The sequence below is a fragment of the Arachis hypogaea genome, chromosome 14, assembly GCF_003086295.3.
Source record: "Arachis hypogaea cultivar Tifrunner chromosome 14, arahy.Tifrunner.gnm2.J5K5, whole genome shotgun sequence".
Taxonomy (NCBI): domain Eukaryota; kingdom Viridiplantae; phylum Streptophyta; class Magnoliopsida; order Fabales; family Fabaceae; genus Arachis; species Arachis hypogaea.
In genome coordinates, this window is record NC_092049.1 from 11,320,972 (window position 1) to 11,381,919 (window position 60,948).

The 60,948-nt window shown below is 33.6% G+C and overlaps 4 protein-coding genes and 1 non-coding gene across 6 annotated transcripts; 4 read left to right on the top strand and 1 right to left on the bottom strand.

Moving 5' to 3' along the window:
• The first annotated feature begins 4,077 nt into the window (after window positions 1-4,077).
• On the top strand, window positions 4,078-8,526 carry LOC112741490 (dihydroceramide fatty acyl 2-hydroxylase FAH1). Of its 2 annotated transcripts, XM_025790503.3 has the most exons (8): window positions 4,177-4,410; window positions 5,205-5,262; window positions 5,407-5,470; window positions 5,640-5,732; window positions 6,744-6,940; window positions 7,053-7,158; window positions 7,373-7,519; window positions 8,051-8,526. In XM_025790503.3, exons 3-8 carry the CDS (start codon window positions 5,420-5,422, stop codon window positions 8,168-8,170), a joined length of 714 nt encoding a protein of 237 aa, XP_025646288.1. In that variant the 5' UTR covers window positions 4,177-4,410; window positions 5,205-5,262; window positions 5,407-5,419; the 3' UTR covers window positions 8,171-8,526. The 2 variants fall into 2 exon arrangements, with proteins under 2 accessions (XP_025646287.1, XP_025646288.1); XM_025790502.3 differs by lacking the exon at window positions 5,205-5,262 and having other exon boundaries at window positions 4,078-4,410.
• Window positions 8,527-11,330: 2,804 nt separating this feature from the next.
• On the bottom strand, window positions 11,331-13,557 carry LOC112741491 (monolignol oxidoreductase AtBBE-like 13). Its single transcript, XM_025790504.3, has 2 exons — window positions 12,367-13,557; window positions 11,331-12,216 (listed from the first exon to the last, which is right to left on the bottom strand). Exons 1-2 carry the CDS (start codon window positions 13,307-13,309, stop codon window positions 11,525-11,527), a joined length of 1,635 nt encoding a protein of 544 aa, XP_025646289.1. The 5' UTR covers window positions 13,310-13,557; the 3' UTR covers window positions 11,331-11,524.
• An 18,680-nt stretch (window positions 13,558-32,237) lies between these two features.
• On the top strand, window positions 32,238-34,000 carry LOC112740267 (berberine bridge enzyme-like 23). Its single transcript, XM_025789040.2, has 2 exons — window positions 32,238-32,689; window positions 32,949-34,000. Exons 1-2 carry the CDS (start codon window positions 32,384-32,386, stop codon window positions 33,933-33,935), a joined length of 1,293 nt encoding a protein of 430 aa, XP_025644825.2. The 5' UTR covers window positions 32,238-32,383; the 3' UTR covers window positions 33,936-34,000.
• A 4,982-nt stretch (window positions 34,001-38,982) lies between these two features.
• On the top strand, window positions 38,983-41,101 carry LOC112741492 (berberine bridge enzyme-like 21). The gene has a single exon (XM_025790505.3). It carries the CDS (start codon window positions 39,172-39,174, stop codon window positions 40,831-40,833), a length of 1,662 nt encoding a protein of 553 aa, XP_025646290.1. The 5' UTR covers window positions 38,983-39,171; the 3' UTR covers window positions 40,834-41,101.
• A 16,759-nt stretch (window positions 41,102-57,860) lies between these two features.
• Window positions 57,861-57,967, top strand: LOC112746488 (small nucleolar RNA R71). Its single transcript, XR_003174369.1, has one exon. It is a non-coding gene; the product is annotated as a small nucleolar RNA R71 (small nucleolar RNA).
• Window positions 57,968-60,948: the final 2,981 nt, after the last annotated feature.

The following is a 60,948-nucleotide window of genomic DNA, read 5'->3' on the forward strand; positions in this document are numbered from 1 at the left end:
AAGTCCTTGATTCAACATCTACTTGAAATATATTTTTATATAAGTATATAACAAATACATATATAGGATGCGAGTTGGTCGGGTAAGGTTGAGGCTCAACCTGCACCCTACTCAACCCGCACGAGAACTCTACCCACACCTTACCCTACCCACTGCGGATCGGATTGGTAACCCTACTCGATCAGGTTGAGTCGGATTGGGTACTTGCGGGTAGGGTGCATGTTGCCACCCCTACTCGAGGAACTCAAAGTTTTGAAGAAAGCCAACACATGGTCCTTTATCACTTCGGAACCACAAGCCAAAGTCATTGGATGTCATTGGATTTTTTGCAATTAAAAGACATACAAATGGCACCATTATAAAATGCAAGGCTCGATTGGTTGCTAAAGAAAATCACCACATCGAGGGTGTGGATTTCGACCAAATATTTGCGCCAGTAATCAAACCAACCACTATTCATGAAGTATTAACTATTGCACTTTTATTCAAATGGCAAATTCGTCAATTTAACTTCAATAATGCATTCTTAAATGGGAATATCAATAAATTGGTTCTTATGTCTCAACCACCAAATTTTCATCAAGAAGATATTATTCAGTTATGCAAATTAAACAAATTACTCTATGGGCTTAAACATGCTCGTAGAGTATAGTTTACTAAACTCTTCTCAATATTAGCCATTTTTGGGTTTCATAGAGCTCATTTTAATCCTTCATTCTTTATCAAGCAACATGGTAAGCTTCTTCTTTACATCTTAGTATATGTTGATGATATTCTCATCACTGACAACAATAATAGTGAAACTCAATCTATGATACATCAATTAAATAATATATTCTCACTTAAAGACTTAGGAGAATTTTTATATTTCTTGGGTAGGGGTGCACAGACCCGGCCCGGCCCGAAGGCCCGGCCCGGTCCCGAACACTTTAGGGGCTAATTTGGTGTGATTTCATCGGGTTTAGGATCGGGTAAGGGTCTCAAAAATAGACCCGGTCATTATTTCGGGTCGGGTCTGGGCCATAGCTCGGGTCACCCGAAGTCGGCCCGGTGGCCCGGTCATCATACACAATTAATATTTTGTGTTATTAGTGATGGATCATGATTATTCTTATGTGGAATTTAAGTATTGTAAACCTTAATATTTTGTGTTATTAGTCATTATAAGACTATAAGTTAAGGTTTTATATTTAGAATGCATAAAATTTTAGACTAATGCATAATATTGTGTTATTTGTATTGATTTAAATATTTGGTATTATTAGACAATATTAGTATTGATTGTGGTTTTGATTTAGTATTAATTGTGGTTATGCTTTAATTTTAAAGAAGGGTTGGTTCTTGTTATATTTTTCTAAGTGAATTTTACCATGTTAAATAATGGTTGGAGTCTTGAAAATTTAGATATTTTTACATGCTAGCTTACAAGAAGGTATCAACGTAATGTAATGTTAACGGCCCGGTTTTCACCCGGTTTTTACCCGGTATAATTGTGGCCCGAAAGTGTATTGGTTTCATCGGGTCTAGGGTCGGGTTCGGGTCTAATAAATAGACCCGGTGTATATTTCAGGTCGGGTCTGGGTCACATCAAACCCGGCCCATGTGCACCCCTATTCTTGGGTATAGAAGTAACAAATGTGTCTACTACTTCTCATCATCTTTTTCAATCTAAATATATTAGAGATATTCTGATTAAAGCTATTATGAATGGGGCTGCTAGAGCTGATGTTTTTGAATTTCCATCTCTATATCTTTCTATTGTTGGATTGTTACAATATGCAACACTTACTCAACTAGAACTCTTATTTTCTATCAACAAGGTTAACTAATATATGCACAAGTCATTGAACATTCATTGAAAATGTGTTAAATGAATTCTTCGTTACTTGGCTGGCACGGTTAATCAGGGATTATTGTTTCATGCTTCCACTAATTTGCGTATTTTTGGCTTTGTGAATTTTGATTAGGGATCCGATCGAGTTGATGATCGAAGGTCTACCTGCACCTATAGAATCCATCTTGGCTCCAATCTTGTGTCGTGGTCTAGTCGAAAACAAAGCTCATTCAGTCGCTTTAGCACAGAGGCTGAATACAGATAACGCAACTCCTATTTTTTTGTGACAACATTAGTGTTGTCTTGCTAGGAGCAAATCCGATTCTTCTTCATAGTCAAAGAAAAACATTTTGAATTTGACTTACATTTAAATGAAAATGAGTAAACCAATCCAAACTTCATGTCATGCACATACATTTTTCATTTCAAGTGGCATACATATTTACAAAACCTTTCTCTACTTCTACATTTAAAGATTTCAGAGACAAACTCAAAGTTAAACTAAGATTAACCTAGAATTTAAGAGAAGATAATAGAGTAATAATACCCTGTACAAGTGACAATTAATGAGGCTTCACGTATAATCAAGAATTGGCAGCTACATAATTGGTTAGGTTCTATTATATCAATAAGCTATAAATATAGCTATCATGTATTCACCAAGGTACTGATTATATTTTCATTCAATACTACAAACACATATTTCTATTCATAATCTGTTCACACAAATCTCATCGGCTGTAAATGTCCTCTCCTTTGTTTGTAGAAGATATAAAAATTTTTTCATCTTACTCTCACTTCATATTTCTGATTATACGAGTTTGGTTTTTTGAGTTGTTAAAATCTATGTATTTCATCTCCTGTCTTTGTTTAATAATTTCCTTTATAACTATGTCGAATAAAAATTCATAATAAAAAAATGAATATTAGAAGTATTATTGCCTCCACTACTTCACCTTTCTCTTCTTTATATTTTTGTTGTTATTATTGTTGTTTTTTATAAGATTATTTCAATTTTTAATTTGAAATTATTTAATCAATTATATTAAATATATATTATTAAAATCAATCAATAAAATCAGCATAAAATACTAATACATATTAAAAATAAATTAACTAATATATTTTTATATAAAAATATATAATAGTTAATTTTAATGATTAATTTTAAAATATATATAATATTTTTGTTATTTAATTTATAGTTAAATTAAAATTATTGATTTTAATAATTTGTAGTTTGAGATCAGGTTGAAAAATAAGTAACGGTGGTGGTGGTAAAAATCGATGGATGATGATAACAGTGGAGGTGTTGAGGTAATTTTAATTTGAAAATAAAATTAACATTTGAATTAAAATTACACAGTCATTTTTGTATATCATCACTATACATAATATAAAATTTGTGTATCATCTTTAGGTCTTTGTTTAGTTGTTGTTTATGGTTATCAGAGACATAAAAACGATAATATATGTCTATTATTTATTTGTAAGAAACAAATGTTAAAAGAATATATTAACACACAACAAAAAACAAAGTACATATATTTAGTGGCTTATGAAAAAGTTGAAGATACAAATATTATATATGAGACCATTTTTAAAATTTTACTTTCTAACCTTAGCTTATTGTATTGATCACCAACAATTTTTTATTAGAGATAAAATTAAGTTTTGATAAAAAATATCCTCGTTTCTTGTTCTTAATATCTTAATAGGTGTAAACTCAGGTGCAGTTGACTTTACTTAAAGTTGATAGTTGAAAGCCGTTAAATAAAAATTAATCAAATCAATCAAACCATTTAACGACACTCACCTATCAACTTCAATTCACTGAACTTGAGTTTCCACCTTCTTAATAATCATATATTTACGTGTGCATATTTTCATTAGAGTTCATTATTCCGTAACAAACTAACGATAAAAAACACCCTTTCGGACAGTATAGCACACACACATGGCTTCATCCTCCACTTCCAGCCCCCTTCTATGTGGATGCACATGCACTCACTTTGTATAAAAAAAAATCTGACGTCACGTCGTCTTAACTCTACACTGTGCTGTGGAGATTCGCCTGACCCCACCACCACAAAAGGGCGTAGCCGTAACTGCCGTTCCAAAACGCGATTCTCTCTATTTCTTTCTCTCCTACCCCCACTCCCATCCACACTCACGTGACCCCGTTCCATTCTGCCAGCCTGTTAACGCCTAGATAGTAGATACCATTATTCTCTTATATCTCTGCGTTCATTCATTGATTCCCCCTCGCAAACCAACGGTCCAGATTCACTCACCCCTCCGCCCCCACTCAAATTTCACCATCACTCCCCCAACGCCAACTTGTCGTTCTTTCTCCCTTCTCTAAGCTCTCTGCTCTCTCATTCTTTTATTATCATCAAATCGTTAAATTAACACACAACACAAAACAGCTCAATAATAAGTTGAACTTCAAGGTAGAAGCTACGCTGAAGTGAAACGTGAGTTTCTTCCCGGCGTGGCTCTTCTTCGCTCTCGGGAGATACCTTACGTCTCTCACTTCACTTCAATCGCAACCGCATTGCATTGTCTTCTATCAGGTTCGTTCTTCTGAGATTCACTTTAAATTCTATAGATCTAACCTTCGAGTATTGCTCCATCGTTGCAAATTTCTGTTTCACTGCATTTTGGTTAAGTGCTAGGTTTCTTGGGAGTTTAAGTTTGGATTTGTAATTTAGGTGTCAATTTGTTCTCGTTGTGGATCTGTTTCTGGATTTGAGCTTAGCTTTCTATTATTTCAACTTTGGGGGATTTCTTTATCTGAAGCTGTCCGTACTACAAGATAATGATGACGGTTAAAGAAATGGAAAAGAAAAGAAAAACAGAAAAGTTTTTGCTTAAAATTTTTATTTTAAATTTAATTTTGATTCCCGGGTTTTAAATGCTGGTGATGTTTCGGGCCTGTTGTTTGAATGTGAAATCTTTGCTTTCTTTCTTTTTCAATTTTGTTTGATGTTGATGCTGCTGAGGAGTTTCGCAATTTTGGTTGGACGAAAACGACTAAGGTCCTTTTGTGCAATTGTGATGCCTATTGGGGGAGGGGGGTGTTGTGGGAATGGAATGTTTGGTTTTTGTATCTATTTCGCAAAAATGTGATGCGCCTAATCATTTCAGTTTGCTTGCAACTAAGATTGGTGAAAACACTAGTTAAGCTCTGGAATGCTTAATTGTTTTGCAGTATAACACACGAAAATCATTGATTTTTAATTTTTTTTTGTTGCTTTTCCACCCTGTTTTTGATATGCAAAATTTGGAACTTGTAATTTATGACCTGGCAACTGTTTTTTCAAACTTAATTTGCAAATTCTCTTCCTAACCTTTTCTTTATATATAGTTAAGGTCAGAAACAACCTGTCAAATAATAAGGTCAAAATCAATACCTAACAATCAAGGTAACATAAACTAATATGTGTCACTGGTTTTTAACCCATCTGTGTGCTTCCTATTACTTATGCGTTTGTAATTTTTAAGGGTTTTTTTTTTTTCCAAAAAATTAACCTTATTTCCAGCTGACACCTTTTCCTCCTTGTGTCCAGCTTCAATCCCAAGATGGTTGCACAGAACTTTGTTGTTGATTTGAATAAGCCCCTTGTTTTCCAGGTACAGGCACAATGCCTATCCCTCGCATCTTTCTTATATGTTCTGCCTTGTCAGACTTCAATTGTTGTATAGGTTTGATTTCTGTTTTTGTATGAACTTAGGATGATATAACATTAAAATAGTTTACAAACTTTTCAACTAATCCTTTCTGAATTTTGATACTCTGCAGGTTGGACATCTTGGAGAAGCTTATCAAGAGTGGGTTCACCAGCCAATTGTTAGCAAGGAAGGCCCTCGGTTCTTTGAAAATGATGTTCTTGAGGTATATTCTTTAACTATAACTACAGCAATTGAGTCTTGCCTCAGTAGGCGACGTTAGCTAAATGGACCAATTTTTATCATTGGGCATTGGCTCTATGAAGACCAAGTTCTAGTGAGTTCATTTCGATGAGGTCTTTTTCAACCGTTTCCCCTAATTTTTTATTTTGTTGAGCAACTAGTCTAGTTTGCTTAGTTTACTACCTTCTATCATCTTGTCCTCATTAGTTGGTACTCTAAGTTGCTGCATGACATATTAACCCCGGATCATATACTTTCTTGTATTTCTGGTTTTCTAGTTGTCCCCCTCGGCACTCCTGTCTCAGTTAAACTTATTGTTTTGCTCTTGTTGATGCTTCATTATCACTGCCCAACATTTATTGTGATCTATGAAGCACATACACTTCTCTGATTTGCCGTGTCTGCGTGTCGGACACATTTTAGACACGACACTCATTGACACTCGTCGGACACACGTCTTCTGTGTCCAATCGTGTTTTAATAAAAAATAAAAAATTCTTTTCTGGACACGCTCGGACACTCCTAAATACCATCACGTGTTAGCGTGTCCAATTTTATTCTTAACATGTATTATTGAAATGAGTTTAGAAATAGTATATATAATAAATTATTAAAACAAATTTTAAATACTTTATATAATTAAAAATTTAATTTATATTTTAATATTAATAAAATATCAAAATATCATTATAATTTATCTAAAAAATACTTTATATTTTATATATATACCGTGTCCCCGTGTATTATAAGAATTCCAAATTTGTGTGTCCGTATGTCCCGTGTCGTGTCTCGTGTCCGTGCATAGATTGTGATAGAGCATAGCTGGTTTTAGAGTAGAATTTTCCTCTCGGCTTGATTGGCAGGTTGCAACAGAATTTAAGACAATCCTACTTGCATGAACTGCATTATAAATTAAATGTAGATTTAATTTTATTTTCCGATTATACATGTAGAAAAATTCACCTGATTGTTGACTTGTTACTACTTGGAACAGTTCTTGACACGCACAGTCTGGTGGGCTGTACCAGTTATTTGGCTGCCAGTTGTATGTTGGTTTATTCATAACTCTGTACAATTGGGCCTCAGTTGTCCTCGTGTAGCTTTGTTCGTGGTTATTGGCATTCTTATTTGGACATTGCTTGAATACTCATTGCACCGATTTCTTTTTCACATTGAAACAAAAACCTATTGGTTAGTTCTTTCTTTCTGTGTTAATGTTTGCTTGTAGTGTTCTTTATTGATATCTATTTATTGGCATGACCAACACTGACTGTTTATTTCCACTTTTTGAATGTCGATCTAGGTGGAACACACTGCATTATCTTCTCCATGGCTGCCACCATAAGCATCCCATGGATGGCTTGAGGCTTGTTTTTCCCCCAGCTGCAACAGCAATATTATTGTTTCCGGTATCTCCTTCCTGCCATATTATGTACTACTTTTTCACATCATTTATGGAGAAGAAAAATTTGGCAATCATGTTATGTTTCTTGAGTTAGCTACAAGTTCCTCCTGTCAAAAAGATTTCTGGCCATTTTCAAAATAAAGCTAAATCTTTGTATATCCATGATTTAAGGTTCCATGAAGTGATGTTAGTATTTTTTGTTTTGCCGTGTTCATCAGTTCTGGAACTTGGTTAAGCTCTTATCCACCCCTGTAGTTGCTCCTGCTTTATTTGGAGGTGGTTTATTGGGTTATGTGATGTATGATTGCACCCATTATTACGTGCATCATGGTCAGCCAAAAACTGAAGTACCCCGAAATCTCAAGGTAAAACACTGCCCTTGTCCTTTGACTGTGGATGAACAATTAATTTAGCATTCATTGCTTCATTATGCTGCTATGCAAATCATATCATCCTAGGATAAATCACTGAAAAAGAAAATAGTTGTTTAGATTATTGCATATACGAGCTGACCAAAATTGGTCTTTTTTGAATTATGAGTATTTATTATTTTTTTTTTAAATATTGAATTATTGATACTTATATGACTCTCTGCTGTGGGCCACTACGCGGTTCTTGTCAAGTGATTTGGATCTTCCTATTCTCAGTTACCTACAATGCTGTGTCAATCTATGTCTGTTGGGGCCTACAAATCCTGCATAGGTGTTGTTTGTGTCATTGTTTTCCTAAACTTCACATTGACATTTCTCAAAAGACATTAAATGGATTTAAGTCCACATTTATAGGGAAGATTTAATTGCATGTCTTTCAATGTAGTATTTTTCATTTTTCTGCTATACTTTTCAGCTTGTAGCCATAAAATCCAAATCATGGTATTTTCCTTCGTTATTCTGCAGAGGTACCACTTGAATCATCACTTTCGGATCCAGAACAAAGGCTTTGGGATTACTTCGTCACTATGGGATAGTGTTTTTGGGACACTTCCTCCAACGAAAGAGGGTGCCAAAAGTATGTAAATTACCAAGGGTGGAGCATATATTCATTGGTTAAGATAATAGCAAATTCAGATGATCTGCTTTTATTATTATTTTTTTGGGTCTAATTTATTTTGCACCCCCAGTGGATATTCCTGGGGGCTGGCGTGCCATCATTTTGTCAATTTTGTGGTGCAAGTGCAAAGTTCTACAATTAAACATTCTGCTAAAAATTGATTATTGTATTAGATTTATGGTAGAAAACTCGCCTGATTGTGCATATTCCTTTCAGTTCTCATCTTTACTCCAGTTTCAATTTGTTCCATTCCATGTTCATGATTCTCAACTCCAGAGAAATATTATTACTAATAAAGATAAGGATTCAGGTTATGTAAAAATTGCTTTGTGCCAAAAAAATTAAACCAATTTAAAAGCTTTATGTGGCCGATTTTTCTTTTTCCATAAATTAAACCAATCTTTTATAATAACTAGGGTAAAGTACTAAATTGGCCCCCTATGTTTAGGCGTAATTCTGTTTTGGTCTTTAAGGTTTAAAGTGTTTTATTTGAATCCAAAAAAGTTTCATTTAGTATCAATTTAGTCCCACAGTGAGGTCAAAATTAAATAATTAACAAAATGTCCTACATAATAACAGTTCAAGAACAAAATCGATAATCTGGAGAATAAGTACAAGCTCCAGAGGTACAAAATCAACCATTGATGCATCAATACATTTATTTATCATTTTTTTTAGTTTTATAGAAAATATTTTATTTATATTATAAAAAAATAATAAATAGATGTATTGATGTATCAATTGTTGATTTTTGCCTCTGGAGGTTGTACTTGTTCTCCAGATTATCGATTTTGTTTTTCTTGTACTATTGTTATGTAGGACATTTTGTTAATTATTTAATTTTGACCTCACTGTGGGACTAAATTGATGCTAAATGAAATTTTTTTGAATTCAAATAGAACACTTTAAACCTTAAAGATCAAAACAGAATTACGCCCAAACCTAGGGGACCAATTTAATACTTTACCCTAATAACTAATTATGAGTATCCAATGAAAGGGGAATGTTTATATGCAGGCTGCAGTACACTTTTTTTTAAGCATACAGTTCGAATATAAAATCAAATCTCTAATTCTAACGAGGTCTGATAACTCTTACTCCCCCTGTCAGTAATTATATGGTTAATGAGCATGGCTGCATTGTATAGATAATTCAGAATATCTAACATAAAATGTCTTGGGTCTGACTTAATGGGTTAGCAGTACTGTTAAAATAGATATAAAAGATCCATAACATTAAGGGAGCTACTCAGATAAAAATGTCTAAAATGTCTTTTTTTAAAGATATTTTTTAGTAATTAAAATTTAACACATATAATCTAATTAAATCATATTTTTTTTATCAAAATTAGACCAAACAAATTAATTTAATCAAAAAAATAGTGAATCAAAATTTAAATCGGTCTAAATTAATATTATTTTTATAAAAAATAATTACAATATCCTTATTATAGAAAATGACTAAAATATTCTAATAATATATATATATATATATATATATATATTTTAAAAACTCTAAATCCTAACTCTATAACGATAGAGAAGTAAATGACTAGAATTTAAGATTCTCAAAATTAATATATATAATAGGAGTATTTTAGTTATTTTTTATAATAAGGATATTGTAGTAATTTTATATAAAAAATAATATTAATTTAGATTCGTTGAAAATTTGATTCACTATTTTTTCGGTTAAATTAATTTGTTTGGCCTAATTTTAATAAAAATAACATGATTTAATTGGATTGTATATGTTAAATTTTAATTACTAAAAAACATTTTTAAAATAAGACGTTTTAGACGTCTTTATCTGAGTGGCTCCCATAATATTAAATATATCACATAACAGATTATTTCAACTTATGAGTACTCTAACACGAACTGAAGTTCATTCTTCTTGTAATTAAATTTCAGGGGCATCATTGTGATTCGGGTATGTTGACTGTCTTGAACATATAGTTGCTCTTTTGAAAGTCTATATTTTTTGGAATATGTTTCTTGTTTTTATGTTTGTTGGCTTTGTTATTCCAAAAGGATTATTATATTTAGCAATTTTTGGAGTATTGTGTTAATTTTTTTTTTTTAAGAATATTTACTGCTTCGTGTTGTCATTCCCATGTAGATTTGTGTATGTTCTATTGTTTCACTTTTTTTTTGTGAGAAAAGACAACAAATTTTAATGTGCAATCCAGCAATACATCTTGCTGAGCTTTTTTAAAACTTCTGAGTTTGAAACATATTATATCTTATTGATTAAAAATGAAAAAGCATGTTATATAATTATTCTTTGTTTTCGATCTACTGTATCATTGGTCAATATTTGTGATTGCCCTATGCATCAAAATTTCTAGCTACATCATTGACATATTGATTTTTAAGCCTTCAGATCTGTTTTAAGCATAGAAAAATTAAAATATAAAACATGCATGAAATAGTAAATTGTTTTCATCTCTATTGCATGTGATTTCCAGCTCCTGAAACACGTTGGCTGTGTTGTGTAACTTTTTTTGAAATTAATAAGTGGTTCTAGTTCAGCGTCTTTTATGCTGGAATTTCTCTTTTGTGTGAAGTAATTTTCGTTAGTGGTGATTTCGGAGCCTGTTTAGTTTCTATTGTTATTAAAAATGTTATGTAGATAAAAGAAATCATTTATCATATATTTATACATAAACATGTGTTGTTTTTTAACATGTATCTGTTTTCAATATTTCTACATGTAAACGGTCTCTCTGTAGACATGATACATGACAGAGCACAATGGCGTCGTTTGATTCATGTAGCCGACCCCACTTAGTGGGACAAGGCTTTGTTGTTGTTGTTGTTGTTGTTGAAAGTAAGATCTTTATTATTTTAGACCATGACAATATTCTTTAATGCACCATGGTCTAATCAATATTATTCTCTTGTGGAATATGTTCAATTTTATTTTAAATGAAGTTAAATATTTGAAAGTTTTGGTATGTTTGGATGGAAATAAAATAAAAAGTGAGGTAAAAATTTTACAAATGAACAGCAAATTGTGTAATTGCTTGAGAACACAGACAGAGACCATGAATGTTTTGCAAGGAAAGCAACACTATATACTGCCGAGTTTCTTTGTATTTAGAACAGTTGTAATCTTGTTAGATACAGAATCACAATGAACAATATGATTAAGCACTTAATTACTGTGTTACAACATTAACATTAAAAATGAACAAACAAAACAAAAAACAGAATACTAATTAACATACAAATACAAACCCTCCTTTTATTCCTCTAAATTATCAAATAAACACTTCTAACAAGTTTTTCAGATTCCACCCCCTAATAATATAACTCTTATCCCCATTTATTGCATTTTCTGTCTTTTAGCCTTGAAACTGGAAGTGGTGGAATGCTCTGTTCATGCCTAAACACATTCTCCGGATCAAATTTAGTCTTAATCTTAACCAACCTATTGAAATTGTCCTTGAAATACATGTTACCCCATGCAGTTGCTTGTATATAGCTTGTGCTATTCTTCTTGTTCATACCCAAATCAAGATCTCTATAGTTCACATATGCTTCCCTTGGGAACTTAGACACATAAGGTGTCATGTAATTGTAAAGCTTCCTAATCCATTCTATATGCTTTGTTGCATTCTTGTCTCCATCTTGCCATAAGGTTAAGTACTGGATCTTGTAGAGTGTTCCATTTCTGTGAGGGAACGGCGAATCGGAGTCCGAGAAGCTGTTCATCATTCCACCATATGGGTTCCAAATCATCAAGGGACTATCCTCTTCAAGCAGCCTTTGCCACAGCCCTTCTAGGCCGGTTTCCGGTATCGGATCTCTAACGAAATCTGACTTGGCTTTGAAGTAATTCTTGAATGTTGATTTCCCTTGAAGCAGAACTTCTGGAGGTGTATCTTTAGGGAAGCCAGCAATATACAGCACTGATTTGATCCAACTAGTTTCCAAGCAATCGTTTTTGGTCAAACCCAATTCAGGGAACTTTTGCTGCATTACTTGGAGGAGTGTATCAGCATCACCTGCATTACACAAATTCAAATACGTGTATTAAATTAAACTAGTAGCTATAGTATTCGAAGCAGATATGCACAACAACAAAGTCTTATCCCACTAGGCCGATACAGATATGCATATGTGAGTAAAAATGAAGTGTTTGTATAGAGAATCACCAAGGAATAGAGCATTGTAAGAAGTTGAGATGGTTCTTTCAGTTTTGTTAGCAGTAGAAGCTGGTTGAATGATGACTCTCATGAAGAGTTCCTCATCTATGTTTGGTGCTACTTCTTGCCACCTTTGAACAATCTTAGTTGCATCTTGCTCCAGTGTCTTGGAAACCGTGAAAACTGTCACGGTTTCTGGCACTGGAACAAGATTCAACTTCCACGAAAGAACGATTCCAAAGCTTCCACCTCCGCCTCCTCGGATGGCCCAAAACACATCTTCCCCCATGGCTTCTCTGTCAAGTAATCTACCATTGGCATCAACAATTTTCGCGTCGAGGACATTGTCGGCTCCAAGCCCATATTTTCTCATCATGGATCCATATGCACCTCCCACAATGTGTCCTCCAATCCCTAAGCTTGTGCAAAGCCCGGCCGGGAATCCATGAACCGGGCTTTTCTCTGATATTCTGTAGTAGGCTTCGCCGACCGTGGCGCCGGCTTGGACCCAAGCGCTGCTATCTTGTATGTCTACTTCCACGGCGCGAAGCTTGGCCAAATCAATTATTATGAAAGGAGTTTCAATCTCAGAAACATATGACAATCCTTCATAGTCATGGCCTCCACTTCGCACTCTCATGTGAATTCCAAGCTTCTTTGAGCAAATCACAGCCACTTGGACATGAGATTCATTCAACGGTGTGAAGATAAACTCCGGCTTCGGCGCAGAAGGCACCAGAAGCCTTAAATTCTGTGCTGAGGAATCAAGAACGTTGGTGAATGAATCATTCTTTGGTGTCACAATTGATGAGGAAAACGGTGGTGCTTTATCTGAATAAAAGCTTAGGCATTGGATGAAGTTTTCTTCAATGGAAGCTGAATTTGAGAATGAAAAAATTGATGATAACAAAAGGACTAATAGTGTTGGCAAGTGTGAACGTAGTAACACCATGGTTCTGTGTTTCTAAGGTATTGGTTTCTGTATTTTTGTGTAGAACGAAGCTACCATAGATGTTATATTTATACTTATAGTGCCAAATATATAATACAACACTTTACGTATAATTGAGCTAAGACAAACGTCACACAAATTTAAATGAAAATAGTGTTGCCATGGCATTATCTCATCATAGTCAATCTTCTAACACTACATTATGATGGTATGGAAACAAATTGAATTAAAAATTCATTCATTTTTACTTTGATTCCAACAACATCCACCTCTTTCACATTTGCTACAAATATATCTGTACAGTTAGATCAGGTTTTTCCCCCTAAAATATTCATACCACTAATTTAGTATACTTGTAACATTAATATACTTAAATTCATTTTATTAATTATCTTTCTATATTTAAATAAATAAAAATTTAAATATATATGTTATTGTTTGAGACTTTGAAAATAATTAGGAAAATGAGTTGATACGTTCAATAATATCACCTATATATATTTTCCAAAAACAAAATAATTAATATCATGACTCTTTCAGATAGGGTGAGCACAGGTCGGTTTGGTTCGAGTTTATGGTAAAATTAGAATCGAACCGATCAAAATATAATTGGTTTGGTTTGGTTCGAATTTGTATTTTTTTGTATATGTACCCGAACCAAACCAAATCGATTAAGAACGGATTGATTCGGTTCGGGTAATTGGGTACTCGATGACTTTGAAATTCATAAAAAAAAACTAAATTTTTATCTTAAAAATTCAACAAGTACAATAAACATGTAACATCAATAGAAATAATCCAAACATGTTAAATACCAAATACATTAAAAACTAAACTCATTAAAATCGAAACATATTAATAATGAATAATCATTGTCTAATGGAAAAGTCATATATATTTTTTTATTTTTTATTTAATTAATATATGATCGGGTTCGCGGGTTGGTTCGGATTCCGCACCCCCAAAACCGATACTCGAACCAATCACTAACAAAAGTCATCGGTTTGGTTCGGGTTAGACCCGATTACCCGTTGATTTCAGAACCAATTTAATTGGTTTGGTTCGTGTTCGGACGGGTAATCGGGTACCCGCTACCCGTGCTCACCCCTAATTTCAGAAACTAAATTAAACTAAATTGGTTTTGCTAGGTAGACAATGACTTTTGTAAATAATTTGAATAATGGATTCTAGAATTGACCCAATAAAGTAAAAAAATACTCCATCCCTAAATTACCTCTTAAATTTTAACATTAGAATAACCATGTGTATACCTAGTGAATTGAACATCCAACCATTGTTAACTGTGTATGAGTAAATCGAATCAAAAGAAATAACCATCCAATTAAAAATAATCAACATAATCATCTATTGAATTGAACATCCCACATATCTATTGTTCATATTCTCATTGTCTACTTATATTTTTCCTAAATTAAAGTATCATTTACTTTTTTTAATTGGCTAAATTAATAGTTTAGTCAATAACTTATCTGCTTCGTCCCCTGCTAACAAAAAGAATGGTATAAGCAAAGCAACAACAGTCTTCAATGGCCCCACGAGTGTTTAAAAAATATTTATTTTTTTGAAGAATAAAAGATAAGCATAATATCTCTATTAATTTGTGCATCGTATTACATGATCATGCAACAAGTAATGCATATTCTTCATAATTTTCTTTCTGCGTGCTATAAATTATCTTTCATTTATAATATTATAAATTAATTAAATCTTTTTCATGGCTTTGTAGTGGGGATAACAGGTAGGTCCATAACATCGTTCATTAATTGGTACATTTGTTACTTGAGTTCATGGTGTTACGTAAAGTATAATGGCGGAGGCTTAAGTTTCGTAATGCTTATTTGCCAAGAGTTATCATTGCTAAACTAAGAAATCCCCATCGCTCAAAGCTTAACTTATGTGTAGAAGTCATACTTACTTGAGTAATTCTTGAAAACTATATATTATACATATACACATTTTAAATATGGTGTGTAGTGTGTCACTTGTAAATAAAAACTAGAATGGCAATAATTACTTTAACTTGGTATGTATATATTTCTTCATTTGAAATACAATTCCATTTCATTTTGGTATATTTCTTAATACTTAGTAGATAATAATATTTACGGTTTTCTTAGATATTTAACTTTTTTTTTATTTAATCAACAATCAGGCCAATGAATAAATTAATAGCTCAAATGACATAGTCTCCCATATTCAATTAAAAGGTTGTGGGTTCGAGTCTCCTATCTTTAGTAAAAAAAAAAAAAAAAAAAAATCAGGCCAATGAATAAATTAATTAAGTGGGCAAAGGCTAAGAGAAAGAGAAATTTAAAAGAAAAGATAAACATCGATTAGTGATTAATTATTGGATGAAGAAAATTGGTTCCAAATCTTTTTAATTTTCTAATATATTACTACTGGATTTTATCAAATTAAAAAAATTTGTGGCTAAATAAAATTACAACTATAATTACTAAGGTCCTTTTGAACATGATATAATTTATTGAAAACATTTTTCAGGATGGTGACTTACTTTATTTTAACATATGTAGCAATCAACTGTATTTTTTATTTAAAATTAAACAAATGGAAGCTTAAAGAAAGGAGAAGAAAGTAATAAAGAAGTGGAAATTTTTTCTTTACGCTCGGAGATAGAGGGAGAAATTTCTGCGTGGTATGGGCAGCTAATTAACTAGTTTATTATAATGATTAGGTGATTTTAAAATTGAAATTGAAAAAAAGAAAGAAAGAAAAAACTCAATTAGTGCATGTAGATGCAAAACAGGATATATAGAATAATTCTCCTCATAAGTCTTGGTTTGGTTTAATCTTTATTCATTTTGTTATTTCTTAATTTTGGGATTGCTTGCTCTTTTTGCCTCATGCTCCTTAGAACAAAGTGCAACATCTAACAAGTACTAAACGATTAATAAAACAAGAGGAAATCACAAATAGGTTCTTTAATTTTTGATCCACGGATATTTAAGTTTTCGAGAATTTAAAAATATATATAAATTCTTGATCTTTTTAAAATTTGAACATATCGATTCCTCATGTTTACTTGGGTCTGTCAGATTCAACAGAAAAATCAAACGTGACTTTCGTCGGATGTACACGTAAAAAGATTTTTAAAATTGGACAAACTAGACTTAAGAATCAATATGTCCAGATTTTGAAGAGGTTAGGAACTTAAATAATATATTTTTAAATCCTCAAGAACTTAAATATTCACGGACCAAAAAGTCAGGAATCGATTTGTCCTTTTCTCGTAAAACAAATTTTAACAATATATATATGAATTTAATTTTGATGCAACTGTTTTACACATGCATCCAATCACATAACGCCATATTAACAAAAATAACTACTTTTTATATTAATCGCGTAAATAGTCATTCAAAAAAACAGTTGTGATTGCACAACTGTATAAAATATTACATCAAAATTAAACTATGTATATACGAGTGTTCTTCTTGTGTAGTAATATTGTGTGTTAATTTAATTAGGTATTTCGAATTTAGAAAGAATTGGACTTGATAGTTAATGAATTTAATTTTTTGGAATCTTTAGTTAGGACTGTCAAATGATCAGTCCGGTCCATTTAGATTCATCTGTTTAAGTTTGTGGGTTAAATGATAGGTTGACCTGTTTAAGTTTATTTTATTTGCAGGCTATAATTTTTTAGTTTGGATTGTTTATGGTCGGTCTAATGGGTTAAACAGATTAGTCCATTTACTCTTTTTTAAAAAATATTTTAATAAAAAATATATTTTTTAGGTCAAAAATTTTAAATAAATAATTTTTTTAGTTGATGTGTCAAATTTTTGGATCACATCAAAATAAATATCTACTAAAAATACTACTTTTTTAATAAAAATAAATAATCCGCCTATTTAACCTACGAACTAATCCTTTTAATTTATAATTTTTTTTTCGAGTTAATCAGGTTAAGTCCATTTTAATGGCTCTGTTTTTAATTATCAATGTGAGAATTAATGAATAGAACGAAAATTGTAAGTTATTTTATCTGTTATTAACTTATAGTATTAAAATAACCATTTCGTCTGAAGTAGTATATCTTATATTTAATCGAATTATAATTATCGGACCAAAAAGTGAATGGGCCAAATCCTAGAATACGAAGCACGCATGAAGCTCATAAAATTTGTTTAGACAAGTAGAGCATTTACAGCCTATAATAATTGTGATCAAGTGAAGGAATCGCCAATACTATATGTAGACATAGTGATGGTATCAATCAATCAACCTATGCAACTATATTAATTAATTGCACTTAATGCGCAGGATTGTTCTCCTTCCACTCCCCCTTATCCTCTCCTTCTCTTTTTTATTATTATTTATATATTTTTTCATACATCGTACCAATATCTTTTTCTTCCTTCAATTTCTTAACCTGAACCCATGCTTGCACGTTGCAGCTAGCATCTTAACCAGGACACAGCCTAGCTAGTTTGAAAATTTGAGATGCACCACAATTAGTGTGTTATAGGAACAGTGTTATGTAGCACATCCATTGATTAATAAATAATAATAATAATTCACGTGCCCATCATCAAAGTGTTACCTCTATATATAGGTGCACCACTTAGGAATCCACTAAGTAACCAATACCTACAAAACTATTCTTGTATGGGGCATTTGTACATGCATATTTCCTTTCAAAATGTCGGCATAGGCTTCAAGTCAACCACTATTAACCTAAAAAAAGAATGAAAATTTTAATGTTCAAATTATATGGATTCTTTAAATAAGAGCCACAAGCTTCTTGTAGATTTAATTTTAATAAACCATTTTGAACTATGAGTGGATGATTAATGTGCCATTTAACATAGTGGTGGATTATATTCAGATCAACTTTGCCAAGTAAGACAACCGTAATCATGTATGCATATAAAAAATAATAATTTGTTCAATTTGACTGTATCTTTGCTTAGTTAGTGGGAAGAATGTGAAGTAGAGTTGGTGAACATGTATAAGCTAAGATCTAATTTAGTTAATTAATAAAATTACTTTTGTTATTTGGGTAAATTAAAGATAGAAGTCTATATCTTGTCCTATTGTCAAGGAATGTTATGTTTAAACTTTAAAGACATTGCTTCATGCATGCATTATTTTCTTAGTTAAACGGCAGTGTTGCGTATTAAAACAAATTAATTTTTCTTCAACTTAAAGCCACAAGTAGTTAGGACTTAGGAGTCTTGTCTTGAGAATGTATGAGTGTCCCAAATCATCTACATGCAAATGTAGATGCACAGTGATTTCACAAATATCATATTTTAATGATTAGACTTTGAACACTGCCGTGAGATCTAGAACTAGAAGTGTAGGACACATAATTCTAAGATATGTTGTCTCAATTCCAAAGTGATTGTCCTCGGAAATAGCCAATAAAAAAATACTAAGTCTAAAAAATATAGATACACAATCAAAATACTAAATAACGTCAACAATAGATATATCAGATGTTCAATTTATTAAATGTTTGAATAGTTATCCTAATATTAAGATTTAGATGGATAATTTAGGATATAATGTGTTCACATTATTAGGTCAATTTTAAAACTCTTTGTTCACATTGTTCACAAAAATCATTATCTACCTAACAAAGTCCATTAACTTTAGTATTCAATTAAAAATAAAAAATATTTAATAACAAAAAAAAAGTAAAAAATAACAATATTTTATTTAATATTTATTAATTATTATAATAATTAATAAATATTAAATAAAATAAATTTTAACTATTTTTTTATTTCCTTAACATTATTATTAAACTATATGAAAAGACGGTAAGGTCATCAGCACAAGGCATTCTTGTATGACGAATCATATTAGGACTGTAAGTGAATTTGCGTAATTCAATTATTCAACTATAAAATTGAATTGATCTAATTTAATAGGTTCTAATATTCGACGGCTAATCATGTTAAAACGATTAGATTCTATCTGGGTTGGATATCAGTTTGAATTTTGTGAAAATCAACCCAATATGAATATCCAATTATAATCAATTTGGATTGGTCGAATATTCAATTCATTCGTCCGTTGTGTCAGAGTTTAAATTTCATTTTATACATGTAACAATTTATTAACCGACAGACTTTTAAATAAAGCTCAAATCCACAGCCGATTAATCCTTAGCGTATCAGGTTAAGAAATACTGTGAACAACTAAAAAAATAAATACCCAATTATTATATATATTTAGTTTTAAAAAATATTTAATTTTTAGTATTGGTCTATGATGTTAATTTATAATTTTAAACTATTATAATGTTAATTTGTTATAGTGATGATCTGTGATGATAATTTATAATGTTAATATATTCTTCTTTGTTTAAAATATTTATAGCATTTTTATTTATTTTTCTAAAATTTTTTAAAATATATTTTTTTTATTTTATTCTAATTGGGTATTCAATTAATGAACATGAGTTAAAAAAAACTAGTGAATACAATCCAAATTAATCAAATTATTTTTTAATTGGTTAGGAGCCACTCACATAAAGACACCTAAAATATTTTTTTTAAAGATTTTTTTTTTAGCAATTAAAATTTAACACATGTAATTAATTAAATTGGATTATTTTTATTAAAATTAGACTGGACAAATTGATTTAGCTAAAAAATTAGTAAATTAAATTTTGAATCGGTCTAAATTAATTTTTTTAATAAAAAATAACTATAATACCCCTATTATAGAAAATGACTAAAATACTTCTATTATATATTTTTTGAGAATTCTAAATTCTAATCATTTTCTTCTCTCTATACCGTCATAGGGTTAGGATTTAGGGTTTTTAATATATATATAAAATAAGAGTATTATAGTCAGTTCTACAAAAAAGAATATTAATTTAGATTGGTTCAAAGTTTGATTTATCGATTTTTTAGTCAAATTGATTTGTCTAATCTAATTTTAACAAAAATAATACAGTTTAATCGATTATATATATTAAATTTTAAAAATTAAAAAATATCTTTAAAAAAAATATTTTAAGTGTCTTTATCTAGGTGGTTCCTAATTTATTTGGATACAAATTTTTTCACTCTAATCTTGAACCCAAATCAACCCTATCCAGTTATACTCCTAACCAAATATGTTAAATAATAGAAAAAATAGGATAATATATTAATATGTCAAATAATTTGCGGATGACACAATATTTTTTTGTTCCCCGAAAGAGGAGACTATTTACAATTATAAGCGGCTTCTGCAGTATTTTGAGATGATGTCTGACTTGAGTATTAATTTTGATAAATCTAGCTTGATTTCAGTTAATTGCGAGTGAGAGTGGTCACACAGGATGTGTAGCTTGTTGGGATGTAAAGAAACAACATTGTCAGTCAAATATCTTACTATCTCTTTGGGAGCAAATTCGCGATTGGTCAAGACATGGAAACCTATTATAGACAAAGTAGAAGAGAAACTCAATTTGTGGAAAGCCAAAACGATTAATAAAGCTGGTACTCATCAAATCTGTGCTTAATAGTCTGCCGATTTACTACCTTAACTTATATAAGATGCCCATAGCAGTAGCAGATAAGTTGATATCTTTGCAGAGGAGATTCTTGTGGAGTAATGAGGACGGAAGGGATGGGGTACCTTTGGTGAGGTGGAAAATTGTGCAAGCTCCAAAACGCTTCGGGGGTTTGGGTGTGGGCAATGCAGTACTCCCAAATACAGCATTATTATTCAAGTGGTGGTGGCGCTTTTCAAAGGAAGATTGTCCATTATGGAAGAAAATTGTGTGCTCTTACAATTATTACTTGAATCCAAATGTCCTTTTTTCTTGTCAACCGATTCCTAAAAAAGGTAGTCCGTGGAGGGATATTTGTCAATTGCAGATAAGAGAATAGCAGGTGAGAGATAAGATGGTCAGAGAGTTATCATTAGAATTAGGAGATGTTACAAGAATTCGATTCTGGGAAGATAATTAGCTACCATGTAGTGTGTTGCAAGATGTATTTTCAAGGCTTTTTTCGGTTTTAAACCAAGTCGGATCTGTAGTAGGGGATTGTGGGTTCTGCGATGAGTTAGAGTGGATATGAAACTTTCATTGGAGAAGAGTACTATTCTAATGGGAGTTGGAATTAGTTAACCAACTTCATGGGGTTCTACAATCTGTCAGGTTAACAAGTGAGAGGGAGAACAGAATAGTATGAAAATTTGATAGATCAGGAGTTTATTCTACTAACTCATTTGTGCAGATTTTGCAGGCTAAGACTCTCCCAGAGGACATTACGAGTTATAGTTTCACTATATTTATATGGAGAGGACTACTACCATCAAGAGTTGAGCTATTCACCTAGTTTGTGTTAGTTGGTAGGATCAATACTAAGGAAAGGTTGACTAGATTGGACATTATTGATGACATGGATATGTTTTGTGTTTTATGTAAAAAAGAAATTGAGAATAATTTTCACTTATTCATTGGCTGTAAGTTCACATGACAGGTGTGATGTGCTTGGTTATATGCCTATAATACATTTTGGTCTATTCCAGGAACAATTAAGCAACACTTTGAGAGTTGGACAAGAGCTCTTATAAGAAAAGACGAACGTAACAGGTAGCTGATTGGTTTTTTTGCTATCATTTAGAATACGTGGCTGGAAAAGAAGGCCAGAATTTTCAGGAATCAAGAAGCAGGTGTTGCGGAAGTTATTACCAAGTCGATTAGGAGCTATGTGTTGAATTTGTTCTGTCTAGTTGTTGATAGCAATGTCAAAGATAACTACGATTTCTTTTTTAGTATTTGTATTATAGTTCTAGACTTTCTAAGTGCTCCACTTTATTATGTTGAGCTTTTTGTTTAAAAAAAAACACTAATAAAAATATGGGGCTTTCCATTTCTCAACAAGATATCCAATTGAAGTATAATGAAGTATAATAGAGTCTAGCAGGGCCTAATGGAATATGGGTTTATGATCAAATTAATCTTAAAAGATGGATTATTAATTAAATTTGTCTTTAAATAAATTTTTTAATTAAATTAGTTTTTAAAAAATTTAAATTTAATCGTATTTGTCTTTTTGTTAACAAAAGTCACATAGAACGTTAATCACTCCTAAAACAACACACTTTTAATTTGTAAGGGTTAAATTGATACAAAATGATACTGTTTTGTGTGGTTAATGAGAGTAAACTTTTTCACTTCTCTATTTACAGTATTAATTTCATCTTTTTTCACTTCCTCTCCACTTCACTTATCAGAACAAAAAAGATTATCAAGATAAAGTTAGTTAGATATTTTGTTAAAATTTCTCTCTAACAAAGACGCGATAAGTAACCATAAAAAAATACTTTAATTTTTTTTATTATTTTAATTATTTATAGTTGCCAATAAAGTGAGCATCACTAATTCTTCATGATTTCTTCTAATGAAAAGGTTACATTTTTTTTTTTACTTTTTTTATTCCCCAAAACCCTGTTTTTTGTTCATTTGCCATTTTCCAATCTTGCAAGGGCCAGGAAAAATAATTTTACATCACAATCAATTTTACCATTAATAATAATAGTAGTAGACTAGTAGTAGTATGTTTTTAATAATATTGATTATTGAACCTATGTATGCTGAAAATGGTGAGTCTGATTGGAGGCTAGAGTAGCACCTTGGAGAGATCTGGTGGCGGATGGCGGAATCATCACCAGAGAGGCCCTTGATCATCAGAAGTTGTTATTGGAGCAAGAGAGGCGGCGACCTTGGAGGAGGAAGTTTTGGTGATCTGGTAGTTACGGAAGTTGAAAATTATTAACAGAAACTGTTAATTCATTGACGAAGGACAAACACTATTAAATTTAAATCTTGTAAAGACTAATTTGATTGAGAAAAATTATTCAAGAATGAATTTGATGAATAGTCTATTTTTCGGGGACTAATTTAACCATTAACCTAATAAAATATATACATAGATTCAACAATATATTCAATTGAATATAAAATATAAAATTATTATATTGTAGAGATATTCTTGTGTAGAATATATTTGAAAGTATGATTTTAATATTTAAATGATTAAATATTTAAATATATATTATTTTTTGAAAACATTTAAAAAATTACAAAACTTTTTTATTTAAAAATTAAGGATGATTAAAAAAAAAGTTGAATTATGACTTTCAATTATTTTTTATATTTAATATTTTCTAGTTCTTAGTATTTTGAGAAGAAAAATAAAAATAAAGAATAAAACTTTATTATTTTTATTTTTTTATGATTTTCTTGAATAATATTAAAATCCTAAAAATACAAAATATAACCATATTTGTTTTTTCCAAACCATACAATGTTCTAACATTTTTGCATATGGCCTTTTTTTTGTCATGCCATATGGCCTCAATTAATGAGAAATGGCAAATGGGTTATGTATGTATGTGGGCTACAACAAACATTTTTTATCCAAAAACATTCTTCTGGCCAGAGTTGAGATAATACATTCGCGTCATAATCATGAAATTGAGCATAATTAATGAACTTAATCCTAGCTTATTAGGTGTTCAACCCTGCTTCCTATACTGTGTCGCTCAGGAAAATAATCCTATAATAAAATTGAATAAGTTACAAATATTTTACAAATTCTAAAATAAATAATTATATATATTTTTAACAAAAAAAATTAAAATAACTAAAAATGGTTGGATCCTACCTTATGATATATGAAATATATATTTTTAGAAATTTAACAAAGAATAAGTACTCATTGCATACTATTATTCTTAAATAGAAAATCTCACGTAGTCAAATATTTGTTCTTGAAAAATATTTAAAAAAAACGGAGTGAATTTTATAACTCAGTGACTAGATAATATATTTATAATTGACATGAGACTATACAAACATTATCATCAAAGTAATTTTAATTAGAAAATAATAGTTGATAATAATAAGTGAATCAATAAGGGAGTTCTCATACAGAAATCAAATCAAAAGTCCACACTGGGACGACTCCACCTCTATGGATAGCCCTTTCCTCTAGTGTGTCCGTACGAAATAACAGATCTAACGTGTGGCCTATACATTAGGCTAGCAACGCCCCTGCTAGCTGAGGTCTGAACCAGATGCATCTAGGTTAACGTCATAACTGCCGTTAACTACAGTTTTCTAATACGAGCCTCCCAAACCAATTCAAAACATATAATTTCAAATACAACAAATATTTGATCTTTTAAATATATGAGGTATCGAATCAAATCAAATCAGATAATACTTTCTCATTAGAAATTTTTTTCAATCATACTTTTTTAATCATAAAAGATTTTAAATATATTTCACAATTTTAAAGTAAGTGAGTACCAACAAATACTTCAATGCTTCAAAAACATATATTTAAGTAAAATCAAATATTTTGGAATAATACAAACCCTCATAAAAATATATATAATCTCATGTATAGTTCCGATAAATTTCATAAAAATAAATTATTTAATTCTAATAAATCAATTATTCTAATCAATTTAAAATTGTTCAAGGTAAATATAGTGAGTATAATTCAAAGATCATAATAGATATATGTCAAAATAATTATAGATGCACAATCAAACAATTATAAATGTAAAGCCTAGTCACAATGTGGTCCCAAGAGACCGAAAATACCAAATTTGAAGTGCCAAATTCAAGATGAGGAGGATTGAAGTAGAATAAAACGAATGAGCGCAGAATTTGGATCGGAGTAACGACAAGATGGAGCTGGCAATAGTCTTGAGAATCTAAAACAGGCTAAACTAAAATCGAATTAAAACAAGGACAAGACAGATTAAATGGTGGCATAATAGGACATGAAAGCTATAGCAGAATCAAGGAAAAAGGCTGGACCGGGATAATAACAAGAACGGTTCAGCTCCAGCAGCACCAACAACTCCGGCGGCAACGACGATGGCTTTGATTCAGGTACATCCGAACGGCAACAGGAACAGTGCAGCAGCGGATGGTCCCTCCTCCTTGGCGTTTCTCTCTCTCCAGGAACACCTCTCTCTTCGAAGCTCCAAATCTGCAACTACGACAATGACGGCGAGGCTAGCTTTGACGGCGGTGGCTAGGCGTTTCTTGGCGGCCATGGCAACAGCAACAGCGGAGTTCCAATGGCGGCGGAACCTCCCTACGGCCCCGTCTCTCTCCACTTGTGTTCTGTTTCTCTCCCGGCGATAGATCTGGTGGCGCGAACGGCGGCGATGGTGGCTGGGCTTGACGGCGACGACCCTTTCCGCGGCGGCTCTGGGTAGAACGGCGCATCTTCCCTCTGTTTGCGAACTTCCATAGATGGCGACGATGAAGACCTCGACGGTGACGACGGCAATGCGGGCTCCACGGGACGGTGACGCCTCCTTCTCCTTGCACGGCTCTCTCTCTCCTCGGTTCTAGCCTTCCTCGCGACGACACGACGATGGCAAAGACGCCCACCGGCGCCATCTCCCTTCCTTCCTCTTCTCTTCTCTCTCTGGTTCTCGCCCTCTTCTCTTTTTCCTTTCTGTTTTTTTGTTTTGATGTTGGATAAGGGGTAAGGGCGGCTAGGGTTTTGGTGAGTATGTGTGAGGAAGTGTGTTGTGTCAAAATTAGGGTTAAGATTTTGTTTTGGAAATGTTAGACAAAATATAATTTTTATAAGAAAATTATAAAAATAAATAATTAGTTGTTTGGTAATATTCCTATATATAATATTTATATCTATTTTAAATTAAATTAGATCATTCGATAGTTGATTATTTATTTAAATTTTGAAATTAACAGCAAGCAAGAAGTGCGGAAACAGCTACAAGAAATTCAAATTTCCTGCAAGTGGTGTACAAAGAGTAACTGCCCATTGAGATTAGACTAGTCTATAAATAGAGCTTTAGGAACACGTTGTAATCAGTTCAGTTCTTCTTGGAAAATACTTAGAGACCCAAAACGCTCTCAGTCCCTTGGCATCACAGAGTAAAATTGGGAATCTTAAGTAATTTCTCTGAACTCAAACACTTGTACTTTGCTTTCTTTCAGTTTTTATTAATAAAATTCCTTTACTTTTACGTCTTTTTCTCTTTTACGTTCATGTTTCTTCTTTCATCTTCTTTTTAATTTCCTGTTTGTTTTAATTTCTGCATTTTACTTTGCCTCCGACACCTTGTATGTTTTTCTTTTTATCTTTAATTTTACTTTCGAAACTACAATTGAGACTTTGAGACACCCACAAAAGGAGTCGTTTCCGCTCCTTGAATTAAGATTGTGAAACAAAACTCGAAAATTGTTGATTTATTTGTTGTTAACAATGGAACAAAAATTTGAGTAAAACAAATTGGCACACCCAGTGGGACATTGTCAATAGATTGTAGTTTGTCAAAAGAAAAATCAAGAGTTTTGAATTTGCATGTGGTTGCGCAGTAGTAAATTTGTGCGTCCAGAGTCAAGGAAATCAGCGTCAGTTGACATGTCAAATACTTCTGCAGCATCTTCTTCTACTTCTAGTGATGAGATTAGAGGAAATGAATCTGGGAATTCTCCTGTGATTTCAAATGCAGAGCCTACCTTGATGTCAGTGAGGCATGATGGTGTTGGCCATGCCCATACAGGGTTAAATGCAACTCACATAAATACCATGGGGTGGTCGCCATATGGCTTGCCACCGGGGTATGTCCCTTCCATGGTGACACAAGGATTGCCTGTGCCTCTCTACTCAACTTTTCAAAATCCTATTTATCAAAATCCATATGGCATGTCAAATGTACCTGTTTCTGGGGCGTCAGGGTCACACGTATCACAACAAAATTTTTCACATTCTATTAATACAGGAAATAACAGTGCATCTAATTCTACTACATCCACTGTCACTAGGGTAGAAAATTCCAGACCTGTATTTCCTGACATGTCAAGAGCAATGCCTATTAATCAACCTAGTCAAACTGTGGGATCTTTAGCAAATGTTAGGCAACAGATGGATGAAAGCCACTATGATCTAGTAAACATGTTAACTCATCAAATGGTGACTGTTTTAAACCCTCTTTTAGAAAACACAAACACTAGAATTGAACAATTAAATAGGCAAGTTAATAGGATTGCTACTGTGGTAAATTTAGAAGAAAATGATAACCAGGGTTTAAGATTTGATAATGTCAATCAAAATAGTGGAGCAATTCTTAATTATGATGTCCATATGCCTAGACATGGTCAAAATGCTGATGATATGATAGAAAGACTTAGGCAAAACAACTTAGGGGGCATTATAATCTAGCAAGAAATGTTGAACAAGTTTTAAACCGTTTGGGATTTAATGCTGGTTGCTTGAATAGGCCATATTTTGTGTCTGCTTTTCCTGAGTGTGTCCAACAAGCAGAGCTCCCAAGGGGTTGAAAATTTTCAAAATCCCTTACAAAATTTTCTGAATGAATCTACAGTAGAGCATATTGCTCGATATACTGTTGAAATTGGGGAAGCAGCTTCTAATGAATATCTCAAGATGAGATACTTTCCTTCTTCTTTAACAAAAAATGCATTTACATGGTTCTCTAACTTGAGACCAAATTCTATTCATTCTTGGGCGCAGTTAGAGAGAAATTTTCATGATCAATTTTTCCGAGGTGAATTGAAAGTTAGTCTTACGGATTTATTCTCTGTCAAACGTGCAGAAGGAGAATCCATTGATACCTATTTGGCGCGGTTTAGAAACATGAGGAATAAATGTTTTACTCCGATTCCAGAATCTGAAGTTGTCAAAATAGCTACTAATGGGCTAGAATTTGGAGTTAGGAAGAAACTTGTTAATCAACATACTTTAGATCTTTCCCAATTAGCTGAGAGAGTAAGACAGATAGAACAAATTAAGAAAGAAAAAGAAAATTTTAAAAGGGATTCAAAAAAGGTTGCATATGTTGATTGTTTTTCTGATAGTAGTGATTCAGATGAAAAAGAGATTTATATTGCCGAATTACGTGGGGGTCCTCCTTATGTATGCAAATCTTTGAAGCCTGTTAAAGGAAAGGAAAAAGTTTCTTCTTATTCTAAAGTTGAAAATAAGACTTATTCTTTTGATATTTCTAAGGCAGATCAAATATTTGAAGTTTTATTAAAAGATAAGCAGCTTATTTTACCTGAAGGAAAAAAGATGCCTACAACTGATAAAATAAAGAATAAGAAATTTTGTAAGTTTCATCAAGTATTTTCGCATACCACTAACAATTGTGTCCGTTTCAGGGATTTGATACAAAAAGCAATTGAGGAGGGAAGACTGAAGTTTGAGGATAAAACTACTATGAAGATGGACACTGAACCATTTGCTGCCGACTCAAATTATGTTGAGCCATTCGATTTGTCAATCAACATGGTAGAAGTTGATGCCACGATGGTTAGTGCTAAAAATGAAAATAAAGACCTGAGAGTCTTTGAACAAGATAAGAAGCCAGTTTATCCTCGTCCTGGTGAGGATTTGTTAGATTTTTTGTTGAGAATTAAAGAATCTGACAGCACCATTGCCATGTGCCCAAAGTGCAATGCTGTTTTTGACAAGGAAGCTGCAAAAGAGTTTGAAAAGTACAAAGTTGAAGAGAAAGAAAAGGCTGAGTTGAGAAAGAAGATTGCTGAAAAAGAAAATGAAACTAACGAGCTAAAGCGGAAGATAGCCGAGGGAAAACAAAAGTTGGGCAGTCAAACTCCTTTGAACAAGTGCGTCAACAACACTGGAGTACAACCCGTCAACCAGAAGATGAAGACTGTGGTCATGATTGGTGGAAAACCTGATGGATTTTCTCAAAAGACAAGAGTTCTTTCTACCAAAATTTCAAACAATAAATGGGTCCAGAATGTGAGAAATGTGCAGAATCAACCTACTGCTTTTGTAAGAGGAAAAAACAAATGGGTGAAGCTTAGACCTTTTAAGCCCAGGTACTATGAGTCTCAGTTATGGAACATGAATCATGCACAAGACAGAGGTAGTATATATATTCCAAAAAATGCGCCTGTTCCCTCAAAGCCAATTTATTCTTGTTATAATCCTAACATGCAGCAGGTTCCTAATTATTCTCCTTGGTCAAACTGTCAAAATATTCCAAAATATTCTCCTTTTACAACTTTTGAGCAGAAAGAGAATATACCTGAGTATGTTCCTTTGGATCCATACAAGGGACACGGAGTAGATTTTCCTCCTTTGCCAACCATGGCCAAGTCTGTAGAAACAGGCAATTCTTCTAATCACCTTAAGTACAATAAAAATGTCAAGAACAATCTTGCTGGGAAGAGGGTAATGGTTGAAAACAAGGGAGAAAAGGATGAAGATTTAATTACTGATAATTTTGACACTGGTTTTGATGATAGCTTAGAAGTAATATTTGGTGTTAAGCAACCTATGGCTGTGGTGTCAATACTGCCTGAGGAGTATAGTCAAGTCCAGGAAGTAGAGTCATTAGAAGATGATTGTTATGATGTCTTCCCTGGAAGCGAATGCTTATTGCTAGATGACAATATGTGTGGTGGAGGATTATTTGAAAAGCCTACTGAAGATGATAAGGAACACTTGCGTCCACTGCATATCAAGGCTCGTGTTGACGGAAGGATAGTCAATAAGATTTTGGTTGACGGGGGAGCTGCTGTTAATCTCATGCCTGAAAGAATGATGGGAAGACTTGGAAAGACTGAAAAGGATCTGACTAAAAGTAGCATTGGGGTGACAGATTTTAATGGAAAGACTTCTTCTGTTAGAGGTGTGGTTCTGCTGTCAATTGAGGTTGGTTCTGTCAATAGGCCAACTCTATTTGTTGTGGTTCCTTCAAAGGCTGGTTTTAACTTGCTTTTGGGACGTGATTGGATTCATGGAATGGGTGCTATTCCATCCACTTTACATCAAAAATTGATTTTCTGAAATGAAGATGGAGGAGTGGAAGAAGTTCTTGCTGACAATAGTGCCTATTACTATGATGAGATGCATGTGGAGTTCAGGATGTATAATCCTGGAGTCAAGCCGCTGACAGTTGACACCAATGCATTTAATCCTGAAAGTATTGAGATGTGTAAAATAGATATGAATGGTTTTATTTAAAAAAAATGCATCAAGTTTAAGATCTTGGACAAAAATAATCTCTCATTGACATTTGAGCATGTACTTCATAAATACAAAAGCCTAATTGACTTAGAAATTCTGTTGAGTCTCTTAGCGCTTGGAGTCAAAACTATTAGAATGTTAGTGTGGAGATTTTATAGGATTAGAAATTTTATCAAATTTAATTGACACCTGGAGTTTAACATATGAAAGAAACGACTTCACGAAGTTAAGATTTTGTTACTTTTGAAGTTAGGAAAATTGTGTCAATTAAAACAATGAAAGTGTGTGTCAAAAAAAAAAAAAAACTCTTAATTGAAATATTAAAGGTCAAAACAAATGTCAATTGATACACATTTAATGTGCCGAAATTAGAACAGATATCATTTGACACACTTAAAAATTTCATACAAAAGAATAGACCCCATTGACAGTTCAACTATTAATGTAAAAATTTTTTAGACTTAGAAATTCTGTTAAGTCTATTACTAGTAGGCATTTAATCTGTCAAGCGGATGTGTCTAAAATGTCAATTGACTCTCAATATCAAAAAAAAAATGTCAATAAACAACTAAGTTTTCTCACTTTTAATCATTGCATATCTTCAAGTGAGAAATCTTGGGGGCATCTTGTTAGACAAAATATAATTTTTATAAGAAAATTATAAAAATAAATAATTAGTTGTTTGGTAATATTCCTATATATAATATTTATATCTATTTTAAATTAAATTAGATCATTTGATAGTTGATTATTTATTTAAATTTTGAAATTAACAGCAAGCAAGAAATTCAAATTTCCTGCAAGTGGTATACAAAGAGTAATTGCCCATTGAGATTAGACTAGTCTATAAATAGAGCTTTAGGAACACGTAATCAGTTCAGTTCTTCTTGAAAAACACTTAGAGACCCAAAATGCTCTCAGTCCCTTGGCATCACAGAGTAAAATTGGGAATCTTAAGTAATTCCTCTGAACTCAAACACTTGTACTTTGCTTTCTTTCAGTTTTTATTAATAAAATTTCTTTACTTTTACGTCTTTTTCTCTTTTACGTTCATGTTTCTTCTTTCATCTTCTTTTTAATTTCATGTTTGTTTTAATTTCTGCATTTTACTTTGCCTCCGGCACCTTGTATGTTTTCCTTTTTATCTTTAATTTTACTTTCGAAACTACAATTGAGACTTTGAGACACCTACAAAAAGAGTCGTTTCCGCTCCTTGAATTAAGATTGTGAAACAAAACTCGAAAATTGTTGATTTATTTGTTGTTAACAATGGAACAAAAATTTGAGTAAAACAGGAAAAAAGAGAAATAAGGGTATTTTAGGAATTTTACGTATATAGTATATATATATGTTTTTCAAAGTTCGGCATCATCATCATCATTGATGCCAAAAATCAGTGACAACTAACTTTTTTTTTTTTAAAATTAGAAGTGAGACCCAAATCCGCGATTTTTAGATGAATATGGAGAGATTATGTCATTTGAATTATAACTCGTTTGGCGGTGACAACTAACTTAGTAGCATATAGACTCTCATTACTAATAGGTTTATCTGGAACCAGAGAATATTCATCTTATAAACATTGAAATTGCCAATGGTTATTTGGTTTTAAATTATTAATAATATCTCCCTCTATGGTTATATCAATGTTCATATTATCCTCCTACGCCAAATTGCCGTGTGAAATTGACTATAAATAAAGTCATTAACATCATTAGTTTTTAGGCACATAAATATAAATATGGCCCATATAAAATTTTTAACACTATTTCTGTCAATCACAATTTTCGTTTCAATTACTCTCCCTGCAAATTCTGCATCCTCTGATCTTGACAAGCGTTTTCTTGAATGCTTTTCATTAAAATATCCAAACTCATCAACTGCAGAAGTAGTATTGACCAAGAATAGCACTTCATATGAATCCCTTTTGCAATCTTCCATAAGGAACCTCAGATTCTTGGGAAGTTCAATTCCAAAACCTGACATCATTGTTGCCCCAAAAGAACAGTCCCACATACAAGTAGCAATACTGTGTTCAAGGTTACTTGGCATGCAAGTAAGAGTGAGAAGTGGAGGGCATGACTATGAGGGCCTTTCATACGCATCTGATTCTGATGATGTTCCATTCCTAATCATTGATCTCATCAATCTTAGGTCCATAAATATTGACATGGAAGAAGAGAGTGCTTGGGTTGAGGCAGGTGCTACACTTGGAGAACTCTATTATTCAATTGCAAAGACAAGCAATGTCCATGGATTCCCAGCTGGTAGTTGCCCCACAGTTGGTGTGGGAGGCCACTTGAGTGGCGGTGGCTTCGGAACCATTTTCAGAAAATACGGTCTGGCTGCCGATCAGGTTAGAGTCACACTAAATTATCATAAATCTATAAAATCGGTTTAGGATTTAAGATTTAGGATTTAGGGTAACGAGGTCGAATTCCAAGATTTTTTATCATAAAAATATTAAAAAATGCGAGAAATTATCACTTATTTCCAAAAACTTAAACTGATATAGTCTTTTAAGACATTTGCCTCTACTAAAGTTTGGAGAATATGAACTTTGTATATATTTTTGTCTTCGTTACTAAAATTTTCTGAATCTATCACTTGATCAGGTAATTGATGCGCGGATGGTAGATGCGAATGGGAGGATACTGAACAGAACTTTAATGCGTGATGACCTGTTTTGGGCCATAAGAGGAGGAGGAGGATCAAGTTTTGGAGTGATCACTGCATGGAAAGTGAAGCTTGTTCAAGTTCCAGAAACAGTGACAATTTTCAATGTTCCAAACACACTAGATAAGGATAATGCTGTTGCTACCACCAACCTTTTCCTTAAATGGCAAACCATTGCTGACAAGGTTCCGAAAGAACTTTTCCTGCACTCAGTTATGAGTGTCACAAATTCATCCTATGGTGGAAAAACAGTGCAAATTTCCTTCACAGGGTTGTATCTTGGAACAGCAGAAAATCTTCTACCATTGATGCAGAACAAGTTCTCAGAACTGGATTTGCATTATGTTAACTTCACTGAGATGAGTTGGATCCAATCAGTTCTTTACTTTGCAGGCTATTCAATCAATGATCCCTTGGAAGTGTTGCTTTTGAGAAACCAAACATCCCAAAGCTTCAAAGCAAAATCAGATTATGTAACTGAGGCAATTCCCAAGGAAGGTTTAGAGGGTTTATGGAACATGTTACTTGAAGAGAAGAATCCAATATTGATTCTAACACCTTATGGTGGGAGAATGAGTGAGATTTCAGGAACAGAAACACCATTTCCACATAGAAATGGGAGCATATATGGGATTCAGTACTTGATATATTGGGATTCAAATGAGGAAACAGAAAAACATGTGGATTGGATGAGAAGGGTGTATGAATATATGAGAGCTTATGTTTCAAAGGGTCCTAGAGCTGCATATTTGAATTATAGGGACCTTGACTTAGGAATCAACAGAGACAACACAACATATGAAGAAGCAAAATCTTGGGGCTTGAAATATTTCAAGTTTAATTTTGAAAAGTTGGCAAGAATAAAGGCTCAAGTTGATCCTGCCAACTTCTTCAGGAATCAGCAGTCCATTCCACCTTTTAACTAGTTTACTCTATCATTTACCATAGAAAAATTTTTTTCCACTTACTATTTTATCTTATTTAGTGTTACATTCACCTTAGTATTATTAGCTCTATATGCAAATAGTGAAACTTTTGTTGAAGTTTAATTCTGTCTTCCATTTTATTTTCGGTTGATTGATCTTAATTTTAACTATAGCAATAGGGCAATGGTAGGTAACCACTAATAAAATAAAAACACATTATACTTCTAAAAGGGAGACAAAAAAAACAGTCAAAATTTGTCTTATTTAGCATTCATTAATTGTCGCAACAATTAATAAATGCTAAATAAGGTAAGTTATGGCTGTTTTTGGCTGATTTTCTTTGGTTACCAAATATTTTCGCTTTCAAAATATCCACCTAAATCTTAATATTAGAATAACTATCCGCACACTTAATAAAATGAGTAATGCTAGGGAGACAAAAAAAAAAAACAGTCAGAACTTGTCTTGTTTAGCATTAATTAATTGTCGCAACAATTAATGAATGCTAAATAAGATAAGTTATGGCTATTTTTGGCTGATTTTCTTTGGTTACCAAATATTTCCGAATAAAATAAACATTCATTATTCACATTATTTAGAATTTTTATTGTCTACTTATACTTTTTCATAGCGATATTATCTCATTTTTGTTCTCTTTAGTGAGAAACAATAAAGTATTTATTCAGTAGGAACGTAGAAGGTGCATTGATTTTGGTTCCAAATCCATAATTTCTCCCAAAAAAGAGTGCTTTAATTTGACAATTGTCTACGCCACTCTACCATCCCATCTCCACTTCCTTATTCAACTCTCATATATTGGAAATTTCTCCCATCTTATTCTCTAATTAATATTGGTCTACTTACGTAATTAAACAGCGGAACACAATTATATAATTTTCTTCCACATTAGTTCATTTTCGGAGCGAAAATTTCGCCACCATTTAAAGTCCAGTATTTTTTTTTATGAAACTCCATTTAAGTTGACAATCATCTCTTGTTAATAAATCATAAAGATTCGAGTGGTGAGAATTAGTCAATTAGCCAATTAGGGTTAGTTTGGTTAAACTTTTATATTTTGAACATATTTTATTAAAATTGATTTTTGAAAAATAAATTTTTAAAAGTATTTATATTTGATAAATCAAACTAAAAATGATTTTTAACTAACACATGTAACAATAATTATTTGATAAAATTTTTTTAAAAGTTTAAATAAATCATAACAAATTTAAATATAATCATAAATTTAGATATTTATTAATATATAAGATTATATTAAATATTTTAATTTTAAAAAACTAAATTTGCCAATGAGTTATAACTCAAATGGCATAATCTTCTCATATTTACCTAAAAGGTCACGGATTCGAGTCTTTCTATGTTTGATAAAAAGAAAAAAAAATTAATTTTGAAGAGTACATTTTTAAATATTTTTAAAAATATTTTTATCTTTTAAAAACTACCATCACAAATATTTTTTTTTATTAAATAGAAAACAAATTGTTTGTGTTAAAATACAAAAAGTTCTAGAAAAAAATTTTACCAAATAAAGCTTCAAAATATATCGATCATACAAATTCTTCGACTTCAAGAATATCAATATATACGGACTCTTTAATTTAGTGTAAATTGCATTACATTATTATATAGCTTAGTTCTAAATCATCCAGTCTTTTGTATAAAGCAATGTAACTAATAATAATAATAATAATAATAATAATAATAATAATAATAATAATAATAATAAAACTTATAAATCTCATGAGATTTTCGAAGCTGCTTCTTTGTCAGCATCTAAAAAAATAAATTAAAAGGAACAAAGAAAAGTGAAAATGTATAGGTGGAATCACATGCAAATGTATAATAACAAATTACAACATGTTAAAAAAAATTAATAAATAACATAATATATTGATTAAAAAAATATAAATTTTCAGAATGAAATGGTGGAATGGAACAAAACCACGGCCAAATTAAAGTAAACATGATTAGATGAAGGCACATGGAATTGCACAAGTAGAAGAAGCTTATGCGAGAATAGTCGTTTTCCTTATCCATTGAAAACGAGTAGAGAGTGACTAGCAATTATTTTTGACGTTTTATTAAATCAAAATGTCAAAAGAAAATAAATATAGTATACATTTGCACAAGGAAAATTCGTTACCCGACTAAATTTAAAATATCTCTATATAATTTAATTATAATTTTTTGTGAAGGTAATTAAAAGTTTCAAATTTTATAAATTAAAATATTTACATGATTAATTATATTAACAATTAATAAAATTTCATATTAACAATTAATTAATATTAGTATATATTTATTTTTTAGAATCCATCTCTTGCTCTACATATTTTCTAAAATCATAGTTCAAATAAAAATCGAATTTTTCATTTTCTTCTCTCCTAATGAAATATTAGACCAGTCTTCACTTTCAAATTAATTTTAATAAAGAAAAAAGTTTAAAAATTAAGAAAAATAAATCTCAATTGTTTAGATTTTTTAGTCGGTAGTCAGGGTTTAAGGAGAACAATTATATATTACTTTATTTGTAGTGTATAAGTATCATTTTTATCAAGAGAACAATTATAAGAATAATATCTGTCTCCTATGTGTGTTTTTTTTTTTAATTTAAACTCAAAAGAAAACTACTAAAATGCTAATAACATTTTTAATGTAAAAAAATATAACTAATATTAATTTAAATATAAATAAAAAAATAATTATAACCTTAAATTACTCAACTCAAAACTAATATAAAAAAAAGTCAAACTTATTCACCACATTATCAAATCACTATATATAGAAATTTTGAGATAGCATTGTGTCTAAAAAGTATACACAGTTTGTACACGTCTCTTTATAAAAGTATACATTAGTATCTTTTATCAGTTCATGATATATTCCTTTCTCACCATTCAATCACATGCTTATGGGTTATACGTAGTTGCCCCTAATGCTTATGAGTTCTAACGCTGACATAATTAAAATGATGGTGACGGTATTAATTATAATTATTAACATGTTTAAAAATATATAATTTATCATTGGCCGATAATCAATCTTTTCGGATTCAAATGTTGTTGTCAACTGGATACTTTTCAATTTTTTATTTTCATATTTTAAAGATTAATTATATATTTGTCTAGTAATGGAACCCTTAATTAGTTTATGTGTTATACAATAAAATAGATTTTAGGGTCAAATTAAATAAATAAAATTATCAGTATTATTTTTTTAACATAATTTTTTTGGATTGTTCGTACCTTTTGTAGAAGTGACAAGTTAATGAGATTTAGAGATTCTAATCAGACAAATATTAGAATTATAGGCCAGGAAGATAAACTGCAAAACATTACGATACTTATATTTTAGATGATAAAGTGAAGTGTATTATCTGCTGATTTTTTTTTTATTACATCTTTTTAATGTGATCGTAAAAAGATGTAATTATTAATATTATCTTTTTTTTATTAATTTAAATTTTTGGGATAAATAATTTCATAAAAATTAAATATTTATTGTCTTTCATATATGCTTTTAATATCATAATTTAACGGTTTCATGTTTAATAATTTTATTAGTTTTAATAACTTAGTCGTACGTAATTTTTTTATTTATTCGTATTCTCAATACGCTATTCTTAGCTTGTCCATAACAGGAATATTGTTAATCATGCATGCTTGATAAAAAAGAAACATATTACACACTCCGGCCGGGCTTCAATTCATTTAATTTTTGTATCATTGCATGCATTGACGATATATATATATATAATTGTATTATATATATAGTTTCTGTTTAATTTTTTGAGTTTAAATTAAATAATGATACGGTTAGGTACTTAGTTTGAAAGTTATCAAGCAAAAACTAAATTATCTTGTGATAAGTTACAGTCACTTTAAGATTGTGACTAGCTAATAAAAAATCACAGCACCGTATGTAGCACACAGAAAACATGAACTAGCGTTAAAATGCAAGAAATATAAATCATATTAAAAGCTAAGGTCCTACTTGATCTATATATTGCTAAATTAGTTTAATAATCAACTTTCTAATATGCTATATTTCATAATTAGTAGTCTACGATCAAAACAGTATTACAAATAAATAAATATGTCAAGATCTGTTTGTTACAAGAATAACAGAAAGTATGTAATATATAATTATGAATAATAGTACACGTCTAAATTTTTTTGTTATCTAAGTCTAACTAAATTAGTCTAATATAATAAAAATTAATTATGACTAATATTATTTTAAGTTTTATTGTTTAATTTGATTGGACTTAATTCATAAAAAAATTTCGATGTATAGTATTACTCTGTAATTATATATAGATAAATCTTCCAGTTAAAAATTTGTTTAAGCCTTAAATATATTAAGAATACTTCAAAATAAAAAATTATTCTTTAAAGAAAAAGTATATTATTTTCTTTTTTTTTAAATAACAATCAATTTGTTATTAAAATTAAAAATCAATATATTTAAATGTCATTATGTTAAAATTCGTAAATGTTTTAAGAGTTTTGCAAACAAGTTGCCTTAGAGCACTTAATTTTGAATCTTTTATTTAAAATATAGGATTTGAAACTTTAAAAGATAATAAATGTATATAAATTATTTTTAATAACTATATATATTGACCAATTTCATGTGCACACATAAAATTATTTGTTCAAAAGATATTTTTGGCTAAATTAACACATTTTCCCAACTTAAAGAATTCAATATTCAACTTATTCATAAAAATCCTGCTCATTATTAATACTAAGTACCTGATGAGCACAAATTGACTTTTATTTTTTTTAAGTAAAATTATTAATTAGAAATAGTCAATAATTTAATAATTAATAATATTTTTAATAATATAAAATTTTATCTAATAATATAAAATTATTCATTTTTTTATTAATTATATATTGATGAAAATTTAATAAAATTGCTGGTCGTATACTTTTCTTAACATGAAAACGATTGTAAGTAAGAAAACGCTATGATTGGTTAAATTAAAAGAAAAAGGTTGATTTTTCCAAACACCATCCATGCTATGCGACAATTCTCCCACTACTACTAGTCAACAATGGCAAAGAAGCTTCCCCTTTCCAAACACAACTTCCACCCCCCCCCCCCCCCCCCTCTTCTCTCTTTCTCTCTCTCTATATATCTATATAAAACTAACTCACTCCCAACTTTCATCTCTGCACAAATTCGTACCTAAACATAACCTCCACCAATGGCAGAGAAATCATCTTCACCTTTTCTCTCTTTTTTTGTTGCAACTTGTCTTCTACTTCTAAATCTTTCTCTTTCTGTTTCTGCGGCAGCACCATCTCCTTCATCTTCATCATCTTCACTCTATCCCACTTTTCTTCACTGTCTCACACAGCAAACAAACTCCTCATCAACTCAACTCTCCAACATAGTCTTCGACAGATCCAACGCTTCCTTCTCCACGGTTCTCCAAAACTACATCCGCAACGCCCGTTTGAACACGTCATCAACGCCTAAGCCATTGATCATCGTCACTCCCCTTCAAGAATCCCACGTTCAAGCCGCAGTTATCTGCGCCAAGAGCATTCCTATCCAAATCAAGATCAGAAGCGGCGGCCATGACTACGAAGGAATCTCGTATATCTCTGATGAGCCATTCATCATCCTCGACATGTTCAATCTCAGAACCATCACCGTCGATATATCTTCAGAAACTGCCGTCGTTCAAGCCGGTGCCACGCTCGGCGAGCTTTACTATAACATATGGAAGAACAGCAAGATCCATGGCTTCCCTGCCGGAGTGTGCCCCACCGTTGGTGTCGGTGGACACCTCAGCGGCGGAGGGTACGGCGCCATGCTCAGGAAATACGGTTTATCTGTCGATAACGTAATCGACGCACAAATTGTTGATGTTAAGGGAAGAATACTCGATAGAAAATCCATGGGGGAGGATCTATTTTGGGCGATTAGAGGTGGCGGAGGAGCCAGCTTCGGCGTCGTTTTGTCGTACACTATAAAGTTAGTTACGGTTCCGGAGGTTGTAACCGTTTTTCAGGTTGAAAGATATTACGAAGAGAATTCAACTGATTTAGTTCTTCAGTGGCAACAAGTTGCTCCAAGCACCGATGAGAGACTTTTCATGAGGCTGCTTCTGCAGCCTGTAACCTCCAAGATCGTTAAGAAAACGAAATCCGTTAGAGCAACCGTTATAGCGCTTTTTCTTGGCGGTGCCGACGAGGTAGTTTCGATTCTGAGCAAGGAATTCCCTGTTCTTCGACTCAAGAAAGAGAACTGCACAGAAATGAGTTGGATTGAATCTGTGATTTGGTACAACGACGACGCCGATTACAACAACGGCGCTAAGCCGGAGATTCTTCTCCAAAGAAATCTCAATTCTGCGAGTTTCCTCAAGAGGAAATCTGATTACGTTCAGACTCCGATTTCCAGAGACGGATTGGAATGGATCTTTAAAAGAATGGTGGAGTTGGGAAAAGTTGGGTTCGTGTTCAATCCTTACGGAGGGAAGATGGCTGAGACCCCGGCGGACGCGACGCCGTTCCCTCACCGTGCCGGAAACTTGTTCAAGATTCAATATTCTGTGAATTGGGATGATCCGTCAGCCGGTGCGGCAGTGAATTTCACGAATCAGGCTAAGAGGCTTTACAGTTACATGACGCCATTTGTGTCAAAGAATCCAAGAAGTGCGTACTTGAATTACAGAGACCTTGACATTGGCATCAATTCATTTGATGCGCATAGCTTTCAAGAAGGGGAGGTTTATGGGTCCAAGTACTTCAATGGCAACTTTGATAGGCTCGTCAAGATTAAGACTGCTGTTGATCCTGACAACTTCTTCAGGAATGAACAGAGTATTCCAATTCTTCCAAGCAACACCAACGCTTAATCAGTTAGAGACTCTTCATCATGTTATATTGTTGGACCATTGAATTATTTATAATTAGCTCGTGAATATTTATAATAACTTGTTGTTTATGTATGCTTGGCCTATATATATGTCGTTGTTTTTGTAATTTATTCTTTTTTGGGTAGGACGACAGTAAAGAAAGAAAAGACAGACACACAAAGGCCTTTATTTAATTTGTAATTCATTTGATCATCGTAGTTGATGACTTGAAGAAATATTTGAGTAAATAGATATTTGTACACATAAATTGGTCTCTCATTTTTAGTGATACCCTAAAGTAAATTGATAGAAGAGTTTTATTATTATGGAAAAGTATAGAGTACCAATATACTATCTACCAAGTTATTGTTAATAATAATTAATTATTATATTTTAATTATAATTAGTATTAATATATCTAAGAGACACATTCACAAAGATATTTTGATTAGACATAAACATAAAAAAAGACATTTTCACTATACATATCTATAAAAATACTTTTATTAAACACAGCCATAAACAATAGTTGGCAGAAGTTGGTAGAATCTTTATTGGTTACGTAACGAAATTATATTATTATTGGTTCGTTTTAGTGTCTAATAGGAATCATATTTATATGAGAAAGGATACTTACATAACTTTTTAAACATTTTTTGTACATTATAAAAAATATCACAGTTTTTTATTGATCATATGGGCAATTGGGCATGTGGTGAATGTGGCAGAGAAATCTGTTAAGTTAGCATTACTTTAATGGAAATTTGATGTGGATATTTGAGGGGTAGTGGGTATTGGCTGAAATATGTGTGATATAGTTTTGTAATTGGTGTGGAAGCGTGACAGCCGCGGAGCTCTCAGCTTTCCAAATGCTAACTAAATCTTGTGACCCTTATTTTTTCTCTTGTCGGTTGGTGTCTGACCTACGTTCCTCTCATTTATTTTTGGTTATACTAATTGGTCACTGACGTAAAAAGTGCTAATTAAAATTTTAAGTTGATATAAAATTACAGAAAAGTTCCACATACAAGCTCTAATGATTTGTATGTTTTATAAGTTCATTAACAAATAAAATCCCAAAATGCGTTTCAGGGGTTACGTTGTATACACGCGCTATATAGAGATCCCGCATATATCTAACTACTAAATTTAAAAGATTTGTTTCCTTCTTCGTTTTCGTTATTTGCAGATTTGTTTGTTCTTTTTCTCGCGAAACTTTCCCTGGTTTCTTCGATCGTTCTTTTCCCCTCCTTTCTCACTCGTTTCTTCTTCGTCATTTACGTTAGTTCCTCTCTCTGTAACTCCAGCTTCGTTTTCTATTTGATTTTTTGTTTTCTGAAATCAAAGTTTGAACTCGTTTTGAAGATAATGGATGATTCAACCTCAGATTGTCAGCTGAATCCAGGCGAAGTGGATTATGAATTTGAATCTAACGAAGTTCCTGAGGTTTGATTTACATAGGATTACTATGAATTTTGTTGCAGTAATTTGTATAGCATTGTGTAGGTGAATAATTCGTGAACATTGATTGTCAAAATAACGCATGAAGATAAATCTGTGAATTGAATGTAATGTATTAGTTTTGATTAATTATCTGGAATTTATAGCAGACGCTTGGGTGTATATCAGAACTTTTTTGGGTGTATTTTTGCGGAAAGTGTGGGTGTATTTACAGTTTACTGCTTTTTCTGTTATTTTAACTGAGTTGTTGTTGTTCGGGTGTATTATATCAGACATGATTGGGTGTGTTTTTAGTTTTTGACATGGTGTATTCTGCAGCCTGTGTATTTACAGTTTATGGTTTTTTTTTTTTGTCATTATAGTTGAGTTGTTGCGGTTCGGGTGTATTATATCAGACATGATTGGGTGTATTTTTAGTTTTTGACATAGTGTATTCTGCAGCCTCTCTCTGTTGTTGATGACCAGTTTGTTCCGAAGGTTGGAATGACCTTTACCACCCTTGAAGATGCTGGAAAATTTTACAGGAATTACGCCAAGGCTGCAGGTTTTTCTACAAGAGTTCAGAGCACAAATAGGAAGGAAAACGAGATTAAGAATCAATTGATTACATGTAGCAGAGAGGAAAAATAGAAATCTAAAATATCTCCAACCAAGAAGACCAATCCGACAGCCGGTTTAAACTGTCCTGCAAGAATTTATATACACACATTGAAAGATGTCGGTGCTTGGATCATTTCAAAGGTTGTGCTAGATCATTCACACCTCTGCTGTCCAAGTAAAGCAGAGATGCTCAAACAGCACAGGGAACTAAGCATGTCCATTCGTCGTACAATAGAGAATAACGAGGAGGCCGGTATCAGACCAAGCAAAACCTATCAATCATTTGTTGCGGCTGCCGGGGGTCACCGCAAGTTAAATTTTATCGAAAAGGATGTGAGGAATTACATTACCAGGGAAGTGCGGAATGTTTCCGAACAAGAAGATGCAAAGGAATTCGGGAAATATTTGTTAAGAATGAAAAAGAAGAATCAGAATTTCTTTTTTGAGCTTGAAATCGAGGAGGATCAATCGATTAAGCTGGCTTTTTGGGCCGATGCAAGAAGTAGAGCTGCCTTTGAGTATTTCAGAGATGTTATTTCATTTGACACCACCTACAATACAAACAGGTAACAAACTGCCCCTGTTTATGATGCTAAATTAATGTATTTTTATGAATCCGCAGCAGAGGTGTATATTGGCTGTTTTTTTGGGTGTATACGAAGCATTTGTTGGGTGTACCTAATGATTTTGCATTCTGCACTATGGTAATTTGTTTCAGGTATAATTTGGTTTGTGGTTCTTTTGTCGGGGTGAATCACCACGGTCAGTCAACACTTCTCGGATGCTCTTTGATGAAAAACAAAGAAATTGAATCATTCAAATGGTTATTTCAATGTTGGCTTCGTTGCATGGGAGGAAACGCTCTGAAAGGGTTTCTCACCGATCAATGCGCATCAATGAAAAGGGCTTTAAAGGCCTGTATGCCAACAACAATTCACCGTTGGTGTATTTGGCACATCATGAAGAAGATACCAAGCAAATTAAACGGGTACAAGGGACATGCAGATATTGAACAAGAAATGAGCCAAGTTGTTTGGAACTCTCATAGCAAAGACTCATTCGATAGGAATTAGAATGATTTTCTGCTGAATTTTGGTCTTATGGACAACAAGTGGCTTTCAGGTAATGTTTGTTAAAAATCTGCAGCAGAGGTGTAAATTGCATGTTTTTTCGAGTGTATTTATAGTCTGTGTTTATTCTGCAGATCTGTATGAAGACTGTCATATATGGGTTCCTATCTATCTGGATCACCACTTCTGGGCAGGGATGAGAAGCACACAAAGGAGCGAGAGCATGCATTCATTTTTTAACAAGTTTATCACCCGGAACAGCTCGCTTATTCAGTTCATCAAACAATACGATAATTGCCTCGGAAGCAGGGAGCAAGCAGAGAGAGAATCAGATGCTGCAGATTTTCATACGGTCATACCGTGTGCAACCAAATCCTCCATTGAAGCTCAGTTTCAAGATGTGTATACTCATCAAAAGTTTAAGGAAGTCCAAGCGCAATTTAGAGGAAAGGCGAATTGCATCACCAGATTAACGAATTCCGCTCTAGGCTATTCAGTATACGAAGTCGGAGAACAAGTTTCCAACTCAATATTCAACAAGTTTGTGGTTACTTATGACTCAGTAGCAACCGAGGTAAAATGCCAATGCTTATTATTCGAGTCAAGAGGGATACTATGCCGTCACGTACTAAGCGTGTTAAGTTTTGAACGAGTAAGCCAAGTGTCACCTAGATATATACTGGAACTATGGAGCAAGAAGGTAAAGAGGCGACACACACACATCAAGAGCAGCCACGACAAGCCACTGTTGGAGCCAAGAAGCAAGAGGTTTGACCAATTGGTTTTTCGTTCGCAAAATATTTGCGAATTTGCATCCGAATCGGAGGAGCTGACTGCAATTCTGCACCGTGCGTACGATAACGTCATGGCTGAGATGGAATCATTAAAAGCCAAAAGGAAGGGGACATGTTCTTTATCCCACGAAGATGCCAACTTGGAATCCGTTAACGAGCTTCAAAGCCCGCCAAGGATTCGAACAAGAGGACGTCCAAAAAATAGGCTAGGTTCAAAGTTGGACAAACAGATTGCAAATGCCACAAAGAAGAAGAAAACGAAAGTTTTAAGCGAGGTAAAAGTAATGTTCTTTAAATTTGTGGTGATTAGGTTTATTTTTCTCGTTAATAGTTTAGCTAATATGTGAGTTTGTTATATTCAGATAAACTTGTTTGATGCTGCATCAGTGGTGCATTCAAATTTCAGCCAATATCAAGGACATGCTATGAATTATCAGTTCAGGGTACCAGCAGCAGGGGATAACTCTTTGGGTGTATAGTTACAGAATATGGGTGTAAAAGCACTGTTCTTTTGGGTGTATTTTTGTAAATTTTCTTGTGATTCACATTTTACATATAGATACATATATTTAGGGTTTAGGTTTTTAGGGTTTACAGGTTAGGAGTAAGGGTTTAGGTTTTAAGTGTTTAGGGTTCAGGGTTTTAGGCTCAAAGCATCAGGGGGGGTAGATCTCAGGGTGTATATTCAACTTTCTTCGGGTGTAAAAAATTGCAGGTTATGGGTGTATATTTGATTTGATGTTTTTCTTCATATTATAGTACCTGTAATTCATACATTTTGAATACAGCACAGACAGTTTAACAACACAGACAGTTTGGGTGTATATTTAAGCAATCTTGGGTGTATATTAAACTTCCGTTCGGTGTAAAAGTTTATAATTTGTGTTTAGATCTGCCTTGATATTTTCCTTCATATTTTACCACCTGTAATACAGAGCTTTTGAATACAGCACAGACAGTTTAACTATGGAAAAAAATTTTATTGAATAGAAGTTGTTTATAAATGGCAAATTTTTACAGCATTTGTTCAATTTACAAACTAGCTAGCAGTTAGATTACTCAGTTTCTATATCAGTAGAATTTATCTGACAAAATGGACTCAATAATACTGAGGATGGCTTGGACAGTCTTATTGCATTACTCGCTCTAATTGCTTGATCTCTCTCTTTATTCATTTCACTGAATAGTATCCGCGAAGCATATTCTACTCTATAGTGGTCCACCTCGTCCTACAATTAAAAAGTATATTCTGTTTAAGCAACAATATTAATTCAGTAAAGTAATACAGAGTTATATAGTTTTAAAGACAGTTACCTGTGGCCAATTATCCCATTCATACTTCGCCCTTTTAATGTTTTCGGGCGCAATTAACTCAAGCCACTTCATAACGTAAATAGCACAGTCATAGCTGAAAATGAAGAAAATAAATTACAAATCTCATTTAGGAAAGTTTAATGTTCAGAGTCATAAATTTATACCTTGATTTTTGGCCTGAGATATTAACGTATGTTACTTTAATTTTCAACTCATTCTCCTTTTTCTTTAGAGGTGCCCCGCCGGCATATGCTCTAATTCTTGAAATTACATATCCCTTAAAAACATACTAAAGATATAAAATACACCCAAATGAATGCACAAGATATAACCAACTGAATGGACAATATACACCCAACACAACAAACGAAATACACCCAACATAATAAACAACATACACCCAACTTCATAAACAAAATACACCCAAATGGTTTCACAAAATACACCCAACTCGATAAAGAAAATACACCCAAGTATGGTACTTACTTTTTCTCCTTTTTACTAGGTTATTTTCTTGGTGAATCCTCTGAGTCTTCTTGAGTCTCAGACTCAGAGGTAGAACTGTCACTATCAGTTGTTTCTTTCTCCGAAGACGATGTTGAACTTGCCTTCCTTTTTTTTTGTTTTTTTTATTTCTTATTTTTTTTCTTTTTTCTCTATTTTTTTCATTTTCTCTCTTGTTTGCACCATCTTTACAATCCCCTGAAACATTAGATATTTTAGTTAGCAGCATTCAGGTAAATAAAATACACCCAACATATTATGTTCACTTACCATATTTTCCTCTCTTTCCGCCGTCATTCTTTCATCCAACTGCTCCTTACTCCAGTTGGCAATCCAGGGTTTTGGCGGTCTTTCAGCCCTCTTCTTGCCTTTATTTTTAGAAAGATGAAAGTAAATTATCATCAGGGCAAAGAGGCAGCCATCAATTGCCTTTTTCTTTTTCTCCTTGTAGTCGGTTATGTCCTTGACGATAAAACTCAAAACATGCCCTCCCCAGTTTCGCTCTGTTATGGTGTCCATCTCAAAAATTGGGGCCAGGTGCACATGCGAGATTTTGTTTATTGTCGTTGGTAAAAGGAACGCCATCTGTATATAGAGAATGAAAATCCTCTTGAACATTAGGCGATCCTCTTCGTTACCAACGCCAATATCCATCATCTCATCTATAAGACTTTTGAGGGTCTTACCCTGGAATCTTCTAAAAATTTCTTTGTCATCCTCAAAACGTTTCTTATAATCGACTTTCTGAGGAAATAGATCTCCTACAAAAAGGAAAACAACATAGTATGAAAACCAGTTCAAATACACCCAAGCATCAACTAAAATACACCCAAGCATCAGTTAATATACAGTTATAATTTTTAGCGAGTTACCTGTTGCGTTGATGCCAAGCGCATCACCTTTTTTTTTGTGTTATTTTAAAAGAACCGTATCTGGTTTTCAGTATGTTCTCCCCTAATTTGAAGTTGTTAGCCAGCTCCCTTAACACTTGATGATGCACCCTTAGTGGTGGGATGTGCATCAAACCACCGAATCCCAAATCCCTCACAATCGTTTTCTTCTCCTCACTCATGTTTCTGAATTTATCACTTAACAAATGTGTTGCACACTTAAGGTCTTTGGTTTGCTGTAAACTAAAATAAAATTATAGTCAGATATGTTTCTATTATATAAAACTGATTTCATCTAAGACATATATTTGTTCTTACATTTTTTTCAGCTTGATTTCTCGCTGCCATTTTTTCTGAAATGAAAAATACACACATAGATATCAGTAAGATACACCCATATATATGAGTCAGATACACCCATAGATATCAGTAAGATACACCCATAGATATGATTCAGATACACCCATATATATCAGTCAGATATCACTCAAACATGCATCAATATACAAGGTCAAGCAATATACACCCATGGACAAGCAAATATAAGAACAGTTGCAACTGCTGACTATTACAGTATATCAGTTCAGAAATATACACCCAACAATTTGTGCCATATACACCCAACAAATTACCTCATATACACCCACCAAACTACGGAATATACCCCCCAAAAATCAGTTACCAGAAGAACTAGAACAACAAGAACAGTAACACCTAGAAGAACTAAGAAGAACAGTGTAACATAGAACCAAGAATAACATTAAAACCTAGAACAAGTAGAACATGATAAACTGTAAAATGAGACGTAGAGCAAGAAGAATAGTAAAACGTACAACAACGTAGAAGAACAGTAAAACCTAGTTCTTCAATTTCGAAATGTGAAAAATATACAGGAATGGTAATTTAACGTACCTTGAGTATTATACCTTTGTTTTCTCTGGAGATTCTTGATCGAGAGTTCTATGTTGTGTTGATGGAATTTTCGAATCTTAGCGACGAGTTGTATATCTTCAGTATCGAATGATGCTCGAAAATGGAACGTTTGCTTTTTCTCTGAATGGCTTTGAGAAGTGGAAGAAATGGAAGAGTCTGCCATTAAGGGGCGGTTTACGCGAAGCGTAACCGTTTGAGTGGAGCGCGTGAATGTTACGCTCCATTCAATATAATTCAGTGCGCGTGTGGAATGTTTGTGGGCTAGGGGCTTGTATCACTTGTAAGGCCTTATTGCTTGTATGTGTAGCAGGCCTGATAAAATTATAAACGGTAATGTTAAAAAAATAAAAAATAATTTAAATTTATCTTTTTTTTTTATCAAAGATAGGAGACTCGAACCCACAACCTCTTAATTGAGTATGAGGAGATTATGCCATTTGAGTTATTACTCATTGGTTATAAAGTCTTTTTTTAATCTTAATAATTAATAAATATTAAATAAAATAAGTTTTAACTTTTTTGTTAGTTAATTTTTTTGTTATAAAATATTATAAATATATTTATTTAACCACAAAAGATGTTCTAAAAAATTTGAAACGTAATCAAAACAATTAAATATTTTATATATTCTTAAAAGGTTTTAAAAATTTAGATTCGGATATAATTTTTTATAAATATAATTAAATAATAAATATTTTTATCTTTAAAATTTGATAATTTTTATATTAAATAATATTTTTTGAAATTTTTTAAATATTTGAATTTTTTTAAATAAAAAAGGTCTAATGTTATTGAATTGTGCTTTACGCACCTTGTAAATAATTGTCTAAATGTTTTTAGAATAATTAGGATAAAATAAGGGGTAAGTACGATTTTGGTCCCTTAAGTTTAGTGCCAGAATCGAATTCGTCCCTCTTGTTATTTTGCCATTAAAATCGTCCTTAATGTTTTTTTTCGTATTAAAATCGTCCTTTTTAATAAATTTTTTTATTTTATTCCTAAACTACCCTTATTCCTATTTTAATAATAATAATTATAAAATTAAAAAAAAAACGAAAACACAGTGTTGGGGGAGGGGAAGAAAACGCGTTGGGGGAGGGGAGGGAAGGGGAGGGGAAAGGAAGAGGGGGAGGGGGAAGGGGACGGCGCCGGGAAGCCTCCGTCGTCGCCGCCATGACCTCGTCGTCGCCGTGACCTCTGTTTCTGTTTCTGTTTCTCTTGAATTTCTGTTTCTCTATTTCTGTTTCTGTTTGGGGTGGGAGAGAAGGGAGGCGGAAAGGGGAAAGGGGAGACGGGGAGGGGGAGGGGACGCGTGGGGGTGGGGGTGGGGGGAGGGGACAGTGGGGGTGGGGGGAAGGGGACAGTGGAGACGGGGAGGGGAGGATACGCGTAGGGGTGGGGGTGGGGGGAGGGGGAAGGGGACAGTGGAGACGGGAAGGGGGAGGGGACGCGTGGGAGTGGGGGTGGGGGAAGGGGACAGTGGAGACGGGGAGGGGGAGGGGACACGTGGGGGTGGGGGAAGGGGAATGGGAGGCAGGGAGGGGAAGGGACAGTGGGGTGGGGGAAGGGGGAAGGGACAGTGGAGACGGGGAGGGGGAAGGGACAATGGGGGTGGGGGAAGGGGAATGGGAGGCGGGGAGGGGACAGTGGGGTGGGGGGAAGGGGGAATGGGAGGGGAGGGGAAGGGGAAGGGGAAAGGGGAGACGGGGAAGGGGAGGGGGAGGGGACAGTGGGGGTGGGGGGAAGGGGAAGGGGAGGGACAGTGGGGTGGGGAGAAGGGGGAAGGGTAGAATTGTCATTAAAAAAAATTTAATTACAAAGGACGAAGTTAAATACAAATGCAACATTAAGGACGATTTTAATTGCAAAATAACAAGAGGGACGAATTCGATTCTGTCACTAAACTTAAGGGACCAAAATCGTACTTACCCCATAAAATAATTTACTACTTATACAAAATGACAAGATGATATTTTTAATTATTTCTATTATATTTTTTTATTTTTTTGAAAATATTTTTATCATTTTAATATTTTTAAAGGTAATTTTATCAATTTAATTAACCTTATTATTTTAGCTTCTATTTGGTCATTATTTTTATCCACTGACGTGTTACTTCATAATAGATATCATATAATGTTTGATTACGCATACACTACAGCACCTTTGATTTGCATTCAGAGTATCCGTTCTCTCAAAAGAAATGGTCCAATAATAGATAATCAAGTTGAAAGATTTTTTCTTTTAAGAAATTGGAAATAACATATATATATTGATAATCAAGTTGAAAGATTTTTTCTTTTAAGAAATTGGAAATAACATATATATATATATATATATATAATGATAGTGAATATTTTATAAAAATAAATTAAAAAAAAGACATATAGAGATTACAGTTTTTTTGTTTTAACGATAGGATATGATTTTCATTAATGAAAATAAATGGTTTAAAATGGACTACAGGTAAGGATAAAAAATAGATAGATCCATAAAACATTTAATACATATCTTATTGTAAAAAAAAAAAAAAAAAGTGAGGCTTTCAAATTTTTCGACGTTATTCCATAACTTTTTGAACTGCTACCAAGACTTCAGATGGAGGAATTTGATGACTTTTAAAGATGAGAATGTTTCGGGCTTTTCAAATTTGCCAGGTAATATTTGTTGCAAGTTTTTTTTTTTTTTAGTTACTTTATTTCTTCTCAATTCATTTTCCAGTCTCATCCACCATTTTCAGGTTTCTTCTTGCTAGTTTGGTGTTGACAGATTTGTTGTTTGCTAAACATCCTTCGATTCTGTGCACTTTTAGAAACAATGAAAGGTTGATTCCTCAACTTGGTTGCACCGCCGGTAGATTGGATTTACTGATTAAATTCAGGATTGGATCTTCTGAAGAACAGGTAGTCCCTCATGCATAATCTTCCAAAGACAATTCTTAATTTTTGAATGACAGTTTATTTTTCACAAATTAGAGCATAATGCTTTGTGTTGGTACTGCTCTGACAAGTATTCTAAAGGTGGGTGAAAAAATTGGAAGCTTATTCTGTATGTTGAGTTCATAGTGAAACTACTACCTTTTTCTTTCATCTAGGTAACTCTATCTTCGATTTCATGTATATGTGTGTTGAGGATCACTGTAGCAATTTCCTGGTCTTTCTTCTGTATGTTGTGAGAGATTAGGAGTGATAGCTACATAGTCTCTGACCTATGAATCCTCCCTAATTTGAATAGATAGACCTCTGCCTACTTTTCAGAGAATTTTTCTTTAAGACTTTCTTTCCTTCCATTATATTATGCCAACTCCAGGAAGGATTTGTACCTGTTTCTGCTCTTAGGAAACCAGAATTCCGATAATAATACTTACTTTGGTAAACTTTACTGATAAGAGAGTTTGGCCTGGAGAGTAGACGCCATCCTTGCTTTGCTAACATCACCAGATTAAAGGCTTTAAGGTATTTGAAGTTTAGTCCTCCTTGATTTTTTAGTTTGCAAGTAATTCTCCAATCAATCTAGTGCATTCTCCGTTCAAACTCCTTTTGTCCCCACAAAAAATTATAGGATGGCTCTTTGAATTTTTTCAAGGAGAGTTTCTGGTAGTTTGAAACAGCTTAGAGTGTAAAAAGAAATCATCGTGGCCACAACCTTAATTAAAACTTCTCTATAGGAGTGTGTATGGTCTGGTCCGGCCTGAATTCGGCTTCACCCGTGCCGTGTGCACCCTAAGGGAACTAAAAAAGATATATATATGTTTTAAATTTATTTCAATATTATGTTATATTAAGTATTGTTTTGATCCCTAACGTTGAGGGTCAGAAGCGAAATTGTCCCCAATGTAATTTTTGATTTAGAATCGTCCTTAACGTTTTATTTCGTATTAAAATCGTCCTTTTAACTTTTTTCCGGACAAAAATACCCTCCACCACCGCCAGTACCTTTACCTCCATCACCACCAGCACCTTTACCTCCACCACCAAGAATAACAACATCAATGAAATCAACACAAATTCAATAAATCAAAGAATCAGAAATTCAATAAATCAACAAATCAACACAAATTCAACAAATTCAACAACCAAATCAACACACAACAACAATAAAATAAGAAAACAACAAATCAAAATCAGAATTAAAAGTAGAAGCAGAAGCAGTCACAAAAGCACAAGAAGAAAAAGTAGAAACTCAAGCAGAAGCTCAAGTAGAAGCAGAAAGTAGAGACCAAAGCAAGGAGCAGAAGCCGAAGCAAGAAGCAAAAGCCGAAGCAAACAGCAGAAGCAGAAGCAAAAACAGAGGCCGAAGCAGAAATAGGGAGTAACAGCGGCGAGAACGCGACGGGGAGGAGCGGCAAAAACGCGGTGGGGAGGAGCGACGGTGCAGAAGCAGAAGCTCTCTCCCTAGCTCGCGATGGCGGCTCCAAGCTTCGCTGGCGCCGTCCCCCCTTCCCCTTCCCCCTCTCCCTTCCCCTTTTCCTTCCCCCCTCCCTCACGTCCTATCCCTTTTTTCCTTCTCCCCTGCCCCCTCGCGTCGTTTTCTTTTTTTTTTTTTAATTTTATAAGTTTTTTATTAATAGGCGTAATTTAGTAATAAAATAAAAAATTTTATTAAAAAGAACGATTTTAATACGAAATAAAATGTTAAGGACGATTCTAAATAAAAAATTACATCAAGGATGGTTTCAATTCTGATCTTTAATGTTTGGGACCAAAATAATACTTATCCCTTATATTAATTATAAGCTTATTGTTTTATTTTTAATAACACTTGTTGAATTACCAAATAGATCAAAGACGCATCAAATTAGAATTTATGGTCAAATTCAAGTTCAAATATGGATATCAACTTTTCGGTAACAAGTTTCTTCCTTATAAATAAGTGCATCATAAATAAGTTTTTTTATAAATAAATTTCTTTATAAATTATTGTTAAAGCTTAAAAGACCCGATTTTTATCCGGTTTGGACCCGGTATAGTTGTGGCCCAGAAATATTTAGGTTTTATCGGGTTTAGAATCAGGTTAGAATCTAAAAAATAGACCCGGTGTATATTTAAGGTCGGATCTGGGTCAGGACAAATCCAGTTTCACCCGACCCATGAACACCCCTACTTCTCTGCCACTAGTAGATAAAAGAGCTCATTTCTAATGACTCAATTTCTGAGTCACCCTATCCTTAATGTAGTTGAAAGTAGCCTTTTTGGATCTCTGAATCACTGCTGGGAGGCCCAGATATTTGTTCTGATTTCCAATGTGTGGTATCAAAAGAATTTGAGCTAGTTGGTCACGAATGTGAATTGGGATATTTTTGCTAAAAAAAGCAGATGGCTTATCAAGATTAACCTTTTGCCCACTTATTTCCTCATAAACCTGTAAAATCCAAAGCAAGTTTTGTCATTTTTCCTCACTTGCTTTGCTAAAAAGTATTGAATTATCTGCGAAAAATAAATGGTTGATTTTAAGACACCTCTTATTGAGTCTCAAATCGGATATTTCCAGTCTCTGTTCTCCTTTGTGGAGTAGATGGGAGAGTCTCTCTGCACAAAATAGGAATAGATAGGGGGATATAAGGTCACATTGTCGTAACTCTCTATGTGGCTTGAAAAAACCATGAAGTTGACCTTCCACAGTAACAAAATAGGAAACTGTTGTCATAAGTTCCTTTATCCAAACCATCCATTTTTCACAAAATTTCAATTTCTGCATTATATTCCACACAAAACTCCATTCAACCCAATCATAAGCCTTACTCATATCTTATTTCAATGCCATATCATAATCTCCATAATTCTTATTTTTCAGAAAATGCATATATTCATGAGCAATCAATATGTTATTAAACCTGCCTTTGATAAAAGTACTTTGGGGGATCACTTATAATTCTGTTCATCACATTTTGTAGTCTATGAACCAGAATTTTAGAAATTATTTTGTAAAAAATAGTGCTTAAGCTTATAGGGCGGACGTGCTTCATAGATTTAGTATTCAGTACTTTTGGAATAAGACAGATATGTGTGTGATTGAAGGCTTTAAGAATTTTACCGCTAGAGAAAAAACTCTTTACTGCCTGAACCACGTCAGCTTTGATATTCTCCTGAAAAAATTGAAAAAAATTGGCTGTAAAACCATCCTCCCCCGGAGAGGAGAAGGGGTTGATGAAATAAACTGTTGTTTTTATTTCTGCTTCAGTAACTGGCCAAATCAGGAACCTGTTTGAGGCTACATTTATCTTGTTCGGTATACCTTGAAACTCCACTTCTAGGTTTCTAGGTTGGCTAGTAGCAAAGAGATCTTCCAAGTATTTTTGCGCTATTGCTGCCATATCCTCCAGATCATTAGCAACTCCACCCTCTTCATCCTCCAACTCCACTAACTTATTTTTCCTATTCCTGACTTAGAATTTGGAATGAAAAAATTTAGTGTTCTTGTTTCCCTAATTAAGCCACTGTGATTCACCCAAAAACTGTCTCTCAACAATTTTCTACCGGCAAGTGCACCGGATTGTCGTCAAGTAAAAACTCACTGTAGAGTGAGGTCGAATCCCACAGGGATTGGTTGGTTGATCAACATTAATTGGAGAATTGTTCTAGTTGAGCTAAATCAAAATTTAGTTGAGATTGCAGAATGTAAATTGGCGAGAAACTTAAAGTACAAGAAATTAAATGATAAAAATTAAATTGCGAGAAATTAAATGACAGAAGCTTAAATTGCATGAAATTAAATGGGAATGGGGATTAAGCATGAAATTAAAGAGCATAATCTAATGAGAATGGGTAAGATAATAGTAGGGGAATCATTGGGGTCTGGAGATGTGATAATTCTCCAGATCAAGTTTATTTTCAGCTCTTCCTCAATCAATGCATTCATTGATCTCCTTGGCAATCTTAGGTGATTAGATCCCAATTCCTTGGCAATCTAATCTCTCTAAGCATGAACAATTGCCCAATTCCTTGATTTAAGTGCTCATGGAAAGAGATGAAGATCGGTCACTGATTCTACCACACAAATTCATAGATCAAAGTATTAGTAGGATTACATGTCACTATATCCATCCAAACCTCAATCTAATCCAATGTGACAAAGCAATTCTAGCATGATCTCCTCATTCCTCTTCCAAGGTTCAGAGGATATCCAATTATGAATAGCTTCTTTCTCAAGTTAGATGAAGAACGAAAGCTTTCTAGCAAAATCAAGAGAAAAGAAAGAAGAAGAAGAATGAAAACTAATATTGATCCATTGAATTACACAGAGCTCCCTAAACCAATGAAAGGGGTTTAGTCATTCATAGTTCAAATCAATTTACAGAAAAAGAAAAGTGCAGAAAGAAATAAAGAAAGTACAAAAGAAATTAAAAGAAAGGTGCAGGAAATGAAAATCAGGGAATTGAACTCCCAGAGTCCCCCTCAGGGGCTCCCAAGTGCTCCCTAAATCTTCAACAATTCTTCTATTTATATCCCTCTTTCCATCTTCAATTGGATCGTCAAATACTGGGATGTGGGTCTTGGCCTTGATTGAAGCAATTAGGATTGATTCCTTGATGATGGACGTTGGCAACTAACATTCATATTCTGTATTTGTGCATTTTGGAATGAGTTAACGTTGGTGATCACGTTTGTACAAAAATGTTGGGCCAAATGTCCCCTTTGAAAAAATGGTTTCTGGTTACTGTCATCGATGTTTGACTCAACGTTGGAGTGCCTATAAGTACACGTGGATGGTCAATTTTGGCCATTTCACGCGTAAGCGTAACCAATGCGCGCGCGAAGTTGGAGAGAAATGCCTTCCCACGCGTACGCATCATAGACGCGTACGCGTCGATGCAAAATCTCCAACTCCAGTTTTCGAACACTTATCGCGAACGTTGGACCCAGCGTTGGACTAGCAACGTTCCCTCCAACGTTGGCTTATCCACGCGTGCGCGTCACCTACGCATGCGTGTGGATGCTAAATTCTCAAATTCCAAAACTGAACTTTGTATCGCGAGCGTTAGGGGTAACGTTGGTTTGGCAACATTACCTCCAACGTTGACACCCTTTTTTGCATAATGTTGCACATCAAGCCTTGGGACGTTACTTTGTCCTCTTGTCAACGTTGCCAATTTCATTCTCACTATAGGCTATTATATATGGTTGGAAAGCTTTGAATATCAGCTTTCTAACCCAACTGAAATCACCTCAATTGGACATTTACAACTCAAGTTATGCTCCTTTGAAGGAGACAGGGTCGCTGGTGTCGGTGTGCAACGTTGGCGCACCAACGTTTACACCAACGTTGGTAACAATGCCAGATTTTGAAGCTCAAACGTATTGTCCACTCCATACTATTATATATTTTTGGAAAGCTCTGAATGTCTACTTTCAAATGCCATTGGAAGCACATCATTTGGAGCTCTACAACTCGAGTTATACTCCATCGAAGGTGCAGAGGTCAGCTGGCCTTACTACAGGTTGGTACTATGTCGTCTATGCACATTTCGGGGCAGTTTTCTCCCTCAATTTTATTGTCCACCATGTAGTTCCATATATTCTTGGAAAGCTCTGGATTCTTACTTTCTAATATTTTTGGAATCACCTCATTTGAGGCTCTGTAGCTCAAGTTATTCTTGTTTGAAGTATATCCCTTCAGGCTGTTAGGAGCAAAGTTTGTGGCAACGTTGATGAGCCAACTTTGGCCACCAACGTTGCTTGCTCTTCTTCTTCTCTGCCCTTCCTTTGCTTCTTCTTACCTATCATCCACCAAACAAAATGCATCATTCATAGCATCAAATAATTCTTTGCATAAATCTCATGAAAATGCACAAAATTAACATTATTTGATTGAATCAAGACAAGCATGAATTTCTCATCTAAATACTTACTTATTGCTTAAGAAATGCATGAAACTACTCTAAAACAAACTAAAAATGACTTGTGAAACTAGTCAAGATACCCTGGCATCACAACACCAAACTTAAATCTTGCTTGTCCTCAAGCAAGTGATAGAACATGAAAATACAAGAGATACAAGTCCTTATTCAGAGAATTCAAATCCTTGGTTCATGGAGTTTCATGCATGGCAACTTAGGTTCATGTTCATGCTGGTTTCTGGCTCCTATATGCTCTTGTCTTGCAGAATTTCCAACGTAGTTAACTTCTTCTTCCTCTATGTTTGACTCCTCTGATGTTGATGGTTGGGTGTGGATTGCTGCTACCTGGCTTGCTTCTATTTTCTTTGTGAGATCTGCCAATTGCTTGGCAATCATCTTGTTCTGAGCCAAAATTGCATCCATGTTGTTCATCTCCATGACTCCTCTATTATTGCTTCTCTCAGAGGCATAAAAGTACTCATTCTCGGCCACTGTTTCAATGACATCAATGGCTTCCTCAATCGTCTTCTTCTTGTTGAGTGAGCCTCCAGATGAGTGGTCTACAGCCTTCTTTGATTCATAGGAAAGTCCTTCATAAAAGATATGCAACTGCACCCATTCATTGAACATATCATGAGGGCACTTCCTTGTCAAATCTTTGAATCTCTCCCATGCCTCATAAAGTATTTCACCATCCTGCTGTCTGAATGTTTGAACCTCCGCCCTCATCCTGCTGACTCTTTGTGGAGGATAGAACCTTAACAAGAATTTGTTGACTACATCCTCCCAAGTTGTGAGGCTCTCCTTTGAAAATGATTCTAGCCACTTGGATGCTTTATCCCTTAGAGAAAAGGGGAATAGAAGCAACCTATAGGCATCAGGATGAACTCCATTTGACTTTACTGTATCACATATCCTTAGGAATTTAGTGAGATGATGATTAGGGTCTTCTTGGGCACTTCCTCCAAAAGAACAACTGTTTTCAACCAATGTGATGAGCTGTGGCTTCAACTCGAAATTATTAGCATAGATGATGGGCCTTTGAATGCTGCTACCATAGTTTCCTGGGTTTGAATTGATGTAGGACCCTAGAACTCTCCTTTCTTGTCCGGCAGGATTGGCTGCACCTCCTCTGGCATGATTGTTCACCTCTCCTTCATGATGGTTTTCCATATTATCCTCCATGTTTGTATCAAAGTCTTCCTTCTCTTCCTCTGCACCAACAGCTATTTTTCCTCTTGCTTCCCTCCTTAATCTTAGGAAGGTTCTTTTCGGTTCACTATCAAAAGAGGTTGAAGTTTCTCTTCTTCTACCTGTCATACAATGAACAAGTACAAGAAACAACAAGTGCAGATTCTACTAAAACAGAGTATAGTTAGCTTGGTCAGAGCAATTTATCAAATGGTTAGTGGGTTAGCTTGCTGGAAAGTAAAGAAGTAAAGAAAAATAAAGGGAAACAACTAAAATTGCAGAAAGCGAAGATAAACAACTGAAATTAAAATTCAAAAGAAAATTGCTCAATCTAGTTATCTTCCAATTTAGTAATTGTCAATACAAAACCAATCCTTGGCAACGGCGCCATAAACTTGATTCACCCGAAAACTGTCTCTCAACAATTTCCTACCGGCAAGTGCACCAGATTGTCATCAAGTAAAAACTCACTGTAGAGTGAGATCGAATCCCACATGGATTGGTTGGTTGATCAACGTTAATTGGAGAATTGTTCTAGTTGAGCTAAATCGAAATTGAGTTGAGATTGTAGAATGTAAATTGGCGGGAAACTTAAAGTGCAAGAGATTAAATGACAAAAATTAAATTGCAAGAAATTAAATGACAGAAGCTTAAATTGCATGAAATTAAATGGGAATGGGGATTAAGCATGAAATTAAAGAGCAGAATGTAATGAGAATGGATAAGATCAAAGTAGAAGATTCATTGTGGTTAGGAGATGTGATAATTCTCCGGATCAAGTTCATTTTTATCTCTTCCTCAATAAATGCATTCATTGATCTCCTTGGCAATCTTAGGTGATTATATCCCAATTCCTTGGCAATCTAATCTCTCTAAGCATGAACAATTGCCCAATTCCTTGATTTAAGTGCTCATGGGAAGAGATGAAGATTGGTCATTGATTCTACCACACAAATTCATAGATCAAAGTATTGGTAGGATTACATGTCACTATATCCATCCAAACCCAATCTAATCCAATGTGAGAAAGCAATTTTAGCATGATCTCCTCATTCCTCTTCCAAGGTTCAGAGGAGATCCAATTATGAATAGCTTCTTTCCCAAGATAACTATCCAATTGGATGAAGAACGAAAGTTTTCTAGCAAAATCAAGAGAAAAGAAAGAAGAAGAAGAACAAAAACTAATATTGATCCATTGAATTACATAGAGCTCCCTAACCCAATGAAAGGGGTTTAGTTGTTCATAGCTCAATTCAATTTACAGAAAAAGAAAAGTGCAGAAAGAAATAAAGAAAGTACAAAAGAAATTAAAAGAAAAGTGCAGGAAATGAAAATTAGGGAATTGAACTCCCAGAGCCCCCTCAGGGCCTCCCAAGAGCTCCCTAAATCTTCAACATATCTTCTATTTATATCCCTCTTTCCATCTTCAATTGGATCGTTAAATACTTGGATGTGGGCCTTGGCCTTGATTGAAGCAGTTAGGATTGATTCCTTGATGATGGACATTGGCAACTAACATTCATATTATGTATTTGTGCATTTTGGAATGAGATTAGCTTTAACGTTGGTGATCACGTTTGTACAAAAATGTTGGGCCAAACGTCCCCTTTGGAAAAATGGTTTCTGGTTGCTGTCATCGACGTTTGACTCAACGTTGGAGTGCCAACGTTTGCCCATCCATGTGTACGCGTGGATGGTCAATTTTGGCCATTTCACGCGTAAGCGCGCGAGGTTGGAGAGAAATTCCTTCCCACGCGTACGCTTCATAGACGCGTACATGTCGATGCAAAATCCCCAACTCCAGTTTTCGAACACTTATCGCGAACGTTGGACCCAGCGTTGGACTAGCAACGTTCCCTCCAACGTTGGCCTATCCACGCATGCGCGTCACCTACGTGTGTGCGTGGATGCTAAATTCTCAAATTCCAAAACTAAACCCTTTATCGCGAGCGTTGGGGATAACGTTGGTTTGGCAGCGTTACCTCCAACGTTGACACCCTTTTTTGCATAATGTTGCACATCAAGCCTTGGGACGTTACTTTGTCCTCTTGTCAACGTTGCCAATTTCATTCCCACTATAGACTATTATATATGGTTGGAAAGCTTTGAATGTCAGCTTTCTAACCCAACTAGAATCATCTCAATTGGACATCTACAACTCAAGTTATACTCCTTTGAAGGGGACATGATCGTTGGTGTCGGTGTGCAACATTGGAGGCAACGTTGGCGCACCAACGTTTACACCAACATTGGTAACAATGCCAGATTCTGAAGCTCAAACGTATTGTCCACCCCATACTATTATATATTGTTGGAAAGCCCTGAATGTCTACTTTCCAATGCCGTTGGAAGCGCATCATTTGGAGCTCTACTCGAGTTATACTCCGCCGAAGGTGCAGAGGTTAGCTGGCCTTACTACAGGTTGGTACTATGTTCGTCTATGCACTTTTCGGGGCAATTTTCTCCCTCAATTTTAGTGTCCACCATGTAGTTCCATATATTCTTGGAAAGCTCTGGATTCT

Bases quoted from the DNA above. Each gene is read 5' to 3' on its own strand.
- LOC112741490 (XM_025790502.3), top strand. From the start codon at position 5,420: ATGGTTGCACAGAACTTTGTTGTTGATTTGAATAAGCCCCTTGTTTTC. The intron at 5,733-6,743 runs GTATATTCTTTA...TACTTGGAACAG, and splicing joins TTGAAAATGATGTTCTTGAG to TTCTTGACACGCACAGTCTG. The intron at 7,520-8,050 runs GTAAAACACTGC...GTTATTCTGCAG, and splicing joins AAGTACCCCGAAATCTCAAG to AGGTACCACTTGAATCATCA.
- LOC112741491 (XM_025790504.3), bottom strand. From the start codon at position 13,309: ATGGTGTTACTACGTTCACACTTGCCAACACTATTAGTCCTTTTGTTA. The intron at 12,217-12,366 runs GTGATTCTCTAT...TGTGTAATGCAG, and splicing joins TTACAATGCTCTATTCCTTG to GTGATGCTGATACACTCCTC.
- LOC112740267 (XM_025789040.2), top strand. From the start codon at position 32,384: ATGCAAGTAAGAGTGAGAAGTGGAGGGCATGACTATGAGGGCCTTTCA. The intron at 32,690-32,948 runs GTTAGAGTCACA...TCACTTGATCAG, and splicing joins ACGGTCTGGCTGCCGATCAG to GTAATTGATGCGCGGATGGT.
- LOC112741492 (XM_025790505.3), top strand. From the start codon at position 39,172: ATGGCAGAGAAATCATCTTCACCTTTTCTCTCTTTTTTTGTTGCAACT.